At 38.0% G+C, this 72,089-nt stretch overlaps 3 protein-coding genes and 1 pseudogene across 4 annotated transcripts; 3 read left to right on the top strand and 1 right to left on the bottom strand.

Annotated features, from left to right (window-relative positions):
- Positions 1-6,178: 6,178 nt before the first annotated feature.
- LOC104119444 (large ribosomal subunit protein uL23-like) lies at positions 6,179-7,102 on the top strand (annotated as a pseudogene).
- Positions 7,103-10,016: 2,914 nt separating this feature from the next.
- On the top strand, positions 10,017-13,290 carry LOC104090155 (receptor-like protein kinase THESEUS 1). The gene has a single exon (XM_009595211.4). It carries the CDS (start codon positions 10,524-10,526, stop codon positions 13,083-13,085), a length of 2,562 nt encoding a protein of 853 aa, XP_009593506.1. The 5' UTR covers positions 10,017-10,523; the 3' UTR covers positions 13,086-13,290.
- Positions 13,291-31,701: 18,411 nt separating this feature from the next.
- On the bottom strand, positions 31,702-32,324 carry LOC138892007 (uncharacterized). Its single transcript, XM_070175698.1, has 2 exons — positions 32,049-32,324; positions 31,702-31,962 (listed from the first exon to the last, which is right to left on the bottom strand). Exons 1-2 carry the CDS (start codon positions 32,322-32,324, stop codon positions 31,702-31,704), a joined length of 537 nt encoding a protein of 178 aa, XP_070031799.1.
- A 7,778-nt stretch (positions 32,325-40,102) lies between these two features.
- On the top strand, positions 40,103-46,724 carry LOC104090163 (protein ALP1-like). 2 transcript variants are annotated; one of them, XM_009595220.4, is made up of 2 exons: positions 40,103-40,451; positions 45,591-46,724. In XM_009595220.4, the coding sequence occupies exons 1-2, from the start codon at positions 40,316-40,318 to the stop codon at positions 46,634-46,636; spliced, it is 1,182 nt and encodes a 393-aa protein (XP_009593515.1). In that variant the 5' UTR covers positions 40,103-40,315; the 3' UTR covers positions 46,637-46,724. The 2 variants fall into 2 exon arrangements, with proteins under 2 accessions (XP_009593515.1, XP_009593519.1); XM_009595224.4 differs by lacking the exon at positions 40,103-40,451 and adding an exon at positions 42,023-42,381.
- Positions 46,725-72,089: the final 25,365 nt, after the last annotated feature.

Below are 72,089 nucleotides of genomic sequence, written 5' to 3'. Positions count from 1 at the left end.
TGCTGACCCTACTATACTGGTTTACCCCGAAGCCTGGGGCAAAACCTTCGCAGGTGACTGGGATCCCTGCACTCGTAACAACTCTTCGGTACGATGGGCTGCTGACTAAGAGTCTGGCCCTGGGGACCTGAATACCCACTGGGAGGACCCTGAATAGCTGGTGGGCGGTAAGAACTTTCTGGTATAGAACTGAGATAAGGTCGCACTAGAGTACCCCGAGGAGGTGGTGGTGCTGGAAATGGGGGCCTGCTGGACTGCCCCCTCACGAACTGACCTCTACCCCCAGACGGAGCACCTCTGAACTCTCCAGAGTACCTGAACCGCTTATCTCTCATAATCTGCTCTCGGCTCCGCTGACGCACACCCTCAATCCTTCGGGCTATCTCCATAACTAGCTCATAAGAAGTATCCATCTCAACCTCTCGGGCCATAGTGGCCTGAATGCCAGTATGTAAACCGGCTACAAACCTCCGCACTCTCTCCGCCTCAGTAAGGAGTATCATAAGTGCATGGCGAGATAATTCAGAAAACCTCGCCTCATAATCGGTCACTGACATCTGACCCTGCTGGAACTGCTCAAACTGAAACCGCAACTCTTCCCTCTGGGAGGGTGGAATATACCTGTCCAGGAAGATACGGGTAAACCTGTCCCAAGTCATGGGAGGAGAATCTGCTGGTCTGCCAAGAACATAAGACTGCCACCATCTACGGGCCCTGCCCTCTAGTTGAAAAATAGCGAAGTCAATCCCATGAGATTCCAATATCCTCATGTTGTGCAGTCTGTCCTTGCAACGATCAATGAAGCCCTGTGGATCCTCATGTCGCTCATCCCCAAAGACAAGAGGATGTAGTCTAGTCCATCGTTCCAATAGTTTTTGAAGATCGGCGGCTACAGCTGGCCTGGGCTCAGGTGTAGCTGTTGCCACTGCTGGGCTCCACCCACGGGTAGTGCACCCTGGGTCTGATATACAGCAGCTGCCTATCCATGAGCCTGCGCGGTAGGGGTCTGTGCTCCCCCGCCCGCCTGAGATGTGGCTGGGTCTGCCGGAAATAAATCGGCCTGAGTCATATTGTCCATGAATCGCAACATACGACCCATGACATCCTAAAATCCCGGTGCGGATGTGAAATCCACCGGAGCTGGCTCTGCCACACGCACATCATCCTGTTCTTCAACAATGGGGTTCTCTGCTGGACACACTGACGGCATAACTGGAACAGTCCTGGGATGCCCTCGCCCTCTACCACGGGCTGGAGCCCTCCCTCTGCCTCTGCCTCGGCCTCTAGCAACTGGGGGAGTAGCTCTTCCCTGGCCTGGAACCTCATTCGAGCGCGTTCTCACCATCTGAGAGAGAATAAGAGAAGGATATTTAGAACTACATCAATTGCACGATGGAATATGAAGAAAGGTAATTTCCTAACACCCTATAGCCTCTCGAAGATATGTACAGACGTCTCCGTACCGATCCGCAAGACTCTATTCGGCCTGTTCATAACTTGTGAGACCTAGTGAACCTAGTGCTCTGATACCATGTTGTCAAGACCCAATTTCACTTATAGGTCGTGATGGCCCCCAACACTACAGCTAGGCAAGCCAACTTAATAAATTAAGCATATATTGACAAAATTTAAAACCAAAAAAAATAATAAAATACCAAATTCTACCAATGTGTGTGCAAAGACTTGGTATCACAAGTGTATGAGCATCTAGTAGATTATACAAAGCCTCAAATACTGTCTGAAATAAAAATAGACAGAATGAAAAATACAATAAAAGACACTAGTAGCTGCAGAACGACTCAGAAAGGCAGCTCACCACTATGCCCCTGGATAACGTGGGTGTAAGACGATAGGTCCCTCACTAGTACTTTTCTCAGGTCCTGCACAAAAAAAAGTGCAGCAAGTGTAGTATGAGTACGTAAACAACGTGTACCCAGTAAGTATCAAGCCTAATCTCGAAGTGGTAGAGACGAGATGACCGACTTTGACACTCACTATGGGTCAATAATAATAACTGAAATACAACTAGAATATCTAAATCAACATGATTCACAGAATTTACAATAATTTATTTAACCATCGAAAATAATCATATTCCTTCAAATGCAACAATTCTCAATATATTAATTAAATTCCTTCAATTCAAATAATTTCTAATTTATCAATTAATCTCATTTACAGGAATAATAATTAATTCCTTAACAAGCAGGAATAATAATTCATTAAATTTCAAGGATTTTCCAATTTATCAATTAGCTTCGCAAGCTAAAATAACTATTAAAGTATTGTGTAATTATTATTATTAAGCACGATTTCTGCCGAGGACGTACGACCCGATCCAGAGTGTCATGTATACTACCGAGGGACATGCGGCACGATCTATAGATTCATCTATCCTGCCGAGGTGTTCGGCCCGCTTCACAAGAAAGGAGAACATTTTCTTATGTACCTCCGGAAGGAGGGTATATTTATTATAAGATAAATTCGGGAGGAAGAACAATTTCTTTTAACAATTAATTAATTTAAACTGAAAATCAAGCATATGAGATTTCCATCCTTTAATATCTTTATCTAACAATTCACAATATATTCATATATATCAATTAATATTAATTAAAAAAAGAATATAATTTACACAAGTAATTCATGCTTTGAGTCCTAAACTACCCGCACTTTAGCATTACTAGTAGCTACGCACGGACTCTAGTCACCTCGTGCGTACGTAGCCCCCCGCAATTAGTAACAATTATTCAATTTAATTCCTATGGGGTAATTTTTCCCTCACAAGATTAGACAAGAGACTTACCTCGTCTCAAAGTCCACTTTTCGATTACCACGTCGCGTTGAATTCTCGATTCGACGCCGAAAAATTCAAAATAATTTACCTTATCCAAAATGGTAAAATTCTTAATATTTACCCCGGGCCCACATGCTCGGATTATGAAAATTTTTGGATGAAAACATTACCCATAATCTCAAGAACTTAAATATATAATTTCTACCCAATTTCATAACTATTTTCTTGGTTAAAATCTCACTTTTATAAAAATCTAGGTTTTTCATCTAAATCTTTAATTTCTAAGATTTTTTAGTTATAATCTACCTATAATCTATGTATTTAACTCAAGGGGTATGAAATTAATTTACCTTTCAATTGCTAGTTGAAACCCCATTCTCAAAAGCTCTAAAATCGCCCAGAAATGAAGAGAAAACGGGCAAAAATGGTGGATTCCCGTTCTTTTAAGCTTTCTGCCAAACTGGCTTTTCGCACCTGCGGAGGTTGGAACGCACATGCGGCTCCGCACCTACGGAAAATTCTCGTAGGTGCGAGTTCCACTCGACTGGCCAATTCTCGCATCTGCGCATCTAGCCTCGCACCTGCGCATTCGCAGGTGCGCCCAATATTCCGCACCTGCGGTGGCACGCCTCCCATTCCTTTTCTGCTTCTGCAAAGAAATCTCGCATCTGCGAGTGCCGCGCCTGCGAGCTTCTGTCGCATCTGTGAATGTCGCACCTGCGACTGGCCAAGCGCAGGTGCGATTCTGACAGTAGTTGGGAGCTTCAATATTTGGCTCCCAACTTCCAACTTGGTCCGAGCCTCGTCTGATTGACACTCGGGGCCCCCGGGACCCCACCCGAATATGCCAACAAGTTTGAAATCATAAAACGGACTCGCTCGAACTCTCGAAACACGTAAAACAACATCAAATCTAAGAATCATACCCTAAACCAAATTGATTCAAACTTAAGAATTTCAAGTTGTTCAAATTATTTCCAATGCGCCGAAATATACTTAAACTACTCGGAATGACACAAAAATTTGCGTGCAAGTCTTAAATAACTATACAGAACTATTCCCAAACTTGAAATTCCAAACGGACTTCAATTACTCAAAATCCTACTCCAAACCAAATTTAAAGAATTTTAAACTTTCAAATAGTTAATTTTTACTATTAAGCGTCAAAACGCTCCCGGGTTATCCAAAACCCGATTCGGACATATGCCCAAATCCAAAATCATCATACGAACCTATTAAAACCGTCAAATCCCGATTACGGGGTCATTTTCTCAAAATATTGACCGAAGTCAAACTTGTCCATTTAAAGCTAACTTAAGGAACCAAGTGTTCCGATTTCAACCCACACACTTCCAAATCCCGAACCAACTATCCCCGTGAGTCATAAATTAATAAAAGCATATTTGAGGAGTTTTATTTTAGGGAATGGGTTTCTAAAAATTAAAATGACCGGTTGGGTCATTACAGTTGTATGATGTTGTAGTTATATTTAACTAGGTAAGAAGGATGCATGAAAGTTGTAGATAAGTTATAAATAAGTTGTACATTGTATAATTAGTTGTATGAAATTTATTTTTATTATGTATGTTGTTGTAGATATATCAAATTTTGTATTAAATTTGTATGAAATTTATTTTTAATTTGTATGATGATGTACCATGCATTATTCTTTTCTTGAAATAGGATGTGTTGATTAAATGCATTGATTTTTGTAAACTGGGGCTTGTGTTGTCATGAAAGAAGTCCCCACTGAATAGGTTGTATTTTAGTTTTCTTTTTTTTCTTTTTCTTATTAACCTTGTGCCCACTTTTGCTCCAGCTTATAGATGTCAGTTGATTTTTTTTGTTGGTAAATTAAGAGGGTCCTCCTTTTCTGGCTTGTTTGCCATCAAAATTTTTCTTATGAGAAGCATAATATGATGTCTGTATTATATTTATGGATAAGTGACAGAAGATATCAAACTATATTCTAATGAGATGGGATTTTCGGTAAAATCATTAGAGAAATTATTGAAATATTTTCAGCTTCACTTGTCTGCATCTTAACATTGCTACATGATCATTGCACTGGCTGAAGCAGTTTTCTTTCTTATTTTATTTCCAAAATTCAAACAATATGCTTATCTACAAAAAAGATTTTAAAGAAAGAACAATTAGGGTGACATTTGCTTAGAAGTATTGCTTATTTTGTACTCTCCCGTCAGTTTGCTTTCTTTTCTTTTCTTTTTTTAAAAATATAGTTGATCAGGGAAGGGAAATGTGGTTAACACCATTGTCTTCTTCAGTTATGCCTTTTTTCAAGCAAATAATCCCTTAATTTAAGGCACTAATAATGGATTGTGAGCCTTTTACGGTTGAATGTATATAATTTGTAAGTAATCCTTGTTTAGGGCGAGTAATATACAAAATTAGGACAATTTTGGTAAATAAGTTTCAAATATTGTATAGGAAGAAAAAAAATCCCATATATAAAATAGCCAAATTTATAACTGGTAATTGAAAAATAGCCACAATTTAAAAAATAATTGAAATTTAGCCACTTTTTAATGTAAAGATAAAATCTGAACAAAAATACTTTTAAAAATCGAAAAATATTCCAGCATAATATGCTGGAGTTTGAATTTTTTATATATGAGCTTCCAGCATAATGTGTTGAAATTTCATAATGTGCTGGAGTTCCAACATAATAAGCGGGAAGTTTATATGCAGGAGTTCCATAATCCAGCATATTATGCTGGAACTTTTCGTGTGCTGGCCAAGATAATATGCTGGAAGTTTATACGCATGAGTTTCATAATCCCGCATATTATGTTGGAATTTTTTGTGTTTCAGCAAAACAATGTCTATTTTTTAATGATTTTGCAAACGTTGACGTCTAGCCCATGCTATTTTCACGGCAAAAATGACAGCTTTGTGTAGTAGCGCAGTGGCTACATCCTTGTCATTTTATATATATAGCCCTAATATTCACCGGCGACTGTAAGAATTCGCGTTGCAGTATTCAACAATGGCACCCGCCAAAGGTATTATCTGCTTCAATGAACTTTAATGTCTTTTATTTATTTATGAATCTATCCTGTGAGTTCAAAAACTGAGTTCTTCTTTTGTTGAAATAGTAATGAGGTTCTACAACAAAAATCCTATTCCTTTATTTTTTGTTAGCTTTTTATTTATACTTGAATTAAGATGGGTTTGAATATAGTGGAATAGATATAGAAGATTCATATAGTAGAAAGAAACAAAATGTTTACTTGTACATATTTTGATAACATAAAGGAAGCTCTGTTTGTGTGAACTGTGAAATCCCCCCCACACACACATATACATATACATATTTTCATATATATGTACTAGTATTATTTTCTTAGTTTTGTGTAACTGATGACGGAGAATTGGGAAGTGGAGTGTTGCATGTTCAAATTGCCTGGTAATGTCAAGTAATAAGTTTCTAATTTGGTATCTGATTATAATTTGCAAATGATGAAATGGTTTCTTTTAGTAGTAGAACCAATAAGGAGTTAAATTAATTGCATCAAGGGCGAGTTTTTTGTGCAACCATGATATTGAGTTCTGAGGCAGGAGTTGCTTTCTAATAGTAATTTCTTTTTACATTTTTCCGTTGGATCATTACGGAATCCTCAAGTATCCGTTAACCACCGAGTCTGCAATGAAGAAGATTGAGGATAATAACACCTTGGTTTTCATTGTTGATCTCAAAGCTGACAAAAAGAAGATTAAGGATGCCGTGAAGAAATGTATGATATTCAGACCAAGAAAGTGAACACTTTGGTCAGGTGAATACCAAAATCTTTGATACCAATAGTTGGGATACATTAAATAAACTTGGGATATCAGGTGGTAGTAGTTGTCATTTTGGAATATGCTAATTTAAGTATTGATTGGTTTTTGTTGATCATTGTCATTATCTATGCTACAGTAAAGTTGTTTTCGTGTGACCTATAGATTATGAGTTCGAACTGTGGAAGCCTACATCACACCTTTGGGGTGCGGCTTTCCCCAGACCCAGCGTGAATGCGGATTCTTTACGCACCAGGCTGCCTTTACTATCATCATCTATGCATATCACTAGTTAGAAGTTTAGTTTAATATCTGCTATGTAAAATTCCATACTTCCAAGAGCTTCTGCTTCATTGGTTCTTGCTCGTAAACGTTGTGTTCTTTGAAAGTTGTTGTCTTACATATGCATTAATTTTGTGCAGGCCTGATGGAACCAAGAAGGCGTTTGTTCGATTGACTCCGGACTATGATGCATTGGATGTGGCAAACAAGATCGGAATCATTTAGGAACTCATTTTCTCAGCAAAGTTTAGCTCCTTTGTCAATTTTGTTAGCTGTGTTGGCATTAAATACCGCTAGTAATATTCCTCTAGTTCTGACTGAATTTGAGAACAATCTTGGTACCTTTTGGTTAAATATCCTGTTGGTTTACGTACCGCTTTGTGAAATACCTTCTTATTTATTGTGTAGCCTTGTTGGTTTCCATAGCATGTTATATTCTTTTCTTATCGGTAGAGCCGCCGTTAATATGGGCTTGGCATGTTATACCGGTCCAATCCAGCTCATGATTTAATAGGGTTGGGCTAACATTTTGGAACCCATTTCAAAAATGATACTTTTAAGCCCGGCCAATGATGCTTGATTGAGGCTGGGCTGGGCTTAATAATGTATTTTATTAAAAATATAAAAAAATATAGGGAACTAAAATAACACAGTTTAATCTTAAACTGATAATATTTTTTATGCGAATTTAACTATTTTTTGTTCTTAAAATTTTAGTTATTTTTTAATATTTAACTAATTAACATTGCATATAATTATATATTTAGATGAAAATAATTATGCTAAGGCATCTTTGTTTCACAAGAAGATTCAAATGTGTTTGATGAAGATGATTTGTTGGTGTTGGATATGCCATGAGCACCTTGAAAATATTTTTGAGTAGTTTGTTTTGAGTATTGACTTTTAATGAATGAAATATTGTCCTCCTTTTTTGTATTTTATTGTAATCTATTTGAACAATGTCACAATTATTATGTTTTGTAGAAGCTTTTTATCCAAGGGTGTTTGGATAGGCTTTTAAGTTGGCCAAATCAATTTTAAGCTCTTTTTAGCTTTATTCCGTGTTTGATAAAGTTTAAAGTGCTTAAAATAAGTTAAAAACTACTTAAAATAAGTCAAAAGCAATAAGTTGGTTTGGTTTAAAAGTTTTTCTGTTGAAAAGTCACTTTTTTAAGTCAATCCAAACGGGCTTAATGTTCAACAAGTATATATATATATATATATATATATATATATATATATATATATATATATATATATATATATATATTGCATTTTAGGTTGAAACTTAAATTTTAAAAAATATAAAAAATAATTTTTAAAAACGGCAGGCGGCCTGTTGGGGGGCCGTGACCCACGTAAGGTTGGGTTAGACTGACCATTTTAAGGCCCATCGAAACAGTGGGCCGGCCCAACCTAGCCCGTCAAATGTCAAAGCCTATGTAGACTGGGCTGGGCCAACCCGTATTGACAGCTTACTTAAATATTCTATTTTCTTCCCTCCTCCTATAAAAAATTGCATCGAAAATTCGTAGAGATTAATATTGTAGGACATATGTTGTACCAAAGAAATTCTGTAATCTTTTCTTTCGTTTTATTCTATTTTTCTCGAGCACTTAACTAATTGCTACGCTCAAATAGTGGTCCATTTGAGATGGTGGAGTGAATTCAGAATTTAAAATTGATAAATTTAAATTTAATATTTATTAAAATTTTAGTGGATTTTTAGATATATAAATTTATATTTTACGTCGAAAAACTTGATCTCAACAATAACAACAACAACAACATACTCAGTAATATCTCACACCGTGGGGATTCGGGTGAACCTCAAAGGACATAATGTATCTTTTGACTGGTCAAAATTAAGAGCACGTTGCATGCTTTTCAAGTCCAGTTTAATTTTCCTAATTGAATTATTTTTTTCTTTTATTATTTAATTTTCTGATCCCATTAATAGTAGACCATCCAGGCGAAAAATAAAGATGTGGTTGAGGAAATAGGAGAAAAGAAAACCAAAAATTATCAATAGGGATACTTGAAAGTTATGAAAAATAGAAAAAGAACCAAAAGCAAAGAGTTAGAAAAGTTTAGTAACTTATAAACTTTTTCCTTTTCCTTTTTGAACAAAAAGTCCTTTATTTCATTCAATTCCGCCTTGAAAAGAAAGATAAAGCAGTTTTTGCAAATAGAAAATATAATTTTTTAATGGGGTAATTTATCAAAACATTAGTGTGTTACTGACACAAACAAAGATTTGATTAATTTGAGTTAGAAAAATATAGATTAATTAAAGAGCTAAACTGGATCTTAACAGGATGGATCACGTGATTACTTAATTGGGTGATGAAAACACAGGCATGTGATTTACACGTGCTATCGTGCAGAGGCCGCAAATAACAAGATGATGCAAAGAGAGATTTCCATACTGAATCCTCATTTTATCCATTTTTCAATTTTATTTTTGTTATTTATTGAAGAATAAATAATTCCGGACCGGATAATCTATTAAATGCTGATTAAGGCATGTTTGATATGAAGAAATATATTTTCCAGAAAAAATTTCTCGCACTATTTTATACTCTCTAAAATTTGGAAACTATTTCATATGATTGTTAAAGAAAAAAATAAGCAAAATAATTTATTATATTATATTTTTTATTTTAAAATCTTTTGATCGTAAGAAGTTAGATATTTTTTCTAACTATGTGATCTTAAAAAGTTACAAAAGATTTCCCTTGCAAAAGCTAAATTATCATGAAACAACCGCGAAAGCTTATTAGTCTAGTGCTATCAGTGAGATTATTTCGTGTAATAAGCGCGTGTTTAATTCTCACTGCCTCATTTTTTCTTCTTCCCTAAATCCTCTATTTAAAGAAATATTAAAAGAAATAATCTTAAGATATTATTGGAAGAGATTAGTAAAATATCTCAATCAACATCAACAAAATTATTAGGTGTACTAACTATCATAATAAAAATCCATTTTCAATCATAAAAAAATAAGAGAAAAAATAACAAAAATGAAAAGTGAATTTGGTCCATTAGGAAAGAAGAAAAAGAAGTTGGTCAACTCACTTAGGAATCTAGAGATGGCAGACAGTTATTAAGATATAATAGTAGCAAAAGTGACAGTTGTATACTGGCTGTGTTAGTTATTAGCTCAACTCAATTCCCTAAGCTTCAACTTTAATGTCATCAAACCTGTCACCCAACTTGCTCAAATTTTTTCTCACTTCCACCGACCCAAAAGTTCCAAATTCTTGGAATACACAAAATACCCATCTTCAACCTCACACTTCTCCTTCACTTTTTCCCTATTTTGCTAGATTTTTTCCTCTCTCATACACACCAAGGTATGCTATTTTTTTCAGCTGAATTGGACATGGACAAGAATTTATCTCATATTTGTTTTTTGTAGTCAAACCGAGGGTATGTAGGAAACACAGCTTGTCCATCTTACACATTACCATTTCCAGACCCACTTGTGGAATTTCACCGGATTTGTTGTCGTTGTTGTTGGTTTTTTGTAGTTAGTCTTGTACCTTAAATGTCTGCTTCTTGCTATGTTGTATCTTTGAATTTTCTTGGATAAAGGTGGTGTCTGGGTCAGTTTACGCGCATCTCGGCTAAATCCACTTGGTACATGCTACCTCCCGCAGAATTACCGAGTGTGTTTGAATTGAAGATGATGTCTTTAAAAAGGTTGTTTTTTGCTAGCATTGTGTGTTTTCTCAGTTTTTCATCATTGGTATGTGCTTCTTTTACCCCAGTAGACTGTTTCTTGATTAGCTGTGGGGGTAGTAAATCTATACAAGTTGAAGATGGCAGGGTTTTTGAGCCTGATTTTGGGGATTCTGATGTGGGGTTGAGTACCAATTCACTTATGACAGTATCAAATAGTGAAAATGGTTTATCTGAACTTCATAATTCTGCTAGAGTTTTTACTAAAAGTTCAGTATATACCATTAGTACAAAGGAAATTGGTAGACATTGGTTAAGGTTGCATTTTTACCCTGTCAAGAATAATCAGCACAACCTAAAATCAGCTGTTTTTTCTGTTGTGGCAAATGGTATTACACTGCTTCATGAGTTTTCCTTTTCAAAATTGGGGAAAATTGATCCTCTCCTAAAGGAATACGTAGTCGAAATAGGTGGATCGAGTTTTGAGAATTTAGTACTTACATTGACTCCAGCAAGTGGTTCAATTGCATTTATCAATGGGATAGAAGTGGTTTCTATACCTGAGGGACAATTTGATTTTAGTGTTATCCCAATTCCAATGGGTCCCGGGTTTGTTATTCCATCCTCGGTTGCCTTAGAAACAGCTTATAGAGTGAATATGGGAGGTCCAAAGTTGACACCAAGAAATGACACTTTGTGGAGGATATGGAATTCAGATCATTCATTTCTTGTCCATCCTTCTTCTGCCCGCAACGTGACTAAGGATCCGAAAACAGTCAAGTATCCAGCAGGTGAGTCGGTTGATATTGCACCGAATTGGGTTTATTCTACTGCTCAAGAAATGGCAGATGCCAAAGTAATGGATCAGAAGTTTAACATTACATGGGCATTTCAAGTTGAACATGGATTCACTTACTTCATTAGGATGCATTTCTGCGACGTTGTTAGTGCTTCTCTTAACAATTTGATCTTTGATGTGTACATCAATAACCAAACGGCTGTGGAGTCATTGGATATCTCTACCAAGACAATGGCATTATCGGCTGCTTACTTTGCGGATTTTGTAGTAAATATATCTACGGGCTCGGATAAACTTTTCGTTCAAGTTGGTCCTTCTAATTTAAGGACTACTCAAGCCAATGCAATTCTAAACGGTTTGGAGATAATGAAAATGAGCAATCCTAGTAATAGCCTCGATGGAGAATTTGTCGAATATTCCAGCAATTCCAAAAGATCAAACACTAAGAAACATGTCATGGTAGCAATTTTCGCTACGGTAGGAGGGTTAGCAGGATTATTTCTCATCGCAGTGTTCTGTTTTCTCTGTTTTGTTTGTTTCCGCAAGCCAAAGGTATTGGCAAAACAAAAATCTTTGTCATGGCTATCTTTTCCAAATCAAGTTGGACTTTCAGAAACCAAAATATCAGCAGGTAGTTTCGCTTCAACGACACCTTCACGGACCTTGGGCCGCATCTTCGCCTTCTCTGAGATTCGTGAAGCTACCAAGGACTTTGATGAGAGCTTGGTCATTGGCGTTGGTGGCTTTGGTAAAGTTTACAAAGGGGTGCTGGAAAATGGGGTTATGGTTGCTGTAAAGAGGGGAAACAGTAAATCTCAACAAGGACTCGTGGAATTCAGGACAGAGATCGAGATGTTATCCAAGCTTCGCCATAGACATCTAGTTTCGCTAATTGGCTATTGTGAGGAGCTCAATGAGATGATCCTCGTATACGAATTCATGGCAGGTGGACCGCTTAGAAAACATTTGTATGGATCAGATATTCCTCATCTGTCATGGAAACAAAGACTAGAAGTATGCATTGGAGCTGCAAAAGGATTGCATTATCTTCACACGGGGGCAGCCGAGTGCATCATCCACCGCGATGTCAAGACTACCAACATCTTGTTAGACGAAAATCTCACCGCAAAAGTGGCTGATTTTGGTCTATCAAAATTTGGTCCTGCATTAGATCAAACTCATGTGAGTACTGCTGTGAAGGGAAGTTTTGGTTACCTCGATCCAGAGTATTATCGTCGACAGCAACTTACAGAGAAGTCTGATGTCTATTCTTTTGGAGTAGTACTTATGGAGGTTCTATGTGCTCGGTCAGCAATCAATCCGTCTCTTCCAAGAGAACAAGTAAACATAGCGGAATGGGCAATGCATTGGCAAAAGAAGGGCCAATTAGAGCAGATAATAGATCCTTATCTTGTCGGAAAAGTGAGCATTGATTCACTTAGAAAATATGGCGAAACTGCTGAGAAGTGTTTGGCTGAGTACGGTTGTGAGAGGCCATCGATGGGAGACGTTCTTTGGAATCTTGAATATGCTCTTCACTTGCAAGAGGCTGCTACACAATCATTAGAAGATGAGAACAGCCATAATATACCGGATATACCTTACTTAATCCAACGTGTTGAGTCGGGACCTGCTGACGAAATTGACATTGTTAGCCATGGAGAATCAGATGTAACAACTTCTTCTGGAGTGTTCTCTCAGCTAATGAATCCAAAGGGAAGATAAGACTAGGTTTGTGTTTGTGAAAGAAAGAAATTGTGGTTATAGTGTTCTTTTTTCATACTATATAAGTGGATTTATACCTTACATTTACAATCTCAGAATGAAGATTCCTTGATGCATTTTTAGGTATGGCTTATACAGCTTACATTATGAATTAATTGTAGTAATGTTTTTGTTGTAATTTCCATGTGATGCCTTAGTTTTCTTATTCCTTGATGCATTTTTAGGTATGGCTTATACCACTTACATTATGAATTAGTTGTAGTAATGTTTTTGTTGTAATTTCCATGTGATGCCTTAGTTTTCTTTTTCAAGTTTCTTCGGTTGTGCGTGTTCATATTTTTGGTATAATCAAATGGTATCCGAAACTTAATGGCCTGCCTAATCTAGATTCGTATCTCATAGGGCTCGTTAAATGGGGAAGCGCTCCCTATCAGGGTTTCTCTATTCCTATATTCGAACCTAAGACCTCTAATTAAGGATGACGGGATCACATACATCTCACGACACCCCTTGATGGTAATACTTTTGATCCATCAATTAATCTGAAAAGGGTCAGACAAAAGACAAAAACTATTCTCTTTAGATTTTTTTCTTGAATAGAAGGGTTCTTACAACTTATTTTAAAAAAAAAAATAGATTTCCTTTTGTTTGAAATTTTTAGTCTGATTACTTATTATATTTCCCTTTGGATGTATGAGGTTTAAATAATGAATCTTGGAGTTTCATTTATGTTTCTTGAAACTGATAATGCCAAGATCAATGAAGTTGTTTATTCATTTCTTGAAGATAAATTAGCTATAAATGATGAACATGGAAAATGTCTCGTAGCAGGTGATTCATAAAGTTGGAAATAAATTCTCACAGAAATAATATTCACGGTAATAATAACGAAATAATAATGTAATGCCGATATACGGTAATCAACAAGAATAAAAAGAACAACAAGGACACACAAATTTTAACATGGAAAATTCTTCTGAATAAGGGAAAAATTACGGGCCCGAGAGAAGCAAAGTAATCCACTATAATTGTCACGACCCAAAATCCAATAATCGTGATGGCGCCTATTTCAATACTAGGTAAGCCGACAACCTCAATAAAATATAATATCTTTTAAGTTTGAAAACATAATATTTGAATTCAATTGAAAAACCTCACAATTACAGATACAAATCACTCCCAAAATCCGGTGTCACTGAGTACATGAGCATCTAAATGATAACAAAGTTTGACTCATAAAATCACTGTCTTGAAAATATAGAACAGTACAGTAACTGAAAGGAAGAGAGTCAAGGTCAGCGAACGCCAGGCAGCTACCTTGATAGTATCCAATTGATAATACTCTGAGATCTAATAGTCGCCGTGTCCAGAAGCACCTGGATCTGCACACGAGGTGCAGAGTGTCGTATGAGTACAACCAATTCAATAAGTAACAAGACTAACCTTTGGGCTGAAAGTAGTGACGAGCTCAGCAGGTACAGTCCAGTATATAAATAACAGTACTGAAATGTAGGCATGCTTTCAAGTTCAATAGTTAACCTCAGTACAAGTAAAATAGATCAATACTGAATGATATGAGGAATATGACATCTCAGTGGGAAAACCTCGTGTACTCACGATCACAAATTACTCGGTCACTCAGTACTGTATATGGCCCATCCAGTCCACGGAAGTTCCATCCTATATATATAGACATCAACTGACAGTTAGTGGCTCAGTACCATATAAGGCAAAATCCAGCCCATGGGTAAATTTATCCCCAAATTATAATGATTCAGACAAAATAAGCAAGGCAAGTCCATGCCCTGGGAAGTCCATCCCGAATATAAATCATCTACGCTTACTGTGGGGGTGCATACTCCGAAGGGGCTCCTTCAGCCCAAGCGTGATATAAAACCGATATGGCATGCTGTAGGCGGGCAGCCCCGATCCATATAATAATAAACCCTATAAGGCCTGCTGCAACGGGCAGTCCCGATCAATATAATAATATATATATAACCAATATGGCATGCTGTGACACGCAGCTCGATCCCAAAAATATCCTCACAATGGATGAATATGATTGAGTATGAAATGTACATTTTTAAATAATTAAATTCAACAGCAACACGACCATATGGGTCCCAAAATATCGGCACGTAGCATAAACATGATGCTTAATACGAGTCTCAGCTCAATTTTCCCAACACATGAAAAATATTCAGATAATAACATGATTCTTTAATTTTACAACTCCACAAAATTTATTTAAGTCACAATTTCTTTGGTGCCCGCCCACACGCTCGTCACCTAGCATGTGCGTTCTATTAATTGATATAGTACAAGATTCAGGGATTCATACCATCAGAACCAAGTTTAGAAATATTACTTACCTCAAACTGTGTAATTCTTTACTCCGCTATACCCTTGCCTCACGAATCGGCCTCCGAACGCCTCGAATCTAGTCACAATAAATTCGATTCAGTCAATACAAATTATTGAAATTAATTTCATATGAAAATACTAATTTTCCAACAAAATCCGAAATTTAACTCAAACAGCGCCCATGGGACCCACATCTCGGAACCCGACAAAAGTTATAAAATATGAACACTCATTCAACCACGAGTCCAACCATATAAATTTTACCAAATTCCGACATCAACTCGACCCTCAAATCTTCAAATTAAACCAAGAGGGTTTTTATAATTTTTCAACTTAAATCACCAATTAAATGTTAAAAATAACCATGGATTCGGGTAATTTGACCAATATTGAGTTAAGAACACTTACCCCATTGTTTTTCTTGAAAATCTCCCAAAACTCGCCTCTTTCTGAGCTCCAAATCGTTAAAAATGAAAAAAGGGACGAAGTCCCATTTTCAGAACTTAAACTTTCTGTCCAGGTCTTTCCTCTATGCGATCGCGGACCAAGTGTCGCGATCGTGAACCAAAAAAAATTTCCAGCAAAATTTTACTCTATGCGATCGCGGCCATTCCCCCGCGATTGCGATGAACAAGTTTTTCCAACAGCCTTTTCCAACTCTACCGGACAACCTCTAGTTTAATGGTCGTAACATTTTGTACAAAATTCTAAATGACAAATGATTTAACTTTCTGAAAACTAGAAACCAAGGAATACAACTTTTATTTTTGGATCACCTCAGATTCTTTATAGATTGCGAGATATAAGCTTCCAAAGTCAAGTCAATGACAACAGGATTTTATTCTACGCGATCGCGAAAGGCCTTCCGCGATCGCGATTCACTGGCCAATTTTTCCCATTTTACTCATCGCGATCATGACCAATTCCACGCAATCACACTGCACACTTCTGTAGCCAAAAACCAGCAGCTAAAAATGGCCTAGAAATGGTCCGAAACCACCCCGAAACTCGCTCGAGCCACTTGAGACCCCGTCCGAACATACCAACAATTCTCAAAATATATTATGGACTTAGTCGAAACCTCAAATCACTTCAAACAACGCTAAAATCACGAATCATACCCCAATTCAATTTTAATGAAACTAACAAATTTTAACTTCTACATTAGACATCGAAACCTATCAAATCAAGTCCGATTGACCTCAAATTTTGCACACAAGTCATAAATGACATAACGGACCTATAAAAAATTTTAGAACTGGATTCCGACCCCGATATCAAAAAAGTAACTCCCCGGTCAAACTTCCAACTTAAACTTTCTATTTTCGTCATTTCAAGCCTAATTTAACTACGGGCTTCCAAATAATTTTTCGGACACACTCCTAAGTCCAAAATCCATACGAAGCTATTGGAATTATCAAAACTCTATTTCTGGATCGTTTACACATAAGTCAACATCTAGTCAACCTTTTCAACTTTAGCTTTCATCTTTGAGACTAAGTGTATCAATTCATTCTGAAACCTCATTGGACCCGAACAAATTAACCCGGAAAGTCATATAACAGTTATAAAGCATAAATTGAACAGTAAATGGGAGAACGAGGCTATAATACTCAAAACGACCGTCCGAATCATTACAATAATGAGGAATTTTACACTCCGTAGTCCCAAGTATAGTACCCCAGGACCACTACACACTCAAAAGAATAACCCTCTTTTGAAATTCTCACATTACTATAATATCACTCACACCCTCTATTTTCCCTCACAGACTATACTGCATGTGAATACCTCACACTGTTCTCTATGCTCTCAAATATATTTCTCTCTGAGATTGGTGTGTACTGAAATGGAAGGCTTCTATTTATAGGAAGAATGCTGCAACTTTTAACCAATCAAAAGTTGGTTTTCTGCAACTTGTGATTTGCAATTTGCAAATCGAGACCCAAAACCAATTTTTGGCCAAAATCGGTTTTGGTATCTATTCCTTATTTTTTTCTTTTTTTTATTAATGGATGTGGACCCCATCAATCTCCTCCTCCAGACCTATTCACCGGAAAGAGATAACACCAGGCTTCTAGCTTGAGTGCATGCCGACAAGTTCTTTGCACAACTCGAACTTGTCTCTAGGTACCACCTTGGTTAGCATATCTACAGGATTCTCACTTGTGAAAATCTTCAATACTTGCAGAGATTCACTCTCTACCATTTCTCGAATCCAGTGATATCTCACATCGATGTGTTTGGTCCTTGCATGATACACGGAGTTCTTGTTCAAGTCTATTGTATTTTGACTATCACAATAGACAACATATTCCTTCTGATGTAAGCCAAGCTCTTGAAGGAACCGTTTCAGCCATATCATCTCCTTGCCAACTTCAGTAGCGACAATATACTTTTCTTCAGTTGTAGAGAGTGCGACCCACTTCTGCAACCTCGACTGCCATGATATAGTTCCCCCTGAAAATGTAAGCAAATATCCAGTAGTGGATTTTCTGCATCTGTATAGCCCTTCAAGACTGGATCAAATCCTCCAAAATACAAACAATTTCCTGCGGTACCTCTCAAGTACCTGAGTATCCACTTGACTGTTTCCCAGTGTTCTTTTCCAGGATTTTTGAGAAACCTGCTGACAACATCAACTGCGTGAGCAATATCAGGTCTAGTGCATACCATTGCATACGTCAAACTTCCGACAGCAGAGGAATAAGGAACTTTGGTCATGCTCTCCTTTTCCTCCATTGTTGTAGGACACATCTTCTTGCTCAACTTCAGATGACTAGCAAGAGGTGTGTTGACTGGCTTAGTATTCTTCATGTTGAAGCGTTCCAGTACAAGTTCAATGTACTTCTCCTGAGACAACTACAACTTTCTGCTTGTTCGCTCTCGAATAATCTTCATTCCCAGAATTTGTTGTGCTGGTCCCAAGTCCTTCATATCAAATGACTTGGACAAATCTCCTTTTAACTTAGCGATCAGCTCCTTGTCGTTTCCTACAATTAACATGTCATCCACATACAACAAAAAAATAATAAAGTTGTTGTCACAAAATCTTTTGAAGTATACACATGAATCAAAATATGTCTTTATGTAAATTTGACTTTTCATGAATGAGTCAAAATTCTTGTATCACTGTCTTGGTTCCTGCTTCAACCCATAAAGACTCTTATTCCATTTGCACACCATGTGTTTCCTTTTAGATACTTCAAATCCTTCTGGCTGATCCATGTAGATCTCATCTTCCAAATCTCCATGAAGAAATGCAGTTTTCACGTCCAACTACTCCACTTCAAGATCTAGGCTAGCTGCTAAGCTCAAGATTGTTCGAATATAAGTCATTTTGATAACAGGTGAGAACATTTTGTCAAAATCAATACCTTTTTTCTGTTCGAAGCTTTTTACCACCAATCGAGCTTTGTATCTGACCAACTTGTCATTTCCATCTTTCTTGAGTTTAAAGACCCATTTGCATTTGAGTGGTCTTTTACCCTTTGGAAGTTCAACCAGCTTGTACGTGCCATTTTTTTGTACATATTTCATCTCTTCTTGCATGGATTTCATCCACTGGTTATTTTTTGGATGGGACAGCACCACCATAAGACTTTCTGGCTCCTCCTTATCACTGATGAGGACATACTCTATTGAAGGGTACCTGCATGACTCTACCCTTGACCTCTCTGATCTCCTCAGAGGTTGAGGTTGTTCTTCTTCCTGAGTGGGGTATTCCACTTGCTTGACATCATCATTAAGTTGCCCCCCCTGATCAATAACCTCACCAGGTTGCTCCCCCCGCTCGGTAACTTTGTTGGTCGTACTTTCTGCAATTGTGGGATAGTTAGAAGTAGAAGGAATGGTAACAAGGTTAGGGATTATACCATTCTTTGCCTTCTCTGACTGGTCATCTGCAGTTCCAACTTCACTTTCTCGGAAGACTACATCTCTACTTCTGATGACCTTCTTCTTTACAGTATTTCACAATCTGTACCCGAACTCTTCATCTCCATATCCGATGAATATGTAGGGAACGAAATTATTATCCAGCTTTGTTTTCTACTCCTTTGGTACATGTGCAAAAGCTCTGCAACCGAACACCTTCAGATGTGAGTAGGACACCTCCTTGTTGATCCAAACTCTCTCGGGATGTCAAACTCCAATGGAACTGATGGACTCTTATTGATAAGGTAGCAGGATGTCTGAACTGCTTCACCCCAGAATGATTTAGGTAGTTTAGCCATTATAAGCATGTTTCTCACCTTCTCAACAATGGTGCGATTCATTCTCTCAGCTACACCATTGTGTTGTGGGGTTCTATGAACTGTCTTTTCATGTCTGATCTCATGGCTCGAACAATACTCTTCAAATTCCCTTGAAATATACTCACCTCCATTGTCACTTCGGAGATGCTTTAGCTTTTGGCATGTCTCCCTTTCCACCAGAGCATGAAACTTCTGGAAAACTTGAAACATCTGATCTTTGGTTTTCAAAATATAAACCCATAATTTTTGTGAAGCATCATCAATAAAAGTAACAAAATATTTGTTACCGCCCACTGATTCAATTTTTATTGGACCACAAACATCAGAATATACCAAATCAAGTATATTCAATTTCTTTCAGACGATATCTGAAATGAGACTCTATGCTACTTACCAAATAAACAGTAGTCACAAGGTTTTACCGTTATACCTTTGGCATAAGAAATGACTGATTTCCTGGCAAGAATCTTCAATCCCTTCTCGCTCATATGACTCATTCTTTTATGTCACAAATCTGCAGAAATATCATCTTCTGCCACGTTTAATTCACTTTGGCATATTTCTTTATTTGTCCTGTACAACGTGCCACAAGCAACTCCCTTTTCAATCACCAATGATTCCCTGGTGAGTCTCAACTTTTGATATGCAAAATAGTGCTCGTATCCATCTCAGTCTAAAGCAATTCCCGAGATCAAGTTCATCCGCAAATTAGGTACATGCCGCACGTCCTTTAGAACCAATGTCCATCCGATATTTGTCTTGATACAAATGTCACCGATCCCCGCAATCTTTGAGTAACTTGTGTTACCCATTCTCATAGTGCCAAAATCACTTGCTACATATCTGCAAAATATTTCTCTTATCGATATGGTATGGTAAGATGTTGCTGTATCAACTACCCATTCCGACTCTGGACCTACCAAGTGCATGCATTCCTCTTCCTTATTTATAAAGAGGACAATATTATCATTGTTTTGCACCATGACGGTTGTGTTGTTGTCATTCTTCTGACCACTGCTTTCACCTTTGCCCTTTCTTAGATTTGGGTAATTTCTTTTGAAATGACCCGGTTGATCGCAATTGTAGCAATTTTTGGCTTTTGATTTGGATCGGTTCTTGGACTTTCCACGACCTCCGGATCTACCATAGTTGCTCAAACTCCTTTGATAACTCCTGCTTTTACCTTCTGTGATGAGAGTCTGTCCTTGATTTTCATGTTTCTTTCTCATCTTCTCATTGAGTAGAAGAGCCGATGTGACGTCCTTCAACTCAACAGTGGTTTTGTCGTGCATGATGGTTGTTGCCAAATTAGCAATGAGTTAAAGAGCAAGATGAATTTATTCTCTTCCTCGATCTTTACTCCTAGGTTGGCAAGTTGCGTGATTAGTCCATTAAACACATTTAAATGTGACAAAAAGTTTGTACCTTCACCCATATATAGGGCGTATAATTGCTTCTTCACGTACAATTTATTTGTCAACATTTTGGACATGTATAGGCTTTCCAACCTTGTCCAAGTTCTACATGCAGTGTATTCATCAATGATATTATTTACCACATCATCTGATAAGTGCAACCTGATTGCACTAGCAGTATTTTCATCCAAGTCAGCTCAATCCTCAGTTTTCATGGCATCAGACTTCTTGGCATCACTGTCTAGTACCTTGTGTAATCCTTGTTGAACGAGCAGATCCCTCATCCTTCTTTGCCATATTGAGAAACCGCTATCTCCGTTAAATTTTACTACCTCGTACTTTACTCCGGATATTTTATTCACCGAGTATATTATTACCAACTGTGAACAGTTTTCTATGAACAAGCAGAACATGTGCTCTGATACCAGTTGTTGGGAATAAATTCCCATAAAAATAATATTCATGGTAATAACAACAGAATAATAACGTAGTACCGAGATATGGTAATCAACAAGAATAAAAAGAACAATAAGGACACAAAGATTTTAGCGTGGAAAATCCTTCTGAATAAAGAAAAAAATTATGGGCCCGAGAGGAGCAAAGTAATCCACTATAATGAGGAATTTTACACTTCGTAGTCCCGAGTATAGTGTTCCAGGGACCACTACACACTCAAAAGAGTAACCCTCTTTTGAGATTCTCACCTCACTACAATATCGCTTACTCTCTATTTTCTCTCATATACTATACTGCCTGTGAATACCTCACACTGCTCTCTATGCTCTCAAATATATTTCTCTCTGAGATTGGTGTGTACTAAAATGAGAAGCTGAAGGATTCTATTTATAGGAAGAATGCCGCAACTTTTAACCAATCAAAAGTTGGTTTTCTGTAACTTGTGATTTGTAATTTGCAAATCGAGACCCAAAACCAATATTTTGCCAAAATCAATTTTGGCATTTATTCCTTTTTTTTTCTTTTCTCTATTAATGGGTGTGGACCCCATCAGGGACAAGAGGTCGCCCCTCATATTCTAGGAGCCACTCTACCACTATATATTTTATAAAAGGAAAATTGTTATGCATGTGCAACTCCCTGTAGTTCTTAAGATTCAAAATTAGTATTATAATCTTAACTTTTATAAATAACTTTCAATGTGGTAAACGTGTTTAATAGTAGCGTTTTTATAGCATGTTCGGTCAAGCTAGAAAAATTAGCTTATTTTAAAAAGTATTTTTTTTCAAAAAGCTTTGTAGCCAACCGGTCAAACTAGAAAAATCAACTTATTTTGAGAAGTATTTTTTCCCAATAGTGCTTTTCGAAAAAGTACTTTTTGAGAAAAGCAATTTATGTTTGGCTAATCCATTTGGAATGCACTTTTGAACAACAAATTGTGTTTGGCCAAACTTTTTAAAAAGTGCTTTTAAATGTCAAATTATGAATAGACACGAAGAGATTTGCTTAATGGTTAATATTATATAAGTAGATAAATAATCATAAATATTTATTATTAAAGACAATAATTAAGTTTTTTATTTTATTTAAGCAAAATATAAAAATAAAATTGAAAATTATCTTATTCTTTCAAAATGATTTTAATATATTAAAAACTCATTCAACAAATATAAAAGTTCATCCCAAAAATTATTATATATTACTTAATAGTTTAAATTAAGTAAAGTTATTTTAGTATATACAATATTTTGCTAAAAGTATTTTTGGTAGGAAGAGAATTCAAAATAGCTTATGTTTCTAGGGAGAAACTACTTTTTTCTGTTTCTAGCCAAAAGTAATTTTTCCTCCCAAAAGAACTTGGCCAAATACCTCAAGTTGAGAAAAAAATACTTTTGACCTCGAAAGAATCTATTTACTATCTATTAGAAGTTGGCAATAAAAATACACTTGACATTACTTTTTCATGTCATTTTTGCTCTTATTTTTAAATTCATTATGGCGAAATCCTACATAGTCCGGGCTGCAAATGACAAATGGATGATTATAATATAAAACAAAGAAAAGTTATGTTATATATGAACGATAACCACAACTAAGATAGTCCAATAGTGATACTACTGGACTTTCTATTTCATGTCCCTACACAGAATGCAGGTGTCATTGACAAATGTGATGATTAGTAAATATAAATAGAATCCGAATGATTGGAGGGGAAAAAAAGGAAAAGGAACAACAAGGAAGGTTAACTATTTCAACAAGCAGTTTTTCGTTGCATATGTATTCCATTGAAAAGCATGTAGAAATTATAATGTTATGGAGATTCATGAAATTAATATCTTTGGTGTGGTAGTGATTAGAATTTTTTAAGGGAGATGGAATATGAGATTGTCCAACATGAAACGCAAGCAAGATAGGTAGAATGAAAAAAGTACCAAGTTGGCACAAGTTGTGAACATTTGAACACACACATGTAAATTTTGTTAATTCAAAAAGTGTTAGAAAAATACGAAGTCAGAATTAAAGAATAAATAAAGAAAAGTGTTGAGGTGTGAAATCGACTTTCCTCAAAGAGATATTATCCGTACACTATTTTGGGAAAATATAGGCAAGTTCCTTCGGATTACAACAAAGCCACAGTATACTTGCTGATATTTCTTACACTACTTTTTGAGTGTCCTTTTATTTGCAGAACTTTAGAGATGACTTTTCAGCAGAGTAATCTCTTTCACTAACAGATATGTCTGTTCAATTTAAGATTCCAATTATTACAAACTAATTCAACACACATAACTTGTTGATAATGTGTACTAAAGTTATGCTCGTTCATGACTTGTGCATGAGACAAATTTTGTTTATATGATAGAACTTGTAAACAATTGATAGGCTATATGTATATCCCTGTTATGTTTTGATGATCTAACAAACTTACTGTCAAGAATCAGATAAGGAACTTGTTAAATATTCTCAAGACCTTAAGATCAAAAGGTTCCAGCTTGGGATATTGTTCAACTCTTCAGCGTCAAAGGAACAACAGAGGGAACATATAACTACCGTTTCCCGAGGAAGCTGCACAAGTCAACAACCCCAACTGTAAATTTGCTGCCTGTACACGCTACATTGCAGAAACAGTGCAGCAGTCAACTTATGGGGAGTGTCTTTTACCTACCTTGCTTACATCATCCTAGTGATGTCATAAATGCATTATTAACATCATGGAAGGTAAAACAAATCACTTGAACACTTAGAGAATTTACTCAAGTACACTCACTGTGATTGATCATCAAGAAAACGATTCTCAAGTGCATCAAGAACAAAGAATAACACTACTACAGACCAGTTCCCCATATCAAGTTATTGTATGTCCTTAGTTGAGTTGTAACTTTGTAATAGTTCTTCAATTATAATTCCTACTTAGCTTGTTTAGAAACATTCCGTAGGAAACCCTTTGTAAATCATAAACCCTTGTATTTGTGTCTTAGCTAGAGTTAGTCGAGTTGTAAAGTCTTTGTAATAGAGTTATTACAATGTGGCTTGTAATAGTATGTTACAAGTTAGTGAGGGATTAAGAGGTTAATTCCTAGGTTGCACAGGTTGTAATTTGAAAGTTGCTCAGTAGTGAAGTTGAAATCCTACAAGGGTAGGTCATGGTTTTTAGTCCCGTTGAGCTGAAAAGTTTTCATGTAAAAACTCTCCGTGTTATTTACTTTCTACTGTGTTTGCATAATCTGTGGAAACCGATAGAGAACCTGGTTCTCTATAGTGTTTGGTGGACCCTAGAATTCTATCAATTGATATCAGAGCAGGTTCTTTCTATCAGGCTAATACCTAGAAAGGATCCTCATTGCTACTACACCGAACTTTGAAGAAGGTCAGTCTACCTACAGGCCACCAAGGTTCAATGACCAGTATTATGGATAGTGGAAGACTAGGATGCACGACTTCATCATGGCTGAAGATTCAGAGCTATGGGATGTTATCTATGATAGACCCTTTGTTCCCACCAAGAATCTTGGCGACCCAGCTATAGCCATTCCCAAGACGAGGAAGGAATTCAATGACACTGATCGAAAGGCCATAGAAAAGAACTTTCGTTCAAAGAAAATTCTTGTGTGTGGCATTGGTCATAATGAATATAACAGGATATCGGCATGCCAATCAGTAAAAGAAATCTGGGAGGCTTTTCAGACAGCTTACGAAGAAACAACACAGGTTAAGCAATCCAAGATCGACATGCTCACAACTGAATACGAGCTCTTCAGGATGAAAGATGATGAATCCATAAAAGATACGCATACTCTCTTCACCTCCATCATTAATGAGCTTCACTCTCTTGGTGAAACTATTCCAAGAAACAAGCTTGTCAGGAAAATCCTTAGTGTACTGCCCAGTTCTTGGGAAAGCAAAGTGAATGCCATTACAGAGGCGAAGGACTTGCACACACTGACCATATATGAACTTGTCGGCAATCTGAAAACATATAAAATGAAGAGGAAGAAGGACAATGAAAGAAGAGAACCCAAAAGGGAGAAGAATCTGGTCCTCAAGACAGACAACAATGATTCAAGTGGTGAGGATGGTGATATGGCTTACTTGACAAGAGATTCCAGAAGATGGTTCGCAGGAATGGAGGCATTCCAAAAAGGGGAAGTTCTAGCAAGCCAAAAAATTATGACCTCTGTCATAAATTTGGCAAGCCAAGACACTTCATCAAGTATTGCCCTCTCCTAAAGCAAGATCAGTACAATAACAACTTTGACAAAGCAGCCAAGAGGAACCCGGGTCCTGATAAACGCTTCAAGAGAAAGAATGTCGCTGACAATGTTGTAAAGAAAGCTCTTGCTGCATGGGGAGACTCCTCTAACAAATTTGAAAAAGAAAATGATCATGGTGATAGTTCAATGATGGAAGTGGAAAGTGAAGCAACTGAGTATGACTCAATCTTTGCCTTGATGGCTCAGTCTGATGATGATGAAGATGGCGACGATGATGAGGTAAATTTTCTGGATGTTCAGAGAAATCTGAAATCTTATTCTCCTAAAAAACTCATGTCTTTGGAAAATGTGTTAATTGATGCTTATCACAGTCTTATAAATGATAAAGATGCTTTAACTGTAGAGTTAGGAGAAGCAGAACAAACCAAAGATGACTTAGTAATCGTTGTTGTTGATTTAAAGGAAATAATTGAGAACCTAAAAAAAGAGAAGGATGCCTTAGATGAAAAAATTACACATATAGAACATGAAAGAGATGATATAATGGTCGCTGTGGTAGACCTAAAAGAGACCTTTGAGTGTGTAAGAAAGGAAAAAGAAGTCTTAGCTGAGAGAGTTGCTAACATTGAGCATGCGAAAGATGACCTATTAGTGGTGGTAGTAGACTTGAAGGAAATAATTGGGGAACTTAAAATAGAGAGTAGGCTTGAAAATTCTCAAAAGGGAAAAGAAGTTGCAAGTGAAGCACACATTAAGCTTGAAAGTGAGTTAAGTTCAGTGAAGTCTAGTCTGTGTGATGAGCTTGAGAAAAACAAACAACTTCAAGAAGAACTAGATAGAGTGAAGAGTGATCTTGAAAAGTCACTCAAGTGGACCTGGTCCTCTGATGCTATCACTGCCATGTACACAAATAATGAGGGAAACAGACAGGGGATTGGGTTCCAAAGGGAAAAATTCCCTACAACCCTCATAGCAAGTACGTTACTGTACCTGACAATTGGCTTTGCACTCACTGCAGTAACACTGGGCACTTTAAAGAAAACTGTATGGCCAGATTTCAGTCACAGCAGAAAAATAAAGTTTTTATTGAAAAAGTAACTAATGGTAGAGAACCTTTTCCCTCATATAAAAAACACATAATGCCTGCTTGGACCAAAAGATCCCTCATTCACCCCTTTCCTCATTACAAGGGACCCAAACTTGTTTGGCTTCCTAAGTCTAACTCCTGATTTTCTTGTGCAGGGAATAGTGAAAGGAAGCAGCCTACAATGGTACATGGATAGTAGCTGCTCAAAGCATATGACTGGAAGTACAAATGACTTCCTTTCACTTAAGGCCCTGCAATGAGGGAGTGTACCCTTTGGAAATGGAAAGAAAGGATACATTCTGGGAGTTGGAAGGATTGGGAAGTCTCTCTCACACTCAATCGAAAATGTGTACTACGTGAACGGGTTGAAGTATAGCTTGCTTAATGTTTCCCAGATCTGTGACAAGGGAAACAAGGTGGAATTTGTGTAAAAAATATGTACAGTCATAAACCTAGTGACTGGTGAGGCGGTGCTAGTGGCAAGAAGATACAAAATTATCTATGTTGCTGATTTTGAGTCTCTGCAGAATGGTGATCTCACCTGTCTAAGTGTTGTTAATGATGATGCTGAATTATGGCATAGGAGGTTGGGTCATGCAAGCTTCACGTTGCTGAACAAATTGGTCAGGAAGGACCTGGTTCGTGGTCTGCCCAAGTCAAGCTTCAAGGATCACAAAGTGTGTGATGCATGTGTAAAAGGCAAGCAAGTCAGATCCTCATTCAAGCTCAAAAAGGAAGTCAGTACCTCAAGGCTACTTGATCTTCTTCACATGGATCTATGTGGACCTATGACGGTGCCAAGCAGAAGAGGAAGGAAGTACATCTTTGTGGTAGTTGATGACTACTCTAGATTCACCTGGACCTTGTTTCTCAGAACCAAGGATGAAACTTTTGAAGTGTTCACTGCTTTTGTCAAAAAGATCCAAGTGAAGATGGGTAATAAGGTAGCAATAAATCAGGTCTGATCATAGGACAAAGGTTGAAAATACCAAATTCGATGAGTTCTGTACTGAAAATAGTATCACTCACAATTTCTCAGCTCCAAGAACACCTCAACAAAATGGTATTGTGAAAAGAAAAAATAGAACTCTTGAAGACATGGCAAGGACAATGTTGATTGACAGTGGGATTGCAAAGAATTTCTGGGCAGAAGCTATCAACACTGCTTGCTACTTGGTGAACATGTGCATGATCAGGTCCCTTCTGAATAAGACTCCATATGAACTGCTGAATGGAAGGAAGCCCAAGCTGACACATCTAAGGACTTTTGGGTGTAAATGCTTTGTTCTCAATAATGGAAAGGAAGCCCTTGGAAAATTCGATGCCAAAAGTGATGAAGGAATCTTTCTGGGATACTCGTCTCAAAGCAAAGCTTACAAAGTATACAACAAAAGGATTCAATGTGTTGAGGAAAGTATATATGTGATCTTTGATGAATCTCACCTCTCCTGTGAGAAAGACAGATATGCCAATCAAGATGGAGTACCTTTATTTGTTCCAGGAGAAGTTATTGACATGGCAAATGGAAAAGCAGACATGATGAGTCATGTAAAGGAATCCAGTGAAGATGATGCGAGTACACCTCCATCTATTGGAGAGGAACCTGGTCCCCTGATCACACCAACTGAAGCTGAAAATAGAGTTGTTGATGCAGTCCAAGGTACTCCACTTGCTGAAGTAAGAAGCGCCCAAGAACCTCAGTATGACATACATGGGTCCTCTGCCGATGAGATTCAGGCACCAAATTGGAAGCACAAAAGCTCACATCCTCTTGATAACATAATCACCCCTCTTGACTCTGGAATTCAAACCAGATCAAAAGCAAGAAACTCACTTGCCTTTTCAGCCTTTCTTTCCCAAATAGAGCCCAAAAATATCAAAGAAGCGTTGAAAGATGTAGACTGGATCACAACCATGCAAGAGGAGTTGCATCAATTTGAAAGAAACAAGGTATGGCACCTGGTTCCTCGACCTGTAGATCGAACTATCATAGGGACCAGGTGGGTATTCGGGAACAAACTTGATGAGCTTGGAAATACAACAAGAAATAAGGTAAGGCTTATAGTTCAAGGCTACAATCAGGAAGAAAGGATTGATTATGATGAAACATTTGCTCCAGTTGCTCGAATGAAAGTTATTAGAATTCTTATTGCCTTTGCATCTCATATGGAATTCACATTGTTCCAAATGGATGTCAAAAGTGCATTTCTAAACGGATACCTGAAAGAAGAAGTTTATGTCAAGCAGCCGCCTGGATTTGAGTATCACGAGCATTCTGAGCATGTGTTCAAGCTAGACAAGGCATTGTATGGGCTAAAGCAGGCTCCCCGGGCTTGGTATGAAAGGTTATCAAAGTTTCTTCTAGAAAATGGCTTTACAACAGATAAAATTAACAACACTCTTTTTCTAAAGAAACGAGGGAGGAACCTGCTCATTGTTCAGGTATATGTTGATGATATCATTTTTGGAGCCATAGCTGGCTCTCTTTGTGAAGAAGTTGCAAAACTCATGGGGAGTGAATTTGAGATGAGTATGATGGGAGAATTAAATTTCTTCCTGAGACTTCAAGTGAAGCAAACTCAAAAGGGAACAATGATAAGTCAGCAGAAGTACATCAAGGAGCTGCTAAAAAGGTTTGACATGGAAACATCAAAAGTTATTAACACTCCTATTGCCACAGCTACTCGTCTAGACATGGATGAACATGGTTTTCTTGTAAATCAAACCATGTATAGAGGGATTATAGGGTCACTCTTGTATCTCACTGCAAGCAGACCAGACATTGGGCCTTTGTGCAAGGTTTCAATCCAATCCAAAGGTATCTCATCTTAAGGTTGCCAAGAGAATATTGAGATATCTCAAAGGAACGCAGGACCTGGTTCTCTACTATCCCTCAGGTGACAACTTTGATCTTTTTGGGTATAACCCGGGGTGACCCGAGGGCATTTTAGCGCGTTATGTGAAATTTGGCAAATATTGAGTTTCAAAGTTGAAATCTTGAGTTTTAATGATTGATTCTTGATATTTGATATTATTTTGATGATTCGTGGTAGCGAGCGAGTATGTATGATATTATTACACTTGTGTGCAGGTTTAGATTGTAGCCCGAGGGGCTCGGGTGAGTTTCGGATGAGTTTTGGTTGATGCTGGAACTGCTGAAGCATAGCAGTTGGTGGTGTGAACTTGCAGGTCTCACAATTGCAAAGACCTGATCGCAATTACGAGCCTCATATTTGTGATGTCAGGCTCGCAAATGCAAACATGGACTGGGGGCTGGGTCATCGCATTTGCAATGTAATGTTCACTTTTACAAACTGTTCTGTGATCGCTTTTGCGGCCTTTGTGTCGCATTTGCGACACTATGTTAAGTAGAACAACTTCGTATTTGTGAGTGGGGTGTCTTTCGCAAATACAAAGTTAATGTCGCATTTGCAACTATTTTATGGATGGGATACTGATCGCATTTGCGATCAATTGTTCGCTTTTGCAATGGTTGCAATTGTGACGTCTGCAGCTAGGTAAAAGTTGGAAAAATTGGGACTTATCTCATTTTATACCATTTTAATCCTAAACTCTCTAGAGGCGATTTTTGAAGAACATTTTCTTCCCAAATTCATTGGTAAGCAACTTTAATTTGTTTTCATCAATTACCATTACTTTTTCATGAATTTTATCATCAAATCTATGAATTTCAAGGTAGAAATTAGGGATTTTAGGTAGAATTTAGGAATTTTGTAAAATTTAGATTTAGACCTCGAATTGAGGTCAGAATTTCTTCCTTTCAGAATTGAAAGTACATTACTACTGAACAGACCCTTTGACTTAAGATGACTTGGTTCTAATATATAGAGTACCTCTCTAACTTCACCAAAAGCCTGTGGACTCTTCATTGAAAAGTCCTACAACACACACCTAATAGATGTGAATAGGACATCATATTTGAACTGAACACAAAACATATGAACTGATAATAAATTATATTAGAAATCTAGAACATATAGCACACTGTTCAAGATATAACCTGGCATAATAGAAATACTTCCTATATGAGTAACAATCACCTTAAAAGAGTTAAGTAAACTGATGTTCAAAGGTACAGGAAGTGGAGGTAGAAACAGAAAAGAATTAGGATCAAAATACATGTGCTCTAAAGCACCTGAATCAATGATCCAGGTGTCTGATTTTAGACTACTAAACACTGAACCTGAGCATTTTAGAATAGTCTTGCATGTGCTAACTTTGCCTGCTTATACATGTGCATCATTTCTGCAATGTGTTCCTTGTTGAGTTGCTGCCCAAAGTTGGTGTTGTTGTATTCATTGCTTTGTCCTCCTGAATTCTCATGTTCCTCATGTGTTAAGACTGCATTTTCCTTGATTTGATTCTGATAATCTTTGTGATTGGTAAACTCAAAATTATCTGGAAATCCAATGATTCTGTAGTAGTCTTCTTGTGTATGTCCTATCTTTCCACAATAAGTATAAGATACATTTGGATTGTACTTCTTCTTTTCTTTAAACCTCTACTGAGGTTTACCAAATTTTTGACCTGAGTTGTTATATTTAGGTGCTATGACTGCACCTCTTTGTGATTGGTTTCTGAGTTTATGAAAATTCCTGCCTTATCCTGTGACCATAAAGGTTGCAAAGTCAGCCAGAAGCTAAGTATTAGGTTGCTTGGCCTCTCCAACTTCCATGAATAAAACTGAATCAGAATTAAAGTGTGCATTTGATAAATTTATCTTTGATTTTTATCTTGCAAAATAAGTGAATAAGCAACATCTATGGTAGGCAAAGGGTTCATCATGAGGATATTTCATCTTGCCTAAGCATAGATGTCATTCAATCCCATTATGAATTGAATCAACCTCTGATCCTCAAGTGACTTAGTCAACTTTGCCTTTCCTTCACAAGCACAAACACATAAACAACATATGATAACATTCAAAGCATCTAGTTCATCCCACAATCGTTTGAGCTTAGTGAAGTATCTTGCAATGTCACTATTACCCTGTATAATCCTGATAGATCCTTTTGCAGATGATAAAGCTTGGCTCCATTTGATCTTCCAAATCTCTGCCCCACGCTGGCCCAAAGCTTTTTTGCAATTTTGTAGTATATCACACTATCTACAATATCCTTTGAGAGAGCATTTAGGATCTAAGAGATGACCATGTCATTGACACAACTCCATTGTTCATGATCCAAAGATTTCAGGTTTGGAGATCGATAAGCTCCATTGATGAAACCAAGTTTCTTCTTGGCTGACAAAGATAGGAGAATAGATCTCCTCCACCCTGGGTATCCTCTTCCATCAAACACAATGTTGACTAGAGTCATCCCAGGTGAATCAGAATTGTTGAGATGATAAAGGTGATTGACATCATAGCTGATTGGCTTTACAACATTGCTCGTATCATCAGTAGATGTAATGGTTGTTTCAGGCATTTTAGATTACTGATTATGAAGATGAATCTGATGTAAATAAATTTGATGGTTGAACTATTGGATCGAGCTTATTGCTCTGATACCATATACGAATTAAAGAAGAGATTTAATTGAAATTTTCTCTGTTGTATTTCATCACTGTTATTGTACATGTATATATACACTTACATCTAAAAAAAACAAAGAATAACAAGAAAGAGAAGACTATGTACAGTTGTCCTATTCTAATTTGCCTACTGATAACAGAATCATTCTCTCTATACAACTAATTGTATTCCCTCACATGTTAGTCACGTGAGAGAAGGAAGGTTCTAGTATTAAAACTACCTGATGGTGTATAATTAATCCATCATGAGTTGATCCAAGGGCTGAGACTCTTCCACATGTTCTAAACATTGAGCTGAGTATAACATGGGTTATATCGAACATAAAATATTTGGTCGGAACAAGGAAGCTTCTAGGCCGTCTTCTTCTTCACCCCTCTTCTCTATCTCTAGGCAAAACTCCATGAAACTTAGAATTAGGATGGGGTTTCTTCTCCCCAACAGGACCATCGGTGTCGCAATTTAAAATTTGTCCCCATTTAAGGAATTTCTGTGAAATAGCTTCGGGGCATAACTTGGTATACAAACCTTGTTAGATTGACAAAACTTGTCTTGTTCGCAAGTTATGCGGGCGTGGCATAACTTTGATACAAATTTGATAGAATTCTAGGGTCCACCAAACACTATAGAGAACCATGTTCTCTATCGGTTTCCACAGATTATGCAAACACAACAGAAAGTAAATAACACGGAGAGTTTTTACGTGAAAAATTTCCAGCTCAACGGGATTAAAAACCACGACCTACCCTTATAGGATTTCAACTTCACTACTGAGCAACTTTCAGATTACAACTTATGCAACCTAGGAATTAACCTTTTAATCCCTCACTAACTTGTAACATACTATTACAAGCCATTTTGTAATAATTTTATTACAAAGACTTTACAACTCGACTAACTCTAGCCAAGACACAAACACAAGGGTTTATGATTTACAAAGGGTTTCCTACGGAATGCTTCTAAACAAGCTAAGTAGGAATTACAATTGAGAACTATTACAAAGTTACAACTCAACTAAGGACATACAATAACTTGATATGGGGAACTGGTTCATAGTAGTGTTGTTCTTTATTCTTGATGCACTTGAGAATCATTTTATTGATGATCAATCACAGTGAGTGTGCTTGAGTAAATTCTCTAAGTGTTCAAGTGATTTGTTTTACCTTCCATGATGTTAATAATGCATTTGTGACATCACTAGGATAATGTAAGCAAAGTAGGTAAAAGACACTCCCCATAAGTTGACTGCTGCATTGTTTCTGCACTGTAGCATGTGCAGGCAACAAATTTACAGTTGGGGTTGTTGACTTGTGCATCTTCCTCGGGAAACGGTAGTTATATGTTCCCTCTGTTGTTCCTTTGACGCTGAAGAGTTGAACAATATCCCAAGCTGGAACCTTTTGATCTTAAGGTCTTGAAAATGTTTAACAGGTTCCTTATCTGGTTCTTGACAGTAAGTTTGTTAGATCATCAAAACATAATAGGGATATACATATAGCCTATCAATTTCCCCGTTTTTGATTATGACAAACTTATAATTCAAGTTCCCTCTAAGAACCAGCATTTTCCCCCTAAGAACCAGTATTTCCTGACTTCCTCCTGAATCTGTTTCCCATCCTTGTTCCCCCAGAATTATTTTTCCCCTTTTTGGCATCATAAAAAGATTAGTAACAGGCTTATAGCAGAAAGAAGTCTAGCTTGAGTTAACTCATGCCACTTGTGTGCACACAACATGACTAAAAATAGAGCATAAAGACAAGGTATATATAGCAAAAAGGTAAAATCTTCCATTAAACAATTTGGATTGAAAAACAGGGAGCAGAGTCAATGTTACTTACAACCATCCACAATTCAGAACAACAAAAACAAATACCACAAACATCATAAAAAAAACTAATCATAGGAAACCAATACTTAAGACTTGACACTGAGGAGACACTATTTAGGGAGCACTGGAAAGAGAGGGCTTAGAAGGCAGAGGCAAGGGTTTGGAGGACGAGATCAATTCGATCATTCACTGACATTTGCTCATTGAGCAGTTTCGCTTTCAGGTTCTCCACCTGTTTCTTGAGCGCAACATTCTCCTTGGTCAGAAGGGCAACCTCTTCACTTTGAGGGATACTGGAACTAGGTGCCTCCTGAAGCTGACTCAACTGACTCTCAAGAATAGCATTCCTTACTTTCAACTGCCTTATCTTAGCAGTAGCACTGTTCTGAGCGTTGATCAACTGAGAAATGGTAGAAGTGCTTCCAATTCCTCCAGCCCTATCAATGCACTCATAATCTTCCAGAGTGGACTTGGAGAAAGTTTGCTTCTTAGTGCCCACTTTAGCTTGTCCCAGAGGAACCTAAGACCTTGGTGAGAAGGAACCGATAAGGCAGTCCATGATTACCATCTTTAAAATCTGCCACTTTCTGCATGTGCTCTATCATGATCCCAGGAAAGTTGATGGTAGTGAAGTTGTCCAGTGCTTCCATGAGGAACAGGTCTGCACGAGAAGTGATAGATCTTCTCTCAGCACGAGGGAGCAAGACCTTGTTCACCATCTCAAATAGCAGTTGGTACACTGGAAGGAGGGCCTTCTTCTGTACCTGTTCCCCTTGCTGAACTGCTCTGTCCTTCAGGATGGCATTTCTGAAATTTTGAGAATAAGATCCCTTAACACTAGACAACCCTTCAGCAGGCACACCCAGAATAGATCCCAAGAAAGCAGAGTCCATTACCATATCAACTCCATTTACCAGCACGTAGATGTGATCATCCTCAACTTTGAAGAGGTCGGCATAGAAACTTTGAACTTCCTCCTCATACACCTTTGGAGCATCACTTGTGAACAAATGTGTCCATTGTTGAAACTCACAAATTTCAACCAGCTGTCTCATACCAGCCTCCTCCAAAATGTTAGGGGCAAATGTGCTGCCCCATAGCACCTTTTGATTCCTCAACTTCTCTTTTCCAGCACTCCTTAGATCACCAACTTTGGCCCTTTTGAGCAACCAGGTTCCTCATCAGTATCAGCTTTTCTCTTAGCAGACTTGCAAACATTCTTTCCTTTTTCATCAGACTTCACATACTTTTCACCTAATTCTTCTATCGCCCTGGAAGCAGACTCTTCTACCAACTTATCACCATATTATTTCACCATATTTGCACTAGCGACAACATCATCAGACTTGTTTAGACTTTCAGCAGACACAGAAGATCCCCTTTTAGGCTTGGGGAGACCATGCTTCTGTGAGCGCTTTCTAGTCAAGGAACCAGGTTCCTCTTCTACTTCATCATCCACATTCACCACTGGCACTGTCTTCTCGCTCACAACTTTCCCATCTTTCACTAATTTTCTTCTCCTTGACTTAGTTTGGCTGTTCTTAAGCGTAGACTCAAGAGCCTCCTTCCTTTGCAACCTTGTAGTGAGTCGCGTAGGAGTAGACTCTTGAGCAACCATTGGTCTACGCCAGTCAAGCTAGCAATTGGCATATCATCAGAATCTTCTTCACTTTCCCCAACTACTTCTTCAGACTCAGATCTCATCTCAGGCACAACCACAAACAAAGACTCAACATCAAAATGAGGGGAGGGAACATGATCAATACTGACCTGAGGCTCTTGAGAGGACCCCTGAGTTGGATCCTCTGAGGAGGGATCAGGTCCCTCATTTGGGACCCCAGTAGTATTGTCATGTGCCGACTGTTCAACATGCACAAACTCTCTACCCTCTACTACAGTCTTAGACTCTTCCCCCTGAGCCTCAGACCCATCCGCATTTCTTTCTGTAACAACCTCTTTATTAGCTATAGATAGCATGTTCTCTGCTTCTTTCTCTTGTAACTCCATTGAAATCGCAAAAGAAGAAGAAGTTGTACCTGTAGGCTTAAGATTGGGAACTGAAGCATTCTCAGAACCAGCAGTTGGATCTACATTTTAGCCTTCATCCAAAGAAAGACTAGAGATTTCCTGATTCTCTTTTTCATCAACAGGACCCCCTTTTCTCCCAGTTTTTCCGGTGAGGCAGGAGGAGAACTTGTAACTACAAATCTTTTAGGAGTTGTGATTTTGCGACTCCTATGAGAACCAGAACTCGATTGGGTAGGAGAGGAGATAGAGTGTGGGAGTGACTCTTCCCTAGGGTTTTGGCTAGCAGTGGTGTCGAGGGAGGAGTCTAAAATCGGTGGTTGAATGGCTGAGGACTCAATGAGGGTGTCACTTGGAACACTTGAGGTTTCGTAATTTTCAGCCATGGAGAGAAGTGATAAGTTGAGGAGAAGAGATGGATAGTTTGAAAGAGAGAAAGAAGAAGGAAAATTTTAATGTTTGATGTGAAGAGTTGTGACAGTGATAGATGTATTTAAGATTGATGAGGGACCAGTTAAGAAAAGGCGGCAGTTTTGGGAGTCGGCTCGACTTCTAACGGGTGAGATGTTTGGGTTCACAAGATGCAAAGAAAAGAGAATGACACACTGATAACGTGGCAATTATTTTAACCGTTCAAAATTGTGCATGAGAGAACAAAGAAACTACTAACCTATGTCATGAGAACCAGGTTCCCTGACTAATCCTGCATCTGTAAGCTTTGCCCTTTTTACCAGCGCGTACTGCATCAACTGCCTATTTGCTATGTAATCATCATGCGTGTATACCCGTAACGGTATAGAGATGAGTTAGACTTTGCCAGAAAACACTTTTAACTAATTTACCTGAACATTTCTTTCATAGCCAATCATCGACGGACCAGGTTCTCAGTTGGGCTTTATCAACCCAGTGCCAGGCGATTTCTTTCAAAATGTTCTCTACTCAAGGCCTTGGTAAATATGTTTGCAATCCGATCTTCTGTGCTGCAGAATTTTATGCAAATGAACCCCTTTTCAACATTGTCTCTGAGAAAGTGATGACACACATCAATGTGCTTGGTTCTCTTATGTTGGACTGGATTTTGGCCATATTGAGTGCACTTGTATTGTCGCATAGGAGAGGCACACAATTTGAGAACACTCCAAAGTCTTCCAGCTGCTGCTTGATCCACAGTGATTGAGCACAGCAAGAAGCAGCTGCTACATATTCTGCTTCTGCAGTTGAGAGTGCCACTGAGTTTTGCTTCCTTGTACCCCATGAGATTAGGCAAGAACCCAGGAAATGTGCCATTCCAGACGTGCTTTTCCTGTCCACCAGATATCCTGCATAATCAGCGTCTAGTCCAGTTCATGTTAATGCTACTCCTAATGTTAAGCTTTGGCATGTAAGATTTGAACATCTCCTATTTTTAGCAATGAAACATTTAGATTTACTTCATTATGAGTCAAACTCTGAATTTATTTGTGATGTTTGTTCTAAGGCTAAACAAATCAGGAATCCTTTTCCTGTCAGTAGCAACAAATCCAAACATATTTTTGACCTTATACATGTAGACCATAGGGCCTTTATAAGTTCAATACCTATAATTGATTCAGATATTTTCTTATTATAGTAGATGACTATAGTAGAGGAACATGGACATTCTTATTAAGTACTAAAAACAATGCTTTTCTTATGCTTAAATCTTTTTTGTCTGTGGTTGAAAGGCAATTCAATGTGAAAGTCAGAATGATAAGATCTGACAATGCACTAGAATTGGGGTAAGCACACAAAAGGTAGCCTTTCTACATTTAGAAGGAATTCTGTACCAACTGTCTTGTGTAGCAACTCTTCAACATAATGGGATTATTGAGAGGAAGCATAAACACTTTTTAGAGATTGCAAGAGGGTTAATGTTCCAATCCAGGCTGCCTATGTCATATTGGGGTGAATCTATTTTGATTGCCACACATCTTATTAATAGCCCTCGAAGTGGATGGTCTTGAATATTTTTCCCGTTTGCCTCATGGGCAGAACTTCAAATTTTAAAAATATTGTCCCTCGCTTGCCCCATGGACAACACTTTTAATTTTCGACCTTGAAGTTCTATCTATGGAGCAAACAAGGGAGCGGGGGAAGGGGGAAGGAGAGGAGAGTCAAAAGTTAAAGGCCATCCCAAAAAGTATCATATTTGTGCAATTGTTTTGGGGCAAATCACCCTTTATTCTTCTGTATCATCATTGTTATTCATATCTGGTTGCTACTTTTGGGGTCTTGTATTCAGATGTTGGCTACTTTCTAAAAAATTAGATTTGTGACCTGAACATTAATTTTGAATTTTAAACTTTAGACCAAGTGTTTTATAGACCGGTGGTTAGATCGGCCATGTTGTATGGGGCTGAGTGTTAGCCAGTTAAGAACTCATATATCCAGAAGATGAAAGTAGCAAAAATAAGGATGTTGAGGTGGATGTGCGGGCATACTAGGATGGATAAGACTAGGAATGAAGATATTCGAGAGAAGGTGGGCGTGACTCCCATAGATGACAAGATACGGGAAGCGAGGCTCAGATGGTTCGGGCACGTATAGAGAAGAAGTCCAGATGCCTCGGTAAGGAGGTGTGAGCGGTTGGTGTTGGTGGGTACAAGGAGAGGTAGAGGGTGACCTAAGAAGTATTGGGGAGAGGTGATCAGGCGGGATATGGCGAGGCTTCAGATATCCGAGGACATGGCCCTCAATAGGAAGTTGTGGAGGTCGAGCATTAAGGTTTTAGGTTAGGAGGTAGTTGAGCATATTTTTAACTCGTACCAGTGTGAGGCTAGTGTGATAGGACTTAGACTGCTAGTGGTCAATGTTGTGTTCACACTACTCTTTCATTTTTATAGTGTCGGGCCTTATTTACTGGTTATTGTTTGATTTCCATCTATTTACTGGTTCTTGTGATGTTGTTATTATTTCTATAGTTTTTTCTTGATAATACTGATATATTGTCTCTTTTCGTCTTTTTAAGCTGAGGGTCTATCGGAAACAGCCTCTCTACCCCTTCGGATAGAGGTAAGGTCTGCGTACACACTACCCTTATAGGATTTTACTGAACCGTCGTCGTTGTCGTAAACTTTAGACCAAGTGACTCCTTTCGAACTTAAAAACATTTGTCTAATTTTGAATAAGTGACAATTGAGGTTAAGATACGATACCAAGTTTGAGATGTTAGATATAATATTTGGTTAGCATTATTGAGTGCCTCCAAGTTTTATGGGTGTTAAGGAAGTCTTTTATGCAGAGTACAATGCAATACGGGCAAACAAAGAAGCGTTTACACTATTCAAAATGTAATCGATGTAGTAGGTTAAATATCATAGTCATTTTTTTAATAATATAATCGATAGTCATTTACATAATTGAAATAATTTTCACTTTATTAAATCTTATTTTTGCGCGGAATCAATATCTTTAATGTATAAAAGTGTTAAAAGAGAAATATATATTTTTATCCGCTTCAAAAAATAATAACCGACAAGTTTTTTTTTGGTATGTATGTGTATTATATACAAAAAATAAACATATTTTATATGTTTTTTGGGCTAATAAATGCGATTAGTTTTGGCCTGTATTTTGTCGAAAATGAGGTACAGTCAAAACTCTCTATAACATCGTCGTTTATTCTGAATATTTTTGGATATTATAGCGAAATGTTGTTATAGAGAACATATATTATAACATAACATAAAAATTGGTTACGAAAAAGCTTGGCTTTTATAGTGAATTGTTGTTATATAATTCTCACCGTATATATTACTACATGCTTCTTTAAACCCAAACTAATTTACAATTGGCCCCTCAGCCCCTCCTCTTTTCTCCAACTCAGCTCTGCGACTCTGCCGCAAGAGTCACTTTCTTCTGCTGCTTCTTTTTCTCCATATGGCTTTTCACAAATAGCACCATCTGCTAGTACTCCTTCATTTAACATTACCCATTTGGCCATTTTCGCAAGTTCTTTCCTTTTGGAGTTTAGAAAAGTACTCCTTTTGGCTTTGAATCATTTGGGTTAAGTTTCAATGGGACCCATAATAAGGAGGTTAAAGAGGAAGAAGAAGGCATACACGGATGTTGACCAATATACCCCTGTTAGTTCTCTGTTGTCTCAACCTTGTCCTTCAGATTGGTGGGACGACTTCTCCAAAAGGATTTCTGGTACATCTTTTAAACACTAAACTTTGGAAATATATATATTTTGTTTCAGTGCATGTAGTTTCTTGATTTGTTCTGTTTCCTTCATGTTATGTCTGATATATGCTGCATTTTTGTTCTCTATATTTGATTGGGGTTGTGTTTGTTTTGGATTCTAGTCGTCTCTTAGTGAAAATTTTGGACGAGGGTCAACTTTGAGTAATATTAAATTGATTTCTGCTCTTTTATATTCTGGGTGGTTTTAGCGAAAGATTGTTACAAGATAACATGAAAACAGGGGCGGATCCAGTTCAATAGCTACTGGTTCTGAACCTAATAACTTTTGTATAGAGTTGAACCCATAAACCTAAAATCCTGAATACACCTATGCACGAAAATTACTCGAAAGAAAACTTATTGTTGTTATAAAGGATGAGTTTTATAAAGAAGTTTGACAAGATTTTATACCGTAATTATTTTTTAATATACCAAACCAAACACTCGTTATACTCGTTTAAGGGGGACAATTTATATTGAGATTATAATGTGATATTAGAATTTGTGGATTAAATAAATGACATGATTAATAATAGATATATTTTTATCGGTACATGTTTGGTTCATTTTGACTAAAAAGAGATATATGGCGTAAAATAAAAAAAAAATATGATTGGTTTTACACTAGATAACTTAAATAATTTTTTTATTTTCAATTTTAACCTTGTTTTGTAAAGGACTTTGAGAAAAAAGTTTTGGAGAAGGTCATCTTTGCCACTTTATTATTGTATCCCGGGATTGATAAACCCCTGATGATATCTTACATGTGTGTGGTATAAAAAATAATACCACAATTAATGTATAAACAATCCCGTAATTTTTTATACCGAGATAAAAAATTCAACTCAAATAAAATAATCTCATATTTTATCTCAAAATTATTATCGCCTGTCCTTATAGCCAAACGACCCTTAAGTTGTTTGATTCATAGCAAATGATAGTAATTTAGGGATTAGTTATATCATAATTTTGGTATTAGTTTTATACCATATTTAATGTGGCATAACAACATTGGAGTAGCTAATCTCCGGACAACTAGCTTTTCTCCAAATTCAACAAGGGTTGTGGTGGAGTTGTAAGTACTCCTTCATTCTTAACCAGACGTTTCGGGTTCAAGCCCTTGGATATGAAGTCACTTTTATTAGGGAACACTTTACCCCAAATGTGAGACTTTTCGGATCAAAACATTATTTAATCGGGTGTCAATGCGGATATCTGACATCGGGTTGGAAACAAAAAAAAGTAGTTTAGGAAGTCCAAGATAAAATTTGAAATAATGCTTATTCAACTTTCTAACTTATTTATTATAGAATCAAACACACACTTTATATTATAAATCATATATTTTATTTTAAATCTAATGAATGAAATATTAAAAAAAAAAATATTTAATAATTTTTTTGATTATTTAATTGTCATATTATAATTTTTACATTATTATCCCTGTATAATTTGTTTTCTAACAAAATAATAAGTGCACCAATGTCTTTTAATGGAAACGGAGGCATATATAACTGCATGCTTCTGTAAGACTATAATCTAAATTTACAATTAGCCCCTCAGCCTCTCCTCTTTTCTCCACTCTCTGCTCTACGACTCTACATCAGCGTCACCTTCTTCTTCTTCTTCCTCTATAAGCTTTCACAAATAGCACCATCTGTTAGTATTCCTTCTTCCAACCATAACCCATTTTCTCAAGTTCTCTTCTTTTGGGCCTGTAGAAATAAAGTTTTTGGCTTTTAAATCAACTGGGTTTAAGTTTTAATGGGACCCATAAGGGGGTTAAAGAGGAAGAAGAAGGCAGACAAAGATGTGGACCATTATACCCTTCTTCATTCCCCGTTATCTCAACCTTGTTCTTCAGATTGGTGGGACGGCTTTTCCAAAAGGATTTCTGGTACACAACTTTCAACATTTATTTTTTTCAGAAATTAATATTTTTGCTTATGTGCATGTATGTACTTTCTTGATTTGTGCTGTTTTGTTCGTGTTATTTTTGATGCTGCATTTTTGTTCTGTTTGGTATTTTGTTGTGTTTTGGAATAAATTTTGGACGAGGGTCAACTTTGAGTTTTGTTGAATTGATTTCTGCTCTCGTTTTTATTCTGGGTTTGTTTCTACTACTTGGACAATGGAGTTGGCTAGTTGGGAACCTCTCATTTGTGCGAGAGAAATGAAGCAAAAAAGATGAGGAGTGTGTTGGATTGTGTGACCGTCGAGACGAGATGTTTTTTATTTATTTATTTATTCAAGATATCGAGCTTGATTCTTTTATTTTTTTTGGTTAAAAACATGAAAATACGTTTGTGTTCATTGAATAGTGATAGTGAGACTCGAATCCAAGATTGTTGTGTGATCCTTATTCTAAAAGCTTAAAACTGATATTTTTATTTATTTATTTTGGATGTAGCATGTATCTATCGTGTTCAACGGAACACAATATTTTCGACATGTAGCATAGGTGTGTGTGTATATATATATATATATATATATATATGTAAAGTATCACTAAATTTTGTTGAATAGTTAAAGATGAGGTGTTGGAAATTTTGATATATAAATAACTGATCAAAAGGATATAGAAGTCAGGTTTACTTCATAATTTGAGTTTGACTTTTCTTATTGACATGATAGGGTGCTCAACGTTAGGAAATTTGGGAGACATACACTATTTACCGTTGATTTTGCGTTTACTTTTGGTCTTTTACCATTAGTACCATTGTCATAATTCAAACTCATGGCACGTATCAGCTTTATATCAACAGACTCATGGATTTGTCCTTTGGCTATGCCACATCGAGTCCAAAGCGTACGTACGAGATGAACTGGGGTGCTGTTTATGACACTTTATGTCCCTCTCTCTTTCCGACGTTGGATTTGCCTAAGGTGTTATACGCACCCGTTATTCGGAAGCTTGCTAGCCTATAAGCCTACTAGTCATTCTCTTTGCCCCGCACTCATTAGATCTCCCTCCATCATGGACATCACAACAATTCACTATACTGCGAATAAACTTTTCTTTCCCTTCCAATTATTTAGCTTCCTATAACTTGTTGTATTTATTTTCGTACCAGATTTGTAAATCTAAATCTTAGTGGTATTATATGGAAATTCAACTATTTCATTATGGATTACTTATGATTTTCATTAGAATTGTGTAGCTATTGTTTGGCTGTTCAAGCTAATACAATTGCTTCATCTTAGCTTATTCTCTGTTGTTATTTGTTCGGGCTTTAAAAAACAGACTGCATCATATCCTGGTAGCAAATTTAGAATTATTTAGTTTGCAGCACACATGAGCAGCTCCGAAAAAGTCTTTATATAAAAACAAAAAAAACAAAAAACAAAGAGATCCTATAAAAATGTATATAGTTCTGTTTGTCCCTTGAAAGATGAATAGAAAAATTAGATCGAGAAGATCGAAATGAGGGAACAAACTGGCATTATATATGAAGTAGCTTCCCTTCCCTTGCCTTGTTACACCTGAACCATGTTTTAACGATGGAGCGGATGAAGTACAAATCAATTGGAAATGTCCTGCAATGGTTGATTAAGGTTCATATCTTCTCAACCTGTCTAAGTGATTATTTGTCTCATGCTTGTCGTCTGGTAGGGCCTCTTGTCTAGTCACTTTACGATGGAACATGCATCTGACTGACAATGGAATCAGTTTTTCCTCTTCCCCTTCTCTTAATCGCACTGACAGAAAAATGCATATTTATAGACTTCGCAAGGAAAACAATTGTGGATAAGCATATAAAGAGTACATTTTGTGGTTTCTGGTGTCAATGCTTAGGTATAGATTACCTATATAGGTTTTGACTTTACGAATGAGCAGAGTGCTGGAAATGTTCCCTGCAAAGGTAAGATCTATCAAATGATATGATGTTAATTTCATTAGGCAATGGTCTCTTCTACAGATTATTGTAAGCTTAAGCTTAGGGGTATCAATACTTTGAACTCAGATGCTATGCTTATTATGTGTTCGAAGTGGTGTGCTGCTGTATTAGGTGGTGTGCTGCTGTATTTCTATCTCATGAGCAGTAGTAATTCATAAGTGCTTTCTTTTGCTTTAACCCCTTAAGTTCTATGCTCAAGCTCTTCTTAGTAGCTAAATAAGCTTGACGATGAGCTTCCAAGCAGATTCCTTTCTATGTACATGTGCTTGGGATCTTATGGTCTTTGATTCTGCAATGGTAGCTTTTGATGAGTGAAGATTTAAAAAGAAAGTACAGAGTTCACTAGGGATGAAGAAATGGAGAGCAGACTAAAGGCAGGCAACTAAAGGACGGAACAAGAAAGGACATTGAATTACGACTTCCAAACTTTTAATAGTTAGTTGGAATGCCAGCCTCAAGGACAAAAAAGTTGACATATTACATACTCGTCGTTAATGGGTTCAATCTCAAAAGCATTGGTAACTTTTTTAAGAGGATAGTTCATTTCTTAGCCTTAACATCTTCTTTTGAAAATTTCATCCGATTAGCTGAACCAAACGATCCTTGTAGAGTTCTAGTAAGCTTCCAATATTTAACTATACAAGGATCGTTTGGTTCAGCTATTGAGTTGAAATTTTCGAAAGAGGACTTCGGTATTAAGGCTAAGCAACGAGAACTAATGCTATGCTGGTGCAGTGCTTAAGACTCTTGCTGCATAGCTTTATGGACTAGTGTCTTCTTTTGACTGTTTTAATCTAGCTTTGAGAGCTAAAGTGAATGGCATTTGCTTTAGATTCCGAACAATGCAATTAATTTTGGTATATAGCAAAGAGGTAACCGTTTAGGGAGAGATTGTGGATACATGAATGTGAAAGAGCTACAAGAAAATTTCAAATACTGCGCAAATGATGGTTATGTGTCTCCTTAGCTCCTAAGCTTCTGCTCTTCCAATATATAATATCAAAAAATCAATTGGACATTTTTGAAGAGAAATGTTGTCCTGTTGTAAAACAGTTTCAAGAAAAAGGCCTAGTACTAAGTTTGGTAAAAGATGAATTCTTCTATCTTTTATGATGAGATAATATTCATCAATTTAAGGGCCTGACATCTTGTCTCAGCAAATTTACAGCCATGAAATGTGACCCTCTTTCTGTTTGTTGCTTCTCAGGGACTTCGGTACAGAAACGAAGTTCAGTTACATTTGAATCTCTGTTCAAACTTTCAAGGAAGACATTTAACTACATCTGTTCACTTGTGAAAGAAGAGATGATGGCAAAACCTACGAACTTAACTGATCTCAGCGGCAAGTTTTTGTCACTAGATGACCGAGTTGCTGTTGCTTTGAGAAGGCTGAGTTCAGGCGACTCACTTTCAACTGTCGGTGAGTCTCTTGGAATAAATCAGTCAACTGTCTCTCAGATAACTTGGCGATTCGTGGAAGCCATGGAACACAGAGCCCTTCACCATATCCATTGGCCTTCAAATCAAGAAGACATGAAAAACATAAAATCGAAATTTGAAAATATCCGAGGCCTTCTCAATTGTTGTGGTGCCATTGACACCACACATATCATGTTTTGCCTATCGACAGACGTCCCTTCAAGTAAAATCTGGTCTGATTTGGAAAAAAATCACAGTATGCTTTTGCAAGCAATTGTTGACCCTGATATGAGATTCCTTGATGTTGTCGCTGGTTGGCCGGGAAGTCTAAGTGACTCTGAGGTGCTCAAAAGCTCAAGATTCTTCAAACTCGCAGAAGAAGGAAAAAGGCTAAGCGGAAAGAACATTAAGCTCTCAGATGACACAGAACTGAGAGAATACATCGTTGGAGACTCGGGTTTTCCCCTTTTGCCATGGCTTCTTACTCCTTATGTTGGGCGCGTACTATCTGATTATCAAGCTGATTACAATAAGCGACATTTTGCAACGAGGAAAGTAGCACAGAGGGCTTTAGCCAGGTTAAAAGATAAATGGAAAATAATCCAAGGAGTAATGTGGAGGCCTGATAAGCATAAGTTACCACGGATTATTCTTGTATGTTGCTTGCTGCACAATATTCTCATCGATTTGAACGATGGAGTTGACGACAAAGTGCCACTAACTCATCATCATGATCCTGATTATGGGCAACAAATTGGTGATTCTACTGATAAATCTGCTTCAACTCAAAGAGAGAAACTTGCTCTCTACTTAGCTAACAAGCTACCATCTTAAATATGTACTAGGTTGTTCTTCTTACTAGTGAGATATGATCAACAATTCTTTGTAGTTCCAAAAGCTGGCAAAATTAGTCAGTTTATGATCCCATGTAGTTTTATGTCAAGTGAAAGTACCATCTTGTGAAAAGGCACCAACTATTAACAACTGTGAATTTTTTTATGATGTTAGTTATAGTGTTATACTGCCCAAATTAATACAAATCCTCTATATCCATTTGAATTATAAGGTTGGGTATTAATCTTTTTAAATTTCTAAAAGAGAATATCTAAAAGCCATTATACTTAGATTATCAGTATTAGATAGGGGTGTCAAATGGGCGGGTTGAGTTAATTTTGGGCGGGTCAAAATTGGCTAAGTCAATAAATGGGAGGATTATTGACCGCCCTAAAAGTAACTTAGGAAGAGATGGGTTGGGTTAAGTTGGACTAAAATTTGAGTCATAACTCAACCCACCCAACTCTTACCAAGCTTCAATTAATGTGTATTGTTTTCTTATCAATTGTTAATAATCAAATAAGACTTTTTTTCTTTTGTTATGGTCATATATAACATATCAAATAAAATAAAAATTATTTTAAAAATATTTTAACAAAATTACTCATTGATCAATTTGGGTTAAAAATCAATCTAACTTTAGATGGATTGAATGAGTCGGGTCAAGATAAGCTGAGTTCAACAAATGAGCGAGTCAATGACCAGCCTAACCTTGGGCGTGTTGGACAGGTCAAATAGGTTTGGGCTCAAATAGCCACCCCTAGTATTAGATATAAGTCTTGGTGTGTGCATTTGCTTTGTTTAGTTCGCTTTGAGTTATTTTGATTTCGTATATAAATAGGCAAACCAATGACCAATGGAAATAGGTGGAGTTGCTGTTAAATAATTTTTTCCCTCTTTTTCGCTTTAGGCCACTAATGGGCTTCTAATCTTTTTAGTTTGGGCTTGGGCTTGTGATCTTTACTGATTCCGTTGTAGAATTATGACACTTCTTGGGGCGGTCTTTAACTTTTGACCCGCTTGCTCCATGGGTAGAACTTCAAGAGCAAAAGTTAAAAGTATTGTCTACGGGACAAGTGAGGGACAAAAATTCAAGACCATCCACTTTGAGGTTATTTGTGTACTTCACCCACGTTGATGCGTGATTGCCGGTTGGATTATCGAAAAAGAATCATGCTCGCATACATATGTATGGACATGTTGAATACATAATTAAATTTAAAAAATATGCTCTATCTAACAACTTAAATTTGTAGATGAGACGATCACACACTTAATAATGAGAATTGACTCAACCTCTTCTTCAACGTGTAGACGTAGGGGAGGCAAACTGGGCGGGTCGGGTCGGGTCGAATATGAGCGAATAAAAAATAAATAATGTAAAAATGGATAAATATCTGATCTGACCCATATTAATACGGCTAGAAAGTGGGTTAACAGACGAATAATATGGATATCCATATTATTCATGGCTTCTTGAATATTTGGTTATCCATTTTTAAGTAGATAATATGGTTCTTATCCATATTTAATTATTTTTAAAAAGTTCATTATCCTATCTATTTTTTAGTGAACTAGTTATACGATACGCGCACATATCTTGTCTCAATAAGAGAGAGTGTGTGTGTGTGTGTATATATATATATATATGTGTGTGTGTGTTAACTAATTATATTTGAGTTATAAAATAAGTTTAAGAAAAAAGTATGAGTTCCTAAAAATGATAATTATTGATTTTGTTTAGCTACTCAATAAATGAAGAAATAGTGTTAATAGAAGTCCTCAATCATCTTAGTCAATATTTTAAACTTAAAATTTATTCATTACTATAATTTCACAAGTTGTCGTGTTTTTTTTTATTTTCATCAAGAGCACATAAACTCTTGAAGATTTCAGCGTTTTTTTTAAAAAAAATCTTTTTGAGAAATATATATTCTTAAGTTCATTCTAGAAAACACACACATGATCATCTAACCGACAAAGATCTTTTTTTTTTCTCGCAAGAAAAATATGAGTTATTCTATTTTTTTTAATTAATAAGAAATATTGTAAAAATTATAAAACAACTAAAAATATAAATAAATTTTGAGATTTTGGCCAAACATGCTCATGTTCAATCAAGTTTCACAATTAAGAATACCAAAATAAAGATGTACTTGTTGAATACGTGAATGCAAAATTTAATCATTAATATAAATACGTGAATGCAAAATTTAACTACCAATATAAACGCATGAATGTAAAATTCAACTGCTATAAAAAAAATTGCTCAAAGAAGAACCCGAAAGTCCTTAATTTTATAGTTGCTGCTCGAACAAGGCAAAGTTTTGATGATGAAAATGTAGAATTGTAGCTTCTTTTATAAAAACTTTTGGGTATATGATTTGAAACATGAAATGATTTATACAAAGTAAAATTGTGTATAGTTTAATGATTTATTAGAAAATAAAGACTCCTAGACCAAAAACAAAATCAAATTGCACGTTTTTACCTAATATTTTTTGAAGAAGTAATCTGTTGAAAGTTAATTAACTAAAATATTTCCTACGATACTTTCCTTTGAAAGTGAATAAAATTTTCCTAAGTTAGTTGAAAGACGAAACTCTTTTAGTTTTAGTTGAGTAACGAAAACTTTCCTAGTTTTAGTTGAAAGTATTTGAAATTTTAGATCTAAAAGAAACTGAAAAATAAAAGTTCTAAGTATTAGATTAATAATTAAATGATTGATCCTAAATAGTAGAAAATTAATTAAATGTGAAAATAATCAAATGACTGTTTTGTTTAGTATGAACTCTATTTTAAAGGGGTGAAAAAGTTGAACAACATTTCGCTAAGGGCCTTCGTGCTTTTAATATATTATAGATAGATAATATGGATGAATAACTATTTCGTTTATTCATTTTGCCACCACTGTGAATTAGGGTTGTTCAAAATCGAACAGAAACCGTTAACCGAACCGAACCTGTTAGCCGAACCGAACCAAACCGATGACTTATTGGCTCATTAGTATCGGATTGTCGGGATAATGGATGAGGAAAAGATCGAGATTTTATAATTAATAGCTTAATGGTTTGGGGGCAAATTACTCAATTTTCTTATCGGATAAACCGTTAACAAGTTAAGAATTTTTATATTTACACTTTTACCCCTATGTATATAAAGTACCATTGTTTATCTGTCTTTAGTTCTCATTGTTATTTGTATATTACTATTCTTTTTTTAACTTCTTGATTCAATTACAGGTGACTGCCCAATTTTATATGAATATTAATTTTTTCCACATGTTGTACCTTTATCTATTTGCATATTACAGAATCGAATTACAGCTTCTAGCTAAGTTAAGCGTCAGAGCTTTGAGGGCGAAGGTTGAACTTTTGTCTTTTGATTGATTATGAACGAATGTCCTTTTGAAAGTTTGACTGATTAGTGAACGAATGTGCCTTTCTGGTTTTACAAATTTGGTTAATATGTGTAATGACAGTATGTGTAATCTTGGTATTGCTTGAATTATTGTTCAAAAAAAATTATTTGGTTTAACCGATAAGCTGCCCGATAATTGTTAATCTGATACAAATCCGCCCGTTGTCTTATTGGATGGCTAGCGGATTACTACATTTATAATCCGATAACAATTTAACCGAACCGCTAAGTATAATTATCCGCCCAATAAGCACCCCTACTATGAATACGTGTTATATTCAAGATAGTGAATTACGATATTCTATTAGGGTAAGCTATGAACTCGATCTTTTCTCATTTTGTTCGTGTTCAGCAGCATGATGTTTTGAAAGATGGTAAGTAAAAGTTTGTCAAATAATATTTTCCAGCGAACGCCAAAAGGCACATAAATTTATCAATTCAATTCACATATGTGTCAGTTTCATCATTAGGAGAATTATGAGCACATTTTAGATTTTCTCCATTGTAAAACTACAAATTAAAACTTTGAGCCACTCTTTTAAGAGAAAATTACTAATAACTCTTTTCTCTTCCAACGTTCAAAATATATCTTGGCAAAAGTATTTTTCTTATGCTCAAGGTTTAATTACATCCTAGAAAAGATTGAAGTTATATACATTGATAGTGTAACTTTATTATTGTGTATTTTGGCCTGTTATTAAAGATTGCTCCCCCCGCCCCCTCCCCCTCCCCCCAAAAAACACTTTTTAAAAAAAAAATTACCTTATATAGAGAATTACATCAGTGCATCGAACTTATACTCAAAAAGAAATTTACTCTTTTCATTTTGAACCAAGACATACTCTTCAAAGACATTTAGAGTTCGTTTGGTACGAGGGATAAGGGATAATTAATTTCGAGATTAAATTTGAGATGAGTTTATCCCATGTTTGGTTGAGATAAAATCACGGTATAACACTATATCCTGGGATTATAGTGTTATTTTTATTCCTATGGGAGGGTGAGATAACAATCCTGAAATAATTAATCATCGGATAAGTTGTTTCCTAACCAAATGTCCACTTAGTAACTGCCTATTTTTCCCTCTTTGTTTTAATTGCTGGGAACTAAGGAAAAACCATGGTCGAATAAAACTTTTCTTGATCTTGTGTTGTAATTATTAGCTTGTAAAGTATAGCACGATTAATGTATTGACGAATATTTAGACGTAATCATCTTCTAGAAACATTGAAAAATAAGATACGTCTTTGCATAAAATCAATTCTAGTTATAATTCCCCACCTTTAGGAGGCACTATGGAAGTCCATTAACCTTTAATTTCAAGTCAAAGAGTCTTTACCATATAACATTGAACTTAAAACTAAAACTACATCAAGCAAAGTACCATATTCTGTGATTTGCTCAATATTACTGAACTTTAAGATGAGTAACTCTTTGACTTTCAAGCTGATTAATATGTTAGTGTTTTGTGATGACCCAAAAGGACATCTTATGTTTTACAATTTGATTCTGTGCTCTTAAGCCTCAAAAATCTCAGTTTTACTCTCTTTGATTTGCGTACGCAGTCTGGGTATTGACCCGGAAGGCTTATATGTTAAAAACTAATAAAAATAAGAATTTATGCCTTAAAAGTTGATTTAAGTTGATTTCGGTCAATATTTTTGGTAAACGAGTCCAGATCCGTATTTTAATGGTCCCAATGGGTCCGTATCGAATTATGAGACATGGGCGTATGCCCGAAATTAAATTTGGAGGTCCCTAGCTCGAGTTATGAATTTTTGATGAAAATTAAAAGTTTGAAAATTATTTATTTTTAAGAATTGAGTGATGTTTGGCATTGTTAGTACCGGGTTCGTATTTTGGTTCCGGAGTCTGGTACAGGTTCATTATGATATTTAAGACTTGTCTGTGAAATTTGGTGAGAAACGGAGTTGATTTGACGTGATTCAGACGTCCAGTTGAGTAGATAGGTATTTTAAAGTGTTCTTGAGAATATCATTTGATTTGGTCCTAAATTCGTAGTTCTAGGTGTTATTTTGGCGATTTGATCGTGCGAACAAGTTCGTATTATATTTTTAGACTTGTGTGCATGTTTGGTTTGGAGCCCCGAGGGTTCGGGTGAGTTTCGGATAGGCCATAGGATGTTTTGGACTTTGGAAAATCTGGTTTTCTACAGATTCTGGTGTTCTGGCATGTCCTTCTTCGCGTTCACGAAGGTCCTCTCGCGAACGCGAAGAGTAAACTGGTGAGGCTGAAAAGCTTTTCTTCGCGAACGCTAAGGCCTGGTCGCGAACGCGAAGTGATGGGAGATTTACCCTTCGCGAAAGCGACCGGCTCATCGCGAACGCGAAGCACTTGGGGACCTGGGGTAGGGTTGGTCGTTCCTTCATCGCGAATACGAGCAATGTCTCGCGAACGCGAAGTCCAGGGGGTAGCCTATACGAACACGGTCTCCCGAACGTGAAGGCTTGGCAGCCAATGCTCTTCGCGAACGCGACAATGGCCTCACAAACGCGATGCACACTGTCGCCCAACACTTAAAACAGAATCAAAACGGGAATTGGCCATTTATTTCATTTTCTCAAAAACCAAATGGACTAGAGGCGATTTTCAAGAGTTGTTTTCTTCCCCAAAGTGTTGGTAAGTGATTCTAAACCATTTTCTTTCAATTACCCATTACATATTATGAATTATCAACCTAAAATTTAAAGTTTTCATGGTAGAATTAGGGGTTTGGGTAGAAACTAGGAATTTCAGAAATTTGAGGATTTAGACTTCAATTTGAGGTCTGATTCCAAAATTAATTATATATCCGGGCTCAGGGGTGAATGGGTAAATGGATTTTGGTCCGAACCTAGGGATTTGACCAAGCGGGCCCGAGGTCGATTTTTTGACTTTTTGGAGGAAAATTTGAAAAATTTAATTTATGCAATATAATTGATTCCTTTAGCAATATTTGATATCATTGAGTCATTTTTGAATAGATACGAGTGGTTTGGAGGTGAATTCTAGAGGAAAAGCTGTGATTGAGAATTAAGTAGCCTTCGGAGTTAGGTAAGTGTTGTGTCTAACTTTGACTTGAGGGAATTAGGAACCTCAAACTATTTACTATGTGAAATTCATGTGAGCGACGTATATGTGAGGTGACGGGTACTTATGCGACGTCAATTTACCTGTTTTCCATGCTTCTTCCGTTTTCTTATATTATCTCTTTCCTATGCCTAATTGCTACATGTTTATACTAGTGTTGTTAAATTGATCGTTCTTATCATGTTTACATATTTTCTGGTAATAATTGAGTATTTATTTCTAAGTTGAGATTGATATTGTGGAACCAAATGTTGAAGTAAGGCTTATACTTGTTATTCTATCTCCATGTTGTTATTTATGCATTGCATTATGGTAAGGGATAGTGTTAAAGCTCGAAAGGTGATGCCGTGCCATATTGTGACTGTTAATGCACGAAGGGTGATGCCGTACTATATTGTGAGTGTAAAAGCACGAAGGGTGATGTCGTGCCATATTGTGAGTGTTAATGCACGAAGGGTGATGCCATGCCATGATATGAGAGTTAATGCACGAAGGGTGATGTCGTTGCCGTTTCTATTGATTTTATAGTGAGATTGAGAGTAAAAGCACGAAGGGTGATGCCGTGTATTTTTTTCCTTTACTGTATTCGTTGTTTCTGTTGATTCATACTACATTGGTTGTCCCAGTTGTCTAGCACTTCATTACTGTTATTTGTATATACACCGTTAAATTGTACATGTTGATTTGTAGGTGCTTGCCTTAGCCTCGTCACTAATTCGTCGAAGTTAGGCTCGACACTTATCAGTACATGGGGTCGGTTGTACTGATACTGCACTCTGCACTTTCTGTGCATATTTTAGTATTGGCTCGGGTTGATCAAGGTTTTGCTCTTGGCCCGCTATCCGGAGACTCAAGGTAGATCTGTCGGCGTTCACAGACCTTGAAGTCCCCGTCTATCTTTTCTGTTTTACTGTTTCTTTCATTCAAATAATTGTATTTCTCTCAGGCTATTACTTGTAGTGAATTCTAGAATGCTCGTGAATTGTGACTCCAGATCCGAGTGGTGGTAATTAAGGCAGTTTTTATATTATTCTGCACTTATTATATTTTATCTTAGCTAATTATTATTATTTACTGAATGAGATAAGAATTGGTTTAATGATTCTTTAACATTGGCTTGCCTAGCAAGTAAAATATTAGGCGCCATCATGGTCCCGACGGTGGGAATTTCGGGTTGTGACATGTTTCGTAGTAAGTAAATATCCACCTCCTCCCACTCCGCGTGCCTCCTAGGAGAAAATACTTATTCACATTCAATATTTACATCAAATTATATTAATTCATCATATTTAAAGGATAGAATGAGGTAAAAATTTATTTTATTAATCATGTCACACATCGTATTATAACGGGATGAATGAAATGGAGACTCGCATTCGGTGTTTTATGCGATAAGAAATGTGCTATCAAAACTTAAAGGTAAGTTCTATAGAGCGATGATGAGACCGACTATGTTATATGTGATAGAGTATTGGCCAGTCAAGAACTCCCATGTCCAGAAAATGAAGGTAACATAAATGAAGATGTTGAGGTGGATGTGCGAGCATAAGGATAGATGTAACGACCCGGGCGGTCGTTTTGAATATTATAACCCTATTCCCCCATTTACTGATCAATTTATGTCTTGTAATTGATTTATGACTTATCGGGTTAGTTGGTTCGGGTCCGGAAGGAACTTGGAGTGAAGTGAGACACTTAGTCTCATAATTAAAAATTTAAGTTATAAAAGTGGACCGGATATGGACCTATGTGTAAACGATCTCGGATTTGAATTTTGATGATTCCAATAGCTCCGTATGGTGATTTTGGGCTAAGGAGCGTGTTCAGAATATTATTTAGAAGTCCGTAGAGGAATTAGGCTTGAAATGCCGAAAGTTTAATTTTTGAGAAATTTGACTGGTGGGTTGACTTTTTGATATCAGGGTCGGAATCCGATTCTGAAAATTGGAATACCTCTGTTATGTCATTTATGACTTGTGTGCAAAATTTGAGGTAAATCGGACGTGATTTGATAGGTTCCGGAGTCGTTTGTAGAAATTAGAAATTTCAAAGTTCATTAGGCTTAATTGGGGTGTAATTCATGATTTTAGCATTGTTTGAGGTGATTTGAGGGTCCTACTAAGTTCGTATGATGTTTTAGGACTTGTTGGTATATTTGGTTGAGGTCCCGAGGGGCTCGGGTGAGTTTCGGATGGTTAACGGGTTGGATTTTGGACTTGGAACTCTACTGGAATATTTCTGATGCACCATCTGGTTTCCTTCATCGTGTTTGCGAGTGGACCCTCGCGTTCGCGAAGAGGGACTGAGAGGCTGGTAATATTTTCTCTTCGCATTCCTGAAGGGTGGACTCGGTGTGCATCGCGAACGCGCGAGGTGTAACGCGTTCGCGAAGAAGAGAGGAAGCAGCTGAGGACCCCAGGAAATTGGTCTACTCGTTCGCGTAGGGGGTGTAGCGTTCGCGTAGTGAGGGGGAACAAAGCATCACGTTCGCGATGGGTTGAACGCGTTCGCGTAGAAGGCATTGAGGAAGATGCATTTTGTGCTTTGCGAACGCGAGGGTGATGTCGCGTTAGCGAAGGAGGAATTTGGACGGGAGCTATTTTGTGCTTTGCGAACACGAGGCATGACCGCGTTCGCGAAGAAGAAAAGCCCGGGCAGTGAGTTTAAGTACTGAAAATTGAGTTTAAGAAGAAAGGCCCATTTTCAGTTTTTGACGATTTGGAGCTCGGATTTGAGGCGATTTTGGGTGATTTTCGGAGGAAACAATGGGATAAATGTTCTTAACTCAATATTGGTTAAATTACCCAAATCCATGGTTGTTTTTATCATTTAATTGGTGAATTGAGTTGGGAAAATTTGAAAACCCTCTTGGTTTAAATTGAAGATTTGAGGGTCGAGTTGGGGTCGAATTTTGGTAAAATTAGTATGGTTAGACTCGTGGTTGAATGGATTTCCGGATTTTATAACTTTTGTCGAGTTCCGAGACGTGGGCCCCACGGGCGATTTTTGAGCTAATTTTCGAATTTTTATGAAAAATCATTATTTTCTTATGGAATTAATTTCAATGAATTTTATTGACTGAAACGAACTATTTATGACCAGATTTGAGGCGTTTGGATACCAATTCATGAGGAAAGCGCATTGCAGAATAAGAATTTCACGGCTTGAAGTAAGTAACAATTTTAAATCTATTCCTGAGGGTATTAAACCCCAGATTTTGGTATCATGTGATTATTTTGGAGGTGACGCACATGTAAGGTGACGGGCGTGTGGGCGTGCACCGAGGGGATTGTGACTTGGTCCGTCCCGAAAAACTGTAAAGTTGAATAATTTGTTGTTAGCTATATGCTCTCTAGGTGTTGACAAAATTTGACTGTAAATCATGTTAGAAATCATGCTTAGGCTATGTGATAGTACTGTTGGGACCCACAGAGGTCGCGTACTTGTTTTATTGCCTACTAAATGTTATATGTACTCAGTCCCAGTTTTTACTTGCATATTTTATCTCAGTCTCTGTTATTATAATTATTGATACATCATATCATTGTTGTTTGGGTTGATTTCATAATTATTGGGAGCCCGAGAGACTGGAGAGATTTATGACTGAGTGAGGCCGAGGGCCTGATTGTGAGATATTGATACTATAGCACGTGAGTTGACCGTGCAGATCCTTATATTATACTATAGCACGTGAGTTGGCCGTGCGGATCCTTATATTATACTATAGCACGTGCGTTGGCCGTGCAGATCATTATATTATACTATAGCGCGTGAGTTGGCCGTGCGGATCCAGATATTTATATTGTGGCACGTGATTTGGCCGTGCAGATCTAGATATTTATATTTTTGCACGTGAGTTGTCCGTGCAGATTATAGCGTTTGGGCTGTAGGAGCCCCTCCGGAGTCTGTACACTCCTAGTGAGCGTGGGTACCCATTGAGTGAGTGATGAGGGCTTGGAGCCCAGGGAGTGATGAGGGTTGGGAGCCCAGTTTGTGATTGTTGTCCTGAGAGTTTGTACTTGATTTTCATTTGTTGTTGCACTTAGTTACTATCTGTCATTGTTATGAAATTTTTGAAAGATTGTTGATATACGGATTACATGAACATGAACTGTATAAAAATTGATTTGATATTAAACTACCAGATTTGATAGCATGTTTATTCTTTGTTGGGATTACTGGAAATGAACCATAACTGTGTAGCTCGTTACTATCTTCAGTTCCTTATTTATTATTGTTACTTGCTGAGTTGGTTATACTCATACTACACCCTGCACTTCGTGTGCAGATCCAGGTATTCCCAGACATAGCGGGGGTTGATCCTTTCGCGCGGTTGATTTTCAGGAGATTTTGAGGTAGCTGCCGTGTTCCTCAGACATTGTCTCTCCTTCTCTATCTCTTTGTTCACTGTATTTGGTCTCAGACTAATATAGACTATATTTTCCAAACTTGTATTCATATTAGATGCTCATGTACTCAGTGACACCAGGTTTTGGGGAGTGTTTGTATTATATTTAAATATTATAATTTCAACCTTAAAGAGAAGTTTGGGTTTATTGAGATTATCGGCTTGCCTAGTATCGAGATAGGCGCCATCATGACAGGTTGGGATTTTGGGTCGTGACAAGTTGGTATTAGAGCCTAGGTTACATAGGTCTCACGAGTCATGAGCAGGTTTAATAGAGTCTTGCGGATTGGTATGAAGACGTATGTACTTATCTTCGAGAAGCTGCAGAACCCTTAGAAAAATTTCACTTTCTTGTATTCTGTCGTGCGAATTTGTTGATTCTGGAAAGTGAATTTCTGCTATTCTATTCTCTCACAGATGGTGAGGACACGTACTACCGGATCGGACGGTCAACCACCAGTGCCACCAGTTAGGGCCGCAAGAGGCCGGGGCCGTGGTAGAGGCCAGGGCCGAGGTAGAGGTAGAGGTCGAGGTGTAGCTCATACTACAGTTGGACCCGCACCTGTAGTACCACCAATTGCTCCAGATTAGGAGCGGATTCCAGATATAGTTGAGCCGACAGGACCAGCTCAAGCACCAGTTGTGCCCATTGGGATTCCAGGCCTTCAGGAGACTTTGGCCCAGATATTGGCAGCTTGCACTGGTCTTGCTCAGATGGTTTCGGCTCAGGCTGCACCTGCCACTTCTCAGGCCAGGGGAGGTACTCATACCCCTGTTACCCATACTCCAGACCATGTAGTACAGGGACTTCAGATACCGGGGGCGCTACCAGCCTAGCCAGTTGTAGCTGCTCAGGCCCCGATAGTTCCTGTTATGGCAGATGATGAGTAGAGGAGACTTGAGAGATTTGAGAGGCTTCGACCTCCATCATTTAGCAGTAGTGAGTCAGAGGATGCTCAGGATTTTCTGGATAGGTGTCAACGGATGCTTCAGACAGCGAGTATTCTGGAGACCAGTGAGGTCTCATTCACTACTTTTCAGTTTTCTAGGGCTGCCTTCAGATGTTGGGAGGCTTATGAGAGGCGCAGGCTAGTTGGTGCAGTACCACTTACATGGTAAGAATTCTCCGTTCTCTTTTTGGAGAAGTTCATGCCGCAGTCTCGCAGAGAGGAGCTGCACAGGCAGTTTGAGCAGTTACGTCAGGATGGAATGTCTGTGACGCAATATGAGATGAGATTTTCTGAGTTGGCTTGTCACAAAGTCTGGTTGGTTCCCACTAATAGGGAGAGGATTAGGAGGTTCATTGATGGCCTCACATATCTGTTGCGGTTACTTATGACTAGGGAGAGAGTATTTGGTGCTACTTTTGATAAGGTAGTGGACATTGCTCGGCAGATAGAGATGGTTTGTAGCAGGAACATGGAGAGAGAGAGGCTAAGAGGCCTCGTGGTCCAGGTGATTATAGTGGTGTTCCTTCAGGGGGTCAGTTTTACCGCGGTAGGGGTCGTTCTTACAGACACGCTAAGATTGATCGTTCTTACAGTGCACACTTAGGCCAGTCTTCATTCAGTACACTACCAGTGTAGAGTTCTCATCATACCTTGTCCATACAGGCTTCTGCAGGTCATTCCTCGGGTTATCAGGAGTAGCAGTTCCGTCAGAGGAAGGGTTATTTCGAGTGCGGAGAATTTGGTCATTTCAAGAGAGAGTGTCCTAGGCTATTGAGTGGGGTTTCACAGCAGATTTCTCGACCGACGGCACTAGCACCAGTAGTTACACCACCCACCCTGCCATCTCGAGGTGGGGGTCAGGCAGCTAGGGGTCGCCCAAGAGGGGGAGGCCGATCAGGAGGCGGGCAGGCTCAATTCTATGCTTTTCCTGCCAGGACAGATGTTGTTGCCTCAGATGCAGTGATCACATGTATTGTTTCAGTGTGCCACAGGGAGGCTTCTATATTATTTGACCCTGGTTCCACTTATTCATATGTATCATCATATTTTGCTCATTATCTGGATATGCCCTATGAGTCCTTAGTTTTACTTGTTTGTGTATCTACACCGGTGGGCGATATTATTACTGTGGATCGTGTGTATCGGTCGTGTGTGGTAACTATTGGGGAACTGGAGGCTAGAGTTGATCTCTTATTACTCGATATGGTTGATTTCAATGTAATCCTGGGTATGGATTGGTTATCTCCATGTCATGCTATTCTGGACTGTCACGCAAAAATCATGACGTTGACGATGCCGGGGTTGCCAAAGGTTGAATGGAGGGGTTCTCTAGATCTTGTTCCTAGTAGGGTAATTTCTTATTTGAAGGCCCAATGTATGGTTGGAAAGGGATGCTTGTCATACTTGGCTTTTGTGAGAGATGTTGATGCAGATACTCTTACTATTGATTCAGTACCGGTAGTGAGAGACTTTCCTGATATATTTCCTACAGACCTGCCGGGTATGCCACCCGACAGGGATATTGATTTCGGTATTGACTTGGTTCAGGGCACTCAGCCTATTTCTATAACTCCGTATCGTATGGCACCAACTGAGTTAAAAAAATTGAAAGACCAACTTCAGGAACTCCTTGAAAAGTGGTATATTAGGCCAAGTGTGTCACCTTGGGGTGCACCGGTTCTGTTTATGAAAAAGAAAGATGGTACTATGCGGATGTGCATTGATTATAGGCAGTTGAATAAGGTTACAATCAAGAATAAATATCCTTTGCCGCGTATTGATGACTTATTTGACCAGCTTCACGGAACGAGGGTGTTCTCCAAAATTGATTTGAGATCGGGGTATCACTAGTTGAAAATTCAGGATTCGGATCTAAAGACGTCATTTAGAACTCGTTATGGCCACTATGAATTTCTTGTGATGTCTTTTGGGCTAACCAATGCCCCAGCAGCATTTATGCATTTGATGAATAGTGTATTTCAACCATATCTTGATTTATTTGTCGTGGTATTCATTGATGATATTCTAGTGTACTCACGTAGCCAGGAGGAGCATGCACAACACTTGGGTATTGTATTACAGAGGCTGAGAGAGGAGAAACCTTATGCCAAATTCTCTAAGTGTGAGTTCTGGCTTAGTTCGGTAGCATTCTTGGGACACATAGTGTCCAGTGAAGGGATTAAGTGGATCCGAAGAAAATAGAGACAGTTCAGAGTTGGCCCAGGCCATCTTCAGTTACTGAAATTCGGATTTTTCTCGGCTTGGCTGGTTATTATCGTCGCTTCGTGGAGGATTTCTTGTCTATTGCATCGCCTATGACTAAATTGACCCAGAAAGGTGCTCCGTTCAGGTGGTCGGATGAATGTGAAGAGAGCTTTCAGAAGCTCAAGATAGCTTTGACTACTGCTCCAGTATTAGCGTTGCCTACAGGTTCAGGGTCTTATACAGTGTATTGTGACGTGTCACGTATTGGTCTCGGTGCAGTACTTATGCAAGATGGTAGGGTGATTGCCTATGTGTCCAGACAGTTAAAGGTACATGAGAAGAATTATCCAGTCCACGATCTTGAGTTAGCAGCTATTATTCATGCCTTGAAAATTTGGCGGCATTACTTGTACAGTGTCCAGTGTGAGATATATACCGATCATCGGAGTCTACAACATTTGTTTAAACAGAAGGATCTTAACTTGCGACAGTGAAGGTGGTTGGAGTTGCTTAAGGATTATGATATCACAATTCTCTATCATCCTAGAAAGGCCAATGTGGTGACCGATGCCTTGAGTTGTAAGGCAGAGAGTTTGGGCAGCTTAGAATACTTACCGGTAGCAGAGAGGCCTTTATCATTGGAGGTTTAGGCCTTGGCTAATCAGTTTGTTAGATTGAATATTTTCGAGCCAAATTAAGTTTTGGCCTATGTGGTTTCTTGGTTTTCTTTATATGATCGCATCAGAGAGCGCCAGTATGATGATCCACATCTTCTTGTCCTTAAGGACACGGTTCAGCACGATGATGCCAAGGAAGTCACTATCGGAGATAACGGTGTATTATGGATGCAGGGCAGGCTATGTGTGCCCAATGTAGATGGTTTGTGCGAGCTGATTCTCCAAGAATCTCACAGTTTGCGGTACTCTATTCATCTAGGCTCCGCGAAGATGTATAAGGATTTGAGACAACACTGTTGGTGGAGACAGATGAAGAAAGATATAGTTGGGTTTGTAGCTCGGTGTTTAAATTGTCAACAGGTTAAGTACGAGCATCAGAGACCAGGAGGATTACTTCAGAGACTTGAAATTCCGGAGTGGAAATGGGAGCGTATTACCATGGACTTCGTAGTTGGGCTTCCACGGACATTGAGGATGTTTGATGCGGTTTGGGTGATTGTAGATCGGTTGACCAAATACGCGCATTTTATTTCAGTTGGTACTAATTATTCTTCAGAGCGGTTGGCTGAGATTTATATCTGCGAGATTTTCTGCCTACACAGTGTTCCGGTGTCCATCATTTCATGTCGGGGCACACAGTTTACATCACAGTTTTGGAGAGCAGTGCAGTGAGAATTGGACACACAAGTTCAGTTGAGTACAACATTTCACCCTCAGACAGACGGGCAGTCCGAGCGCACTATTCAAATATTGGAGGATATGCTACACGCTTGTGTAATTGATTTTGGAGGTTCTTGAGATACATTTATGCCACTTGCGGAGTTTGCTTACAATAACAGCTATCAGTCGAGTATACAAATGGCTACATATAAAGCTTTATATGGGAGACGGTGTCGGTCTCCGGTGGGTTGGTTTGAGCCGGGTGAGGTTAGGCTATTGGGTACTGACTTGGTTCAGGATGCTTTAGGGAAGGTTAAAGTGATTCAGGAACGGCTTCGCACTGTACAGTCTAGACAGAAGAGTTATGCCGATAGGAAGGTTCGTGATGTTGTTCACATGGTTGGGGAGAAGGTTCTGCTCAAGATTTCACCCATGAAGGGTGTGTTGAGGTTCAGGAAAAAGGGCAAGTTGAGCCCTCGGTATATTGGGCCTTTTGAGATACTTAAGAAAATTGGGGAGGTGGCTTATGAACTTGCTTCGCCACCTAGTCTATCAGGTATTCATCCAGTGTTCCATGTATCCATGCTCTGAAAGTATGTCGGGGATCCGTCTCACATTGTGGATTTCAGTACAGTATAGCTGGACGGTAATTTGACTTATGATGTGGAGCCGGTGGCTATTTTAGACCGGCAGGTTCGAAAGCTGAGGTCAAAGAACATAGCATCAGTGAAGGTGAAGTGGAGAGGCCTTCCAGTCGGAGATGCTACTTGGGAGACTGAGCAGGAGATGCGGAACAAATATCCACACTTATTTGAGACTCCAGGTATTATTCTAAACCCGTTCGAGGACGAACGTTTGTTTAAGAGGGGGAGAATGTAACGACCCGGCCGGCCGTTTTGAATATTATAACCTCGTTACCCCATTTACTGCTCAATTTATGTCTTGCAATTGATTTATGACTTATCGGGTTAGCTGGTTCGGGTCCGGAAGGAACTCAAAGTGAAATGAGACACTTAGTCTCATAATTAAAATTTAAGTTAGAGAAGTGGACCGGATATGGACCTATATGTAAACGACCTCGGATTTGAATTTTGATGATTTCAATAGCTCCGTATGGTAATTTTGGGCTTAGGAGCATGTCCGAAATATTATTTGGAAGTCCGTAGAGGAAATAGGCTTGAAATGCCGAAAGTTTAATTTTTGAGAAGTTTGACCGGGGGGTTGACTTTTTGATATCGGGGTCGGAATCCGATTCTGAAAATTGGAATACCTCTGTTATGTCATTTATGACTTGTGTACAAAATTTGAGGTCAATCGAACGTGATTTGATAGGTTCCGGAGTCGTTTGTAGAAATTAAAAATTTCAAAGTTCATTAGGCTTGAATTGGGGTGTAATTCATGGTTTTAGCGTTGTTTGAGGTGATTTGAGGGTTCGACTACCTATATGATATTTTAGGACTTGTTGGTATATTTGGTTGAGGTACCGAGGGGCTCGGGTGAGTTTCAGATGGTTAACGGGTTGGATTTTGGACTTGGAACTCTGCTGGAATTTTTCTGATGCACCATCTGGTTTTATTCACCGCGTTCGCGAGTGGACCCTCGCGTTCGCGAAGAGGGACTGAGAGGCTGGCAATATTTTCTCTTCATGTTCCTGAAGGGTGGACTCGGTGTGCATCGTGAACGCAAGAGGTGTTACGCGTTCGCGAAGAAGAGAGGAAGCAACTGAGGACCCCAGGAAATTGGTCTACGCGTTCGCATAGGGGGTGTAGCATTCATGTAGTGAGAGGGAACAAAGTGTCACGTTCGCGTTGGGTTGAACGCGTTCGCATAGAAGGCATTGAGGCAGAGGCATTTTGTGCTTTGCGAACGCGAGGGTGATGTCGCGTTAGCGAAGGAGGAATTTGGATGGGAGCTATTTGGTGCTTCGTGAACGCGAGGCACTGACCGCGTTCGCGAAGAAGAAAAGCCTGGGCAGTGAGTTTAAGTACTAAAAATGGGACTTAGTCCCATTTTCAGTTTTTGACGATTTGGAGCTAGGATTTGAGGCGATTTTGGGTGATTTTCAGAGGAAACAATGGGGTAAATGTTCTTAACTCAATATTGGTTAAATTACCCGAATCCATGGTTGTTTTTATTATTTAATTGGTGAATTGAGTTGGGAAAATTTGAAGACCCTCTTGGTTTAAATTGAAGATTTGAGGGTCGAGTTGGGGTCAGATTTTGGTAAAATTGGTATGGTTAGACTCGTGATTGAATGGATTTTCGAATTTTGTAACTTTTGTCGAGTTCCGAGACGTGGGCCCCATGAGCGATTTTTGAGCTAATTTTCGAATTTTTATGGAAAATTATTATTTTCTTATGGAATTAATTCCAATGAATTTTATTGACTGAAATGAACTATTTATGACCAGATTCGAGACATTTGTAGACCAATTCACAAGGAAAGGGCATTGCAGAATAAGAATTTCACGGCTTGAAGTAAGTAACAGGTTTAAATCTGGTCCTGAGAGTATTAAACCCCAGATTTTGGTATCATGTGATTATTTTGGAGGTGACGCACATGTTAGGTGACGGGCGTGTGGGCGTGCACTGAGGGGATTGTGACTTGGTCCGTCCCGAAAAACTGTAAAGTTGAATAATTTGTTGTTAGCTATATGCTCTCTAGGTGTTGACAAAATTTGACTGTAAATCATGTTAGAAATCATGCTTAGGCTCTGTGATAGTACTGTTGGGACCCACAGAGGTCGCGTACTTGTTGAATTGCATGCTAAATGCTATATGTACTCAGTCTCAGTTTTTACTTGCAAATTTTATCTCAGTCTCTGTTATTATTATTGATACATCATATCATTGTTGTTTGGGCTGATTTCATGATTATTGAGAGCCCGAGAGACAGGAGAGATTTATGACTGAGTGAGACCGAGGGCCTGATTGTGAGATATTGATACTATAGCACATGAGTTGGCCATGTGAATTCTTATATTATACTATAGCATGTGAGTTGGCCGTGCGGATCCTTATATTATACTATAGCACGTGAGTTGGCCGTGCACCACGCGAGTTGGCCGTGCGGATCCAGATATTTATATTGTGGCACGTGAGTTGGCCGTGCTGATCCAAATATTTATATTTTGGCACGTGAGTTGTCCGTGCAGATTATAGCGCTTGGGCTGTAGGAGCCCCTCCGGAGTCTGTACACCCCCAGTGAGCGCGGATACCCATTGAGTGATTGATGAGGTTGGGAGCCCAGTGAGTGATGAGGGCTGGGAGCCTAGGGAGTGATGAGGGCTGGGAGCCCAGTGTGTGATTGTTGTCCTGAGAGGTTGTACTTGATTTTTATTTGTTGTTGCACTTAGTTGCTATCTGTCATTGTTGTGAAATTTTTGAAAGATTGTTGATATATGAATTATATGAACGGGAACTGTATAAAAATTGATTTAATAGCATGTCTATTCTTTGTTGAGAATACTGGAAATGAACCATAACTGTGTAGCTCGTTACTATCTTTAGTTCCTTATTTATTTTTGTTACTTGTTGAGTTGGTTGTACTCATACTACACCCTGCACTTCGTATGCAGATCCAGGTGTTCCCGGACATAGCGGGTGTTGATCCTTTCGCGCAGTTGAGTTTTAGGAGATTTTGAGGTAGCTGCCGTGTTTCTTAGACCTTGTCTCTCCTTCTCTATCTCTTTGTTCACTGTATTTGGTCTCAGACTATTATAGACTATGTTTTCCAAACTTGTATTCATATTAGATGCTCATGTACTCAGTGACATCAGGTTTTGGGGAGTGTTTCTATTGTATTTAAATATTATATTTTCAACCTTAAAGAGAAGTTTGGGTTTATTGAGATTATCGGCTTGCCTAGTATCGAGATAGGCGCCATCACGACAGGTTGGAATTTTGGGTCGTGACAATAGATAAGATCACTAGGAATTGAGATATTAGGAACATGGTGGCGTGGCTCCAGTGGAGGATAAGATGCAGGAAGCGAGGCTTAGATGGTTTAGGCATGTGAAAAGGTGAGGCACAGATGTCCCAGTAAGAAGGTGTGAGAGGTTGACCTTGGAGGGTTTGCGGAGAGGTAGAGGTAAGCCAAAGAAGTATTAGAGAGAGATAATTAGGCAGGGCATGGCACTGCTTCAACTTACCGAGGACATGGCCCTTTAGGAAGGTGTGGATGCCAAAAATTAGGGTAAAAGATTAGTAGGTAGCCATGCATCTCCCTTGTCCTGACCAGTAATATCTGTGTTAGTCTTGTAGTTTCTTATTTTTAGATTGTTATCACTATCTGTTGGTTCTTCCACTTCGGTATCTTGTTATTTTGCTAGTGTTGTTGTTTGTTGCTACTTCTTCTTCTTTTTCATCTTTCCTTGAGCTGAGTGTCTACAGGAAACAACAGCTCAACCTTCTCAAGATAGGGGTAAGGTTTGTATACATATTACCCTCCCTAAACCCCACTTATGGGATTACACTAGACTTGTTATTGTTGTAATCATGGTCAAGTAAAAAGGAATCTATCGATATGCAAACACATGTTATACATTTATTAATTTGATATAAATATCAAGTAAATAACGTCGTAATTATAAGAAAATGCGTAGTGTGAGGGATGGATACAATGACTCGCTCCCACACTCCTTTATCAACTTCTTATTGCTTGTAATTCAAATTAATCACAAGAATATTCTTTACTATAATACGGATTATACGCTAAACGTGATATTTATAACGTGACGAGAGATGACCTCTGCAGTCTGAATGTAATGACCAGGCCGGTCGTTTTGAGTATTACAACCCCATTCCCTCATTTACTGCTCAATTTACGCTTTACAGTTGTTATGTGACTTGCCAGGGTGATTAGTTCGGGTCCGGTGAGGTTTTGGAATGATTTGGAACACTTAGTTCCAAGGTTTATAACTTAAGTTAAAAAGATTGACCGGATGTTGACTTATGTGTAACGTCCCCGGAGAATTTTTGCTTAGGAAATTAAGGTTTTGTGGTGCCAAGGTAGATCAATTAGTACAAAGGTTGTAGAAATTTGTCGCGGCTTGGAAATTTTGGGTTGAACAATGCACTGGGGAGTAATGAAAAATTTTTGCCGGAAAAAGTCATTTTTTGCGGCCCACTATGCAGTCGCAGAATCACTCTGCAGACCGCATAATGGCCGCAGAGTGAATCAGAAGTAGGGCAAGTTTGGAGGAAGGTCTGCGGCGCATTATGTGACCGCAGACCAGTTATGCGGTGTATTATGTGACCGCAAAATAGGTATGCAGATCGCATAACGGCCGCAGATTGAAATAGTGTTGCCCAGTTTCGGAGGGCCGTTTTGCGACCCATTTTGTGGGCCGCAGAAGCATTATGCGGTCGCATATGGGACCGTAGAGTGTGTTTCAGAGCTTCATTTTTCTGATTTTATAAACCCGAGCCCATTCTTATGAAACACTATTATGGGTTATTTTGAAAGGTCTCATTTGATATTTTAGAGAAAGGTGAGAGTATCTTAGAGAGAGAAAGCGAAGACCTAGCCATTTGTCCATCAATTCTTGTTCAAGGTTTGAAGATTTCACAAGGATCTTGCTAGGGCTTCAAAGAGGTAAGAATTTGTGATGACTCAAAGTGTCATCTTTAAATTTAATAAGTAATTCTGTATTCTAAGACCTCGAAAAGCACTAATTATCACTCTTCGACTTGCGTGCACAGTCCATATAATTTTCCGAAAAGGTTTTGTGTGAGAAATGGATTAAAATATAAAATAGAGCTTTAAAACTCAACTAAGTTGACTTTGGTCAACATTTTGAGCAAACGAACTCGGATCAGTGTTTTAACAATTCAGGTAGGTCCGTATCGTGATTTGGGACTTGAGCGTATTCCCGGAATCGAAATCCGAGGTCCCTAGCCCGAGATATGGAATTTTGATAAAAAATTAAAAGTTTGAAAGCTTAATAATTTTTAAGAATTTACTGAAGTTGGATTTATTGATACCGGGTCTGTATTTTGGTTTCGGAGCCTGGTATAGGTCCACTATAATAGTTATGACTTGTCTGCTGAATTTGGCGAGAAACGGAGTTGATTTGACGTGATTCGGACATCTGGTTGTGAAAATATAAGTTTTAAAGTTTTCTTGAAAATTTCATTCGATTTGGGGTTCAATTCATAGTTCTAGGTGCTATTTTGGCGATTTGATCACGCGAGCAAGTTCATATGATGTTTTAGGACTTGTGTGCATGTTTGGTTTCAGATAGGCTACGAGATGATTTTGAACTTAGAAAATCTGGTTTTTGAGCTTCCGCTGTCATCTTGTCACGACCCGAAATTCCCACATTCAGACCGTGATGGCGCCTAACATTTCACTTGCTAGGAAAGCCAACGTTAGAATAATATTAACTAATTTTTAAACAATCTTTACATTATTAATAATCAAGGAACCAAAAGCGGAAGCAAAGTTTGAAATATAGTGAAATAATCCATAAAAACAACAGTGTCTAAATACCATCTCAGAATTTGGTGTCACAAGTGCACGAGCTTCTAGAATAATACAAATAAAGATCTGAATAAAATAAAGCTGTCTGGAAATAAACACACAACTAAAGTAAAATAGACGGGGACTTCAGAATTGCGGATGCCATGCAGTTATACTACAAGTCTCCTCTGAATAGCTGAAATCCGCGCAAGTCTATGGCACGCCGCTGGGACCAACTCCGAAATCTGCACAAGAAGTGCAGAGTGTAGTATCAGTACAACCGACCCCATGTACTGGTAAGTGCTAAGCCTAACCTCGACGAAGTAGTGACGAGACTAATGCGGGTCACTTACATTACCTGTACGCAATATTAGTAACAACAATAATAGAAATAAATTAGGTAACTCATTTATAATAATTGAAGCCAACTCAGCAGTCATAACCAATTATCATTTCCATCAATTCTGTTGTAGCGTGCAACCCGCTCTCATAACATATTCACATTCAATTCTGTTGCAGCGTGCAACCCGCTCTCATAATATATTACTTTAATCAAATCTGTTGCGGGCGTGCAACACGATCCCCCAATGTATATATATGTATGTCGACTTTTTAATAAGTCTATTGCAGCTTGCAACCCGATCCTCCACTATGGACTTTTCATAAGTTTGTTGCGGCGTGCAACCCGATCCTCCAATATGGACTTTTCATAAGTCTGTTGTGGCGTGCAACCCGATCCTCCAATATGGACTTTTCATAAGTCTGTTGCGGCGTGCAACCCGATCCTCCAATATATTTATTATAATTAATTCTGTTATGGCGTGCAACCCGCTCCTCCAACATATTCATTTACCAATTCTTATAGAAGAAATTTCCCTAATAAATGCAATAATTAATATAAAATTATAAGACAACAAACATACAATAATTATAATTTAATTATGAAACAAACAATGACAAATAGTAGATTATTATGAAAATTAGGGAGAAAATAGGCAGTTTAATATTTAATATGCTAAATGTCAAATAACAATTAAAACGCATAATTCAAATAGCATGTAACAATTAATGCAGGAATTCAATAATTAATATTTGACAAAGAATAGGAGAGAAACAGTTATTATAATAATTAATTTATGATTTAAAATAATTTATGATTTTTCAAGTAAGCAGGCAAACAATTACTTTGATGATATATAGACACTCGTCACCTCGCCTATACGTCGTTCACATGCAATTCACATAACAAGTAAATTAAGGGTTCTATTCTCTCAAGTCAAGGTTAACCACGATACTTACCTCGCTTTGCAAATTCCAACCAATTACTCAACCACAACTTTTCCTTTTAAATTTGACTCTGAAAGCTTCAAATCTATTCACAAACAATTAGATATATTCAATACTAATCATAGGAATTAATTCCATATGAATTTATAATTTTTCCGGATAAAAATCCGAAATTCATTTAAATATTTGATAGTGGGACCCATATCTTAAATCTCGGAAAAACTTTCGAAATCCGAACACCCATTCCGAGACGAGTCCAACCATACAAATATTATCCAATTCCGATGTCAAATGGACCTTCAAATCTAAATTTTTTGTTTTTGAAAAGTTTTACAAAAATTCCAATTTCTTCAGTCTAAATCCGAAATAAATGATGAATATAGATTTAGATTTATGAAATACAATCACTATATGATAAACAACACTTACCCAGTTCGAAATCGTGAAAAATTTCTTAGAAATTGCCTCTAAGTCGAGTTATAATTGAGGGCTTGTGAAAAATGGGAAAAAATCCTGTTTTGGTTCGGTTTTAAGTCACAGGCGTCAGGCCTTCTTCGCGTTTGCGAAGGGCCTGTCGCGTTCGCGATTAATAGCAGCTCGTGGCTTTCACGTTCGCAAAGGCTTTTTCCCCTGGCCTTCGCGTGCTAGTACTCGCGTTCGCGTAGAAGGACAACTGACCCCTCCCCCAGGCCTCTAAAGCTTCGCGTTCGCGTTGAGCTGGTCGCGTTCGTGAAGGGTAAAGTTCCCATAGCTTCGCATTCGCGACCCAATCTTCGCATTCGCGAATAAGGAAAATTCAACCAGCCCATTTTTCTCTTCACGTTCGCGAGAGTACATTCGCGAACGTGATGAAGGAAATACCAGAAGCCTGAAGTTGTAGAAAAACCAGATTTTCTAAGTTCAAAATCATCCCGTATCCTTTCCGAAACTCACCTGAGCCCTCGGGGCTCCAATCCAAATATGCACACAAGTCTTAAAATATCATACGAACTTGCTCGCACGATCAAATCACCAAAATAACACCAAGAACTACGAATCGGACACCAAATCAAAGGAAATTTCCAAGAAAACTTTAAAACTTATATTTTTACAACCAAACGTCCGAATAACGTCAAATCAACTCCGATTCTCACCAAATTCGGCAGACAAGTCATAAATATTATAGTGGACCTACACTGGGCTCCGAAACCAAAATACAGACTCGAGGTCAATAAATCCAATATCAGTAATTTCTTAAAAATTATTATGCTTTCAAGGTTTTAATTTTTCTTCAAAATTTCATATCTCGAGCTAGGGACCTCGGAATTCGATTCCGGGCATACGCCCAAGTTTCAAATCACGATACGGACCTACTGGAATTGTCAAAACACTGATCCGGATTCGTTTACTCAAAATATTGATTAAAGTCAACCCGATTGAGTTTTTAAAGCTCTATTTCACATTTTAATCTATTTTTCACATAAAAACTTTCCGAAAAATTTTACGGACTGTGCACGCAAGTCGAGAAATGATAAATGGTGATTTTTGAGGTCTTAAAATACAAAATTACTTATTAAATTTAAAGATGACATTTTGGGTTATCACATTCTCTCCCTCTAAAACAAACGTTCGTCCTCGAACGGAGTTAGAAAAAGTACCTGAGCTGGAGAAAAGGTGTGGATATTTACTCTGCATGTCCAACTCGGACTCCCTGGTAGATGCCTCTACCGGCTGACCTCTCCATTGCACCCGAACTGAAGGATAACTCTTAGACCTCAACTGTCGGACCTGCCGGGCTAGAATAGCCACCGGCTCCTCCTCGTAAGTCAAATCTTTGTCCAATTGGACTGAGCTGAAATCTAACACATGGGACGGATCACCATGATATTTTCGGAGCATAGACACATGAAACAACGGATGAACCGCTGATAAATTAGGTGGTAATGCAAGCTTGTAGGCTACTTCACCTACCCTTTCAAGAATTTCAAAGGGTCCGATATATCTAGGGCTCAACTTGCCCTTCTTTCCGAACCTCATTACACCTTTCATAGGTGAAACCCGGAGCAATATTCTTTCTTCAACCATGAATGCAATATCACGAACTTTACGGTCGACATAACTCTTTTTCCTAGACTGAGCTGTGCGAAGTCGATCCTGAATAATCTTGACCTTATCCAAGGCATCCTGTACCAAATCGGTACCCAACAACCGAGCCTCTCCAGATTCAAACCAACCAACTGGCGATTGGCATCATCTTCTGTATAATGCCTCATATGGAGCCATCTGTATGCTCGACTGGTAGCTATTATTATAA

The sequence above is a fragment of the Nicotiana tomentosiformis genome, chromosome 5, assembly GCF_000390325.3.
Source record: "Nicotiana tomentosiformis chromosome 5, ASM39032v3, whole genome shotgun sequence".
NCBI classification, from domain to species: domain Eukaryota; kingdom Viridiplantae; phylum Streptophyta; class Magnoliopsida; order Solanales; family Solanaceae; genus Nicotiana; species Nicotiana tomentosiformis.
Note: the sequence above shows the minus strand (reverse complement) of the source record. Positions and strands in the feature narration are given on the sequence as shown.

What these genes read in the sequence shown, in the direction of transcription:
- LOC104090155 (XM_009595211.4), top strand. Translation starts at nt 10,524, where the DNA reads ATGCTACCTCCCGCAGAATTACCGAGTGTGTTTGAATTGAAGATGATG.
- LOC138892007 (XM_070175698.1), bottom strand. Translation starts at nt 32,324, where the DNA reads ATGCCTGAAACAACCATTACATCTACTGATGATACGAGCAATGTTGTA. An exon ending in GGAGTTGTGTCAATGACATG is followed by an intron (nt 31,963 to 32,048) that starts GTCATCTCTTAG and finishes GCTTTGGGCCAG; the next exon opens with CGTGGGGCAGAGATTTGGAA.
- LOC104090163 (XM_009595220.4), top strand. Translation starts at nt 40,316, where the DNA reads ATGGGACCCATAATAAGGAGGTTAAAGAGGAAGAAGAAGGCATACACG. An exon ending in CTTCTCCAAAAGGATTTCTG is followed by an intron (nt 40,452 to 45,590) that starts GTACATCTTTTA and finishes GTTGCTTCTCAG; the next exon opens with GGACTTCGGTACAGAAACGA.